The 72,089-nt window shown below is 35.6% G+C and overlaps 1 protein-coding gene across 4 annotated transcripts; it reads left to right on the top strand.

Moving 5' to 3' along the window:
- Positions 1 to 28,230: 28,230 nt before the first annotated feature.
- LOC102520404 (membrane cofactor protein-like) lies at positions 28,231 to 56,349 on the top strand. 4 transcript variants are annotated; one of them, XM_032467084.1, is made up of 12 exons: positions 28,231 to 28,477; positions 34,527 to 34,715; positions 35,048 to 35,150; positions 41,364 to 41,449; positions 42,255 to 42,452; positions 45,069 to 45,251; positions 45,641 to 45,685; positions 47,600 to 47,647; positions 53,433 to 53,483; positions 54,884 to 54,919; positions 55,418 to 55,486; positions 56,038 to 56,349. In XM_032467084.1, exons 1-11 carry the CDS (start codon positions 28,357 to 28,359, stop codon positions 55,483 to 55,485), a joined length of 1,128 nt encoding a protein of 375 aa, XP_032322975.1. In that variant the 5' UTR covers positions 28,231 to 28,356; the 3' UTR covers position 55,486; positions 56,038 to 56,349. The 4 variants fall into 4 exon arrangements, with proteins under 4 accessions (XP_032322975.1, XP_014421105.1, XP_032322974.1 ...); XM_014565619.2 differs by having other exon boundaries at positions 55,418 to 56,349; XM_032467083.1 differs by lacking the exon at positions 55,418 to 55,486.
- The last annotated feature ends 15,740 nt before the right edge of the window (positions 56,350 to 72,089 follow it).

Genomic DNA, 72,089 nt, shown 5'->3' on the forward strand with positions numbered 1-72,089 from the left:
TAACTCTTTATCCTTCTTGTATTATTAAGAACTTTATAGGTGATGTTCCAAATCATGTTTTATTTTATTTTACATTCCTTTAATTATCAGTGAGATTCAACTTTTTCTTCTCTATGTTTCTGTATTGTATTTTTTCTTCCTTTTTCTATTGGCTTTCTAAATTAGTTTTTCAGTTATTTGACACTATAAAATGAAGCCCCAATTACCATGAAGTGAACTTTTTTCTGTCGTTTGTATTTTTGCCTTATTTTCACTAGTCAGTTATTGTCTTTAAGTTTTTTATACTATGCTATTAGATGTAGTTTGCTTTGTATAAAATTTAGCTACATGATGGGTACACAAATATAATTTTGTAAGTTTTCAAACATTTTAAAATATTCAGGGTCAAATTAGATCCCCTGATCTTTCTCTAGCCTATTATGTGAGTTAATCACTGTTAATTGTTTAGAGTGTCTATATATATTTTTGTAGATCAAAATCCTTATGGTATAGTTATACATTTAGTTTTATGGATTTTTCCTCCTTTTTTCTTACACAGAAATTGTATCATTCTGTTCATATGTTTCTGAAGCTTACACTTTTTCTAATTAACGTCTTGTTTGGAATTATATTTTGATTTCTTCTTACCCTTATCATGATGACCTTACTATATGTCACCATATTTTATATAACTGTTCTCCAATCAGTGGTCATTATATGTGCTAAAGTTTTACATTCATAGGGAGTTGGATGAATCAATCTTTTCCTTAATGGCTATGAGTGTTGTGTCTTTCTTATAAAAGCTTCAGGACTTCCCCATGCTGAAATCATAGAAACATTGCAACCATGCATCCTGATTGCATTGTTCGCATTTAAATCTTTGGTACATTTGAAATCGTTCAGGTACGTGGAATGACCTTGTGTTCCTCTTCACTCCACCCACCCCCAGCCAATGGCAAAGTAGTACCATTTGTTGAGTAAATTGTCTTCTCTCCAACTGTTTTGAGGGGCCAATTTTTGTCACCCATTAAATCCATAGGTGTTCTAGTCTTCTGTAGGCTCCCTTGAACTTTGTCCCAGTCTGTGCCAACAGTAAATCATTCTTTTAACTCTACTTCTAGAATGTGTTTTAATGTCAGGCAGAATGCTTCCTGTCCTTAAGTGCACAGGCTACGCTTATGTTAATGTTTCCAGGTCAACTTTTATTTTCTTTTTCTTACCATTTCAGCTAATTAAGCAGCTTTAATAAATTCACTTTCAGGTCCAAAACTGTGCTTGATTTCCCAGACTATAACCAGTTTGCTTCATCTTTCATACTGTGACATTTCTGTCATCTTCCAAATAAGGCCAATATTTCCCCTATCTGCACTGTTCCCCACCTCATAGAGTTATTATTTTTCTCCCTCCTGGGCATTCTTATTTGGCAACAGAAAGGAAATCTCATAGCCACTGAAAGGCAGGAAAAGTCTTTATTTATCGAAATGATGTAGGTCCTTTCTGGCTAGGACTACTGATCATCTCCTCAGCTTAAGTCTTTGGAAACTATTTTGACATGGTAGAAGGAATTATCTTACTGATTTCAGGGCTTCCACCTCTTGGTTCTCTTTCGAGCAGCAGAAGCAAGAGAGAAAAGGAAGAATTGGTAGAGCCTTAGCCTGTGCAGAGGGCACTCAGGGTCCTATGTTGCTACCTAAGAAATGCAGTGACACTAGTGGGTTAAATAAAAACTTTCAATTTACCAAGAAACTCCCAGCTAACTAAACACGTTATTATAAAACTACTGAAAACAAAGCAAAAGAGATAAAGAAATGAAGAATGGAAGGAAGGAAGGAGGGATGAAAGAAGGAAGAAAAAGAACGAAGGAAGGAAGAGAGAAAGAAATAAAAGGGAGCCAGTGAGAGTGGTAAAAGATATATTAAAGTCATACCCACCTAACCACCACCTTACTCAACTTCACTTCTCTTAAGGAACTGTAAAAAAATAATTGCTGCTAATGTGTTATAAGAAAAATTAAGCACTTAAACTAGAATTCTTTTCAGGGAGACATCTTTCAAAGCTGAAAGTGAAATAAACAAAACTTGTTTTAGATATACAAAATCTAAGGGAATTTGTTATTAGCGACTTGAACACGAGAATTGATAAACGAAGTTCACATAGTTGAAGAGAAATGATATCTGATTGAAATTTTGATCCAAGGAAAAGGAGGAAGAATACTCTTCAGGTTTAAAAAGCTTTATGTTATCTGGCCATCATCCACTGCTCAGATGTCACCTCATAAGATGTTCTCTGGAACTCACTGCCCAGCCCAGTGTTTTTTAGTTTTGGTTCTTTTTTTCCCAATTCTGCAAAAGTAATCTTGAAATCAGTCTAGAGGGCATGACCTGTATTTTACTTCTGAACAAGTAGAGTAGAGTGGGGAATACCACAGTACACCAGCGTGAGGCCTAAGCATTTTGCATGGCTGGACTTTTCAACTTTTAAGTTTGAGTATTTAAAGTATTACCTTCTCCAAAAAGTCTTTGCTACCTTTCTAAAAGAGCAGGGAACTCTAACTAGTGTCACCATGATCTTAAAAAAAAAAAAAAAAAAGCAGTCCTAGAGCTAGAGTATCAAAAGTTGCTTTTGAACTTACCTTGAATTTGTATCTGGTAGTGAGATCTTCCTCAAAACTTGTCACTAATGGGAAAAAAAATGAAGAAAGCCAATGAACTATAATACATTCTGTTCTAGGTGGAGAAACGTTCTTAGATTTCTCTAAATCTTTTTGCCTAGAATTCAAATGCACAAATAAAGTCTTTTTGTTTCTTCACTTAACATCTTGCCTTTCATCTCTTGCCTCTTTCCCTCCACTTGAAATTACTACCTTGCGCTAGTTTTTCTGTGTGAATGTAGCTTTCTATTAATTCTGGAATTTCTTCACTTTTCAGAAGCCACATGTAAACCTCCAGTGCTCGAGCATGGAAAAGTGATATCAGAAAGTAGAGAATTATTTTCCTACAGAGACGTGGTGATACTTGAATGCCTCCAGGGCTTTTCCCTTAATGGCAGCCATGCAGTCTTCTGTGGTGGCAACAGTACTTGGGAGCCTGAGATGCCAAAGTGCATTAAAGGTACAAATGTCTTTTCCTTCTGTCTTTTAACTTTCCCTTTTAGTTTTTATTTTTTTTCTCAGTGAAAAGAATAAGTGAAAAGAAGCACTCTGAGTATTTAATTCGGACTTATATTCATTTCCATGACAGATATTTGACAAAATTTACATAAAATTCTGCTGTTGTGGTTTTGCATGCTTTTAGAGAGTCAGCACATTATGTGCTAGCACATTACACAGGTATACTAATTTCTCTCCTTCGGTATTTTTATGTCTGAAAAGAGATAAGAATCATTTTTCAGAGTAAATTGAAACATGGGAATTTTACCTTGTAATAAGTCAAGAATGAGAGGCACAATTCATATTACTTAAATGAGGGGAAAGCAGTACTCCCAAGTGGTCGATCCTATGTTATTTTGTTTTTCAGTGCTGTTTCCTCTCTATAGACTTCCAATATTAAGCCATTCACATTAAGTAATGTCTTGCTGATAATTTACAAAAGCATCCTTTAAGTTCCTGGGATTTACAGTCACCATTTTTAGTAACAAAAAGAGGAAGAACACACTTACAATTATGTTAGCATGATAATTAGAACACCTTTTTATAATTTCTGTAAAGCTGGTAGCCTGTAGCCTCCTAGAGTAGCTTGGTGAATGCTGGGAATTTTAGGGGGAAAGAGGTGATTTTTGTTCGATGATATGTCAAGACCACATATAAATTTGTACTTATTGGCCCATCCCTGTTTAGTCACATGGTCCTAGTAAGAATATGCACTGTGGCAGACTATGTTTGTTGATATGCTGTTTTTAAAGGTTTGACCATAAACATTTTTTAAAGACTTATAAAATAATGATACAGTTGAGCGTTTGAAGAAGAGGGGAATTGTTTGTGAGAAAAAGCTCATAGAGAGAAGAAACTGTAGGGATCTTTTTTTAAAAAAATGAATATCAGTTCTCCTATTGGATTGTTAATCAGCTTTTATCATCAGTTAGAGAAAGGCTACTAAAAGCATCAGTAGAAACATAAAATGGTGTTAAGTCAGTTTTAAAACTGCTAAGAAAAAATGTCCAAAATACTAAGTGAAAAAAAAAAAGATACAAATTGTGGAATAAAATAGTGCTTGCATCTTTTACTCTTTCCAAAAAACAGCTTTTGGTTTGATTGATTTTTTTCTGTTGTTTTTTTTAATCTCTATTTTATTTATTTCCTCCCTGATCTTCATTATTTCCTTCCTTCTGCTGACTTTTGGGTTTTTTGCTCTTCTTTTTCTAATTCTTTTAGCTGGTAGGTTAGGTTGTTTATTTGACAATCTAACCCACCCTCCTTTCTTTGAGGAAGGTCTTTTTTAAAAGAATACTAAGTTTTATGATTTATAGCTACTTAACTACTAGGATTTCCATTATAAAGTAAAAAGTTGTATTGAACATTTTATGCATACTTCCTTGCCTACTCATGCAAATATATGTTTAGACTAAATTCCCAAGAGCAGAATTGCAAATTTCTGAGTGTATCTGTATTACTTATTTTGAGAAATAATTAATCTTTCTCTAAAATATAAAAATTAAATGCATAATTTTATATTGATAAGGCTGGTGCATTGAGTCAAATTTATTTTTTCAGGTTATGATTCTACTGATACAACCAAGGAGCCAGTTTCAAACTATCCAGGTTCAGTAACTCTGTACTTATATTGTTAAGAACTTTATCAGGTGATGGGTACAAAATCATGTCTTATTTAATTTGCATTTCTTTAATTATCAATGAGGTTGAACTTTTTCTTGTCTACATTTATTTATTCATATTCTTTGTTCCTTTTTCTAGTAGGTTTCCAAAATATTTTTCTTGTTGATTTGAATTTATTATAAATTAAACCTTTTTCATGTGAAGTGATCTATTTTCCTAAGTTTTTTTTTTTTTGCCTTATTTTCACTATCAGTTTTCTTTTAAGATTTTTATACTATACTATTAGATGTAGGTTGCTTTTTATAAATTTTTGTTATATGAGTGGTACACAAATATATTTTTGTAAATTTTCAAACATTGCAAAAGTACACAGAGTGAAATTAGATCCCCTGATCTCTCTCTAGCCTATTACCTGAGTTAATCACTGTTTATAGTTTAGAGTGTCTCTATATATTTCTGTAGATCAAAATCCTTTTATGTGTAGTTATACATTTAGTTTGGTGGGGTTTTTTCCTCTTTTTTTCTTATACAGAAATGGTATCACTCTCTTCATATTTTTCTGAAACTTACACTTTTTATATTTAACGTCTGGTTTGGAATTGTATTTTGATTTATTCTTATCCTTATTCGTGATGACTTTAATATATATCATCACATTTTATCTAACTATCCTTCAATCTGGTCATTTATATGTGCTAAAGTTTTACATTCATAGGTAGTTGGTTGTATCAATCTTTTCCCTAATGGCTGTGAATGTTGTGTCTTTCTTATAAAAGCTTTAGGACTTCCCCATGCTGAAATCATATAAACATTTCAACCATGCATCCTAATTACATTGTTTGCATTTAAATCTTTGGTACATTTGAAATCATTAAGGTATGTGGAATGAGCTTGTGTCCCTCTTCACTCCACCTACCCCCATCCAATGGAAAAGTAGTATCATTTGTTGAATAAGTTGTCTTCCCTCCAAACTGTTTTGAAAGGCTAGCTTTTATCACATGTTAAATCCATAGGCATTCTAGCCTTCTATAGGCTCTCTTGAATTCTGTGCCTGTCTGTGTCAAAACCAAATCATTTTTTTTTTGTTCTAGTAACATAATATGTTTTAATGTCTGGCAGAACACTTCCTGTTCAGAAGTGTACAGGCTATGCTCATGATAATTTTTCTAGATCAACTTTTATTTAATTTTTCTTATCATTTCAGCCAACTCAGTAGCATTAAGTACATTCACATTGTTGTACAACCATCATTACTATTTATCTTTAAAACTTGTTCATTATCTCAAACTAAAACTTTATACTCATTAAGCAGTAATTCTCCATTCCCAAACCGCTTCCCAGCTTCAGTAACCTCTGTTCTCCTTTCTGTCTCTATGAATTTGACTTACCTAGGTACTGTGTATAAGTGGACTTTTATATGTGTCTTTTGTGTCTAGCTTATTTCACTTAGCATAATGTCTGCAAAGTTCATCCACAAGGTATCATGTATCAGAACTTTATTTCTTTTTATGGCTAAAAATATTCCGGTGTTTGTATATGCAACATTTTGTTTATTCATTCATCTGTTGATAGATACTCTGTTGCTTTTACCTTTTGGCTAATATTCTAAATTCTGCTTCTCAGAATATTGGCATCTAAGTATCTGTTTGAATCTTTATTTTCAACTTTTGGGGGTATATACCTAGGAATGGAATTGTTGAGTTATAGATTAGTACTTGCCCAATTTGGGGAAGGAACAGCCATACTGTCTTCCATTTTAAAAAAATGTTTTTAAGTGCCATCATTTTCATTCCCAACAGTGATGCACAAAGTTTCCAATTTCTTGACCTCTTTGCCAATACATGTTAATTTCTGAGTTTTGATAATAGTTATTATAATCTGTTAGTTAATAAATGTGAAATAGTATATCATTGTGGCTTTTATTTACATTTCCCTAATAATTAGTGATGTTGAACAGCTTTCAAGTGCTTCTTGACTATTTGCATATCTTCTTTGGAGAAATGTTTATTCAAGCCCCTTGACTATTTGTAAAATATTTTTTGTCATTGTTATTGAGTTTTAGGAGTTTATTGCATATTTTGGATATTAATACCTTATAAGTGTAAAACTTCACTCTTTTTGATGTGAATATCCAGTTTTCCGAAATTGTTGGTTGAAAAGACCACCATTTACCCAAGGAATGTTCTTTGCATCCTTGTAAGCAATTGTTTTGTCCATATAAGTGAGGGTTTATATATGGGCTCTATATTCTATACCATTGCTCTATATGTCTGTCTTTATGCCAGTAACATTTTGTTTAATTATTGTAGCTTTTTGGTAAATTTTAAAATCGGAAAGTGTGAGTTCTCTCAACTTTTCTTTTTCAAGATTGTCTTGACTGTTAGTCCCTTAAGATTCCATGTGAATTATAGATTACATGTTTCTGTGTCTGCAAAATGCATTTTCAAGATGGTGATGGGGAGTGTAATTAATCTGTAAATAACTTTTTAAATTGTATATATATGTATTTGATTGAAGTATAGTCAGTTTCAAATGTTGTGTCATTTCTGATGTATAGCATAATGCTTCACTCATACATGAACATACATGTATTCATTTTCATATTCTTTTTCACCATAAATTACTATAAGATATTGAATATAGTTCCCTGTGCTATACAGTATGAACTTGTTGTTTATCTATTTTATGCATATTAGTATCTGCAAATCTCAAACTCCCAAATTATCCCTTCCCACCCATTGTCTCCCTGGTAACCATAAGTTTGTTTTCTATGTCTGTGAGACTGTTCCTGTTTTGAAAATAAGTTCATTTGTCCTTTTTCATTTATTTTAAGACTCCACATGTAAGTGATATCATATAGTATTTCTCTTTCTCTCTCTGGCTTACTTCATTTAGAATGATAATCTCTAGGTCCATCTATGTTGCTACAAATACCAGTATTTTACTATTTTCTAGGGCTGAGTAGTATTTCATTGTATAAATATGCTTCTTTATCCAGTCATCTCTCAATGGACATTTAGGTTGTTTCCATGTCTTAACTATTGTAAATAGTGCTGCTGTGAACATTGGGGTGCATGTATCCCAGGAGTGGTATTGCAGGATCATATGGTAAGTCTATTTTTAGTCTTTTGAGGACTCCCCATACTGTCTTCCATAACAGCTGCACCAAACTACATTCCCACCAACAGTGTAGGAGTGCTCCATTTTCTCCATACCCTCTTTGGTATTTATCATTTGTGGGCTTTTGAATGATGGCCATCCTGACTGGTGTGAGGTGATACCTCCTTGTAGTCTTGATTTGCATTTCTCTGATAATTAGCGAAATAGAGCATTTTTTCATGTGCCTATTGGCCATTTGTATATCTTCATTGGAGAATTGCTTGTTTAGGTCTTCTGCCCACTTTTGGATTGGGCTGTTTGTTTTTTCTCATTAAGTTGTATGAGCTGTTTATATATTCTGGAGATTAAGCCCTTGTCAGTCTCATCTTTTGCAAATATTTTCTCCAATTCCATAAGTTGTCTTTTTGTTTTGCTTATGATTTCTTTTGCTATGTAAAAGCTTATGAGTTGAATTAGGTCCCATTTGTTTATTTATGCTTTTATTTCTATTGTTTGGGTAGACTTCCCTATGAGAACATTGCTACAACTTATGTCAGATGATGTTTTGCATATGTTTTCTTCCAGAAGATTTATACTGTCTTGTCTTATGTTTAATTCTTTAAGTAATTTTGAGTTTATTTTTGTGTATGGTGTGAGGGAATAGTCTAAATTCGTGGATTTACATGCAGCTGTCCAGTTACACAACACCATTTGCTGAAGAGACTCTCTTTACTCCATTGTATGTTCTTGCCTCCTTTGTCAAAGATGAATTGACCAAAAGTTTGTGGATTTATTTCTGGGTTCTCTATTTTATTCCATTGATCCATCTGTCTGTTTTTGTACCAATACCACACTGTTTTGATTACTGTAGCTCTGTAGTATTGTCTGAAGGCCGAGAGGGTTATTCCTCCACTTCGTTCTTTTTCCTCAGTATTGCTTTGGCAATTCTGGGTCTTTTGTTATTCCATATGTATTTTAGGATTGTTTGTTCTAGTTCTGTGAAAAATGTCCTGGGTAGTTTGATAGGGATCACCTTAAATCTGTAGATTGCTATGGTAGTATAGCCATTTTAGCAATATTAATTCTTCCAATCCAAGAACATGGGATATCTTTCCATTTCTTTAAGTCATCTTTAATTTCCTTAGTCAATGTTTTGTAATTCTCCACATATAAGTATTTAACAGCCCTGGTCAGATTTATTCCTAAGTATTTTATTTTTTGGATGCAATTTTAAAAGCAATTGTTTCTTTACTTTCCTTTTCTGATATCTACTTATTAGTGTAAAGAATTGCAACTTATTTCTGTATGTTAATCTTGTTTCCTGCTACCTTGCCAAATTCTTTTATCAGCTCTAGTAGTTTTTGTGTGGAGCCTTTAGGGTTTTCTATATAAAGTATCATGTCATCCTCATATAGTGACAATTTTACCTTGTCTCTTCCAATTTGGGTCCCTTTTATTTCTTTTTTTATGTCCAATTGCAAAGGTTAGGACTTCCAGTACTGTACTGAATATTGGGCATCCTTGTCTTACTCCAGATTTTAGCAGGAAAGCTTTCAGCTTTTCACGATTGAGTATTATGCTGGCTGTAGGAGTGTCATAAATAGCTTTCATTATGTTGAGATATGCTGCTTCTATACCCATCTGTTTCCTTCTTTAGGCTTGGAAAGTTTTCAGTCATGATTTCTTTAAATACATTTTCAAATCCCCTTTCTCTTTCTTCTTCTTCTGGGATCCCTATTATGTGCAGGTTGGAATGCTGTATATTATCCTATAAGTCCGTTATATTGCTTTCATTGGTTTTTACTTGCTTTTATGTCTGTTGTCCTGTTTGAGTGACTTCTGTTATCCTGTTTTCTAAGTCACTTATTCATTCCTCTGTGTTACCTGATCTGCTTTTGACTGCCTTTAGCTTGGCTCTTATCTCAGCCATTGAGTTTTCTGCTTTTAATTGACTCCTCTTTATAGTTTCTACTTCCTGTTACAGTATTCTCTGTCTCTATCTGTAGTTTCTCTAGTTTCCTTAAGTGCTTTTATCACCCCATGATCAAGCATATTGTTGAGATCTATCTCATTGTTCTTTCAGGGGACTTTCCTTTTTTTTTTTTTTTTTTTTTAATTGGGAGTAATTCTTCTGCTTCTTCCTTTTACTTATGTTTCTCTGGATTTATTGATTTAGCAGTATCAGTTATCTACTCTGCTCTTGAAGAGCTGTTTTTTATTTGTTTGTTTGTTTTTATTTAAATTGAGGGAATCCCAGTGTGAGGGTGCCTTTCTTCTTTTGCCACTCCCTCCACACAGGACTGGTCCCACACCAATTTTTTTTTTCTCTTATTGGGTTTTGCCTAAATCATCCTGTATTTCAAAGTAAGAGACACTCTGCCAGATTTCAGGAGGTGTTCTGTGCTATACAGAGGGTTTGTAGATGTAATTCTTGGTGCATATGTGGGAGAAGGAGAGCTGTGAGTCTCTCGATTCTGCCATCTTGGCACGTCCCTCCAATCTGTAAATTACTTTGTGTTATATTAACAACTTAACAATATTAAGTCTTCCAGTCCATGAACACAAGATGTCTTTTAATTCATTTATGTCTTCTTCCCTTTCTTTCAGCAGTGTTTTATAATTTTTAGAGGACAAGACTTTCCCTTTTTGGTTAAATTTATTTCTGAGAATTTTATTCTTTTTGATGCTATTTCAAATGAAATTTTTTGCTTAATTTTCATTCTGGATTGTTTATTATTAGTGTGCAGAAAGATAACTGATTTTTGTGTGTTGATTTTTTGTTCTTCAACTTTGCTGAAGGTATATATTTGTTATAACAGTTGTGTGTGTGTGATCTTTATGAATCTTTCTATGTAAAAGATCATGTTATCTATAAATAGACATTATTTTATTACTCCTTTCTCATTTGGGTATTTTTATTTCTTTTTTACTAAATCTTTCTGACCAAAACTTCCAATATTATGTTGAATTGAAGTATAGAGGCAAAATTAGGCATCCTGTCTTATTTTTGATCTTAAGGGAAAAAAATTTTTAACATTTCAACATTAAGTATAACATTAGCTATAAGTTTTTTACCAATGTCCTGTTTTTTGAAGAGACTTTCTATTCCAGAGTAACCACTAAATCATTTTAAGCCTTCCTCTATCATTTAATTTTAAGTAGAATCACATTGAATTCAAGGCTAATTTTAAATATACACTAATGGTAATTTTGCTTATTGTACCACAGAATTTGACACAAGGAATATCAGAGGACAAGAAGAAGAGTTTGATAGCATTAAATATAAATTTATATTTTATGTTGCAGATTTTAAAGAGAAATTTTAATATCATTTATAAGGAAAACTAAATTAAAATTATGAACTATAATTATGGATTATAGAAAGGCAAAAAATAAACACCAATGAATGTATAGATCTTTAAGATTTATTTAGTCTTTTTCTTTACCTATTTCCATTTTTTTTCTAGAATATTCCACTCCAAAAGAATTATCATTACTTGGGGACTTTGACAAACTAGGTATCATTTTAATTATTAATAACCCTACATCATTAGACCTTAGAGTTCTACATAGAAATATCATGTTCCAATCATTTGTAGGTAGGAAAGAAGCAATGTGTCATAAATAATTAGTAATAACTGACATTTACTGTTATTTTAGTAATGCAGATACCATGACAAATGCAAGTAGTAATTTCTATAGATGCATATATGTAATTTTCTCTAATCTAGTGAATTCTGTCGTAGTAACCTGTACTAACTACCATGACATGATAGCTATATCACAAAACAGTGAAAAGTGAGGCTCCTGTTAAGAGTATCACAAGGTGGATCCTAACCCTGAAATCTCTTTAAAGGGGTTCTGTGATCAAAATGACTTGGATGCACTAGCAGTCATGCCAAAAGTACATTAATAAACTTTTTTGCTGTCGTTTTTAGATTCTGATCAAAATTAAAATACAGTAGCTATCTAGGACCCATACATGCTCAATATCTTCAAAATTGTTCATTTTTTCCTCAGATTCAAGAACCATTTCTCTGCTTATTCTAATTGCAAGTACGTATCCAAACTTCAATACCTCTTAAATCGCAATGTAGTATGAAGAAGTCCATTATTTTTTTCAGTGATTTTTCAGTTACTGTAGTTTTTTTTATAGCTTGAAATTAAGTAAAAACAGTCTAGAAAAACCTGATCTTTTATGATATACCACTTTGTGCTGGTACAATGTACCACTGTACCTTCTTTTATATTCTGTAACTTCACTTAGTAACAAGCCCTCAATAATAAATGTTTTTTTCAATATGAGCAGTCATATGAGTCTGCTTCTTGAATATGCTTTGTACTATCTTCTAAATTAAACAAGGACTCTGACCTACTGTGAACTGTTTAAGTGACTCCAGGGAGTTGATTTAGATCCTTAAGAGTTTAAATGGAATATAAATGTATATGGGCTTAAATAAAGTTGCATTTTCTAACTACAAAAAATGTAACCAACATTTATTTCTTCTCTTAGGTTTGGAATCTTAATAATTAGTTTCAGAGTTACATATCATTTGCTTCTTTTTTTCTTTTAGTTGTTGCCATTTTATTAGTTTGCATCTGCCTGTGCAGATGTCTTTTCATTAAGAAACAGAAGAAGAAAGAAGAGGAGGAGAAAGAGAAGAAAGAGAAGGAAGAGAAGGAGAAGAAAGAGAAAGAAGAGAAGAAGAAAGAGGAGGAGAAGAAAGAGAAGGAAGAGAAGGAGAAGAAAGAGAAGGAAGAGAAGGAGAAGAAAGAGAAAGAAAAGAAAGAGAAAGAGAACAAAGGGTAAATTACAGCTCATTTCCTCTTAGTCTAACCTTTTCACTCTTGACATGCATTTGTGCAGTTGTTTGTAGTCCACGTTGCATGCAGTGTTTTTTTAAAATGTGCTTGCGTGAGGGTGCTGTCTGAATTGCATTTCATTACTGAAAATATTTTTAGCTACTTTTCATATCATTGCAACAGGAGAAATTTATGCAGAGTTTCTTCAACTATTACAACTGCAAGAAACATTTCAGTGGCATTAGATGTTTAAGCTCTGCAGTAACCCATGGAATATTATGAGGCCTTCCCTACCCTAGGTGTGCCCTACTTCCTAGATTGGGCTAGTAGCCAAGATTAAATGGTTCACAGTAGAAACTTTGACATTTGCATTCACTTGCATTTTATGATGAAAATCTCCATTTGTCTATACAGCTTAGGGAGTAGTAAGAAGCTATGTAGCCACAATTTGATTTCATTTCATTTACAGTTGTTATCTATATAAGTTAAGCTGTGAAATTAAAAGCAGCATTATTTGATTTCCCTTTTATGTTCTCTTAATTTACTAAATGGCAGTAAAACTGATGGGGCTAAAGTTACTGAAAGGTAATATTTACAAGACATCTCTTTAATTTTGTCCTTCTCTTTATCTGTAAAAATGAAAAAAGTCAGGGGGCTTAGAATAGAAAAAAAAGAATAAAAATTCATATCTACTAAGGTAAATTGGGATTTTAAACATTAAACTTAAATTTTAATGAAAAAAATTACAATTTAATGAAAGACTTAAAATAAATCAAGGCCAATAAACATAATGAACATAGACGCAAAAGTCCCCCCAAAATGTCATTAATTAAGGAAATTGAGAAAGATACAAATAAATAGAAAGATATTTCATGCTCATGGATTGGAAGAATTCACATTGTTAAAATGCCCATACTACACAAGTAATCTATGGATTCAACGCAACCCCCATCAAAATTCCATTGGCATTTTTTACAGAAACAAAACAAGCAATCTTAAAAATATCTGTATAGAACCACAAAAGACCCTAAATAGCCAAAGCACCCTTAAACTGTAAACATCATGCTCGCTGGTGTCAAACTATATTATAATGCTCAAGTAATCAAAACCGTATGATATTGACATAAAAACACACACATAGATCAATGGAACAGAATACGGAGCCCAGAAATAAACCTACATGTATAAAGTCAGTTAATTTATGACAAAGGAGGCAAGAATATATGGTGAAGAAAGAACAGTCTCTTCAATAAATGGTGTTAGGAAAACTAGACAGCTACATGCAAAAAAATGAAAATGGACCACCATCTTAAACTATACACAAAATTAACTCAAAAATCTGTTGAAGACTTGAGAGTAAGACCTGAAATCATAAAACTCCTAGAAGAAAACATAAGCAGAAACTCATTGATATCCATCTTGGCTATTATTATTATTATTATTATTATTATTATTATTATTATTATTATTATTATTATTATTATTTGGATTTGGCACCAAAAGCAAAGGCAAGAAAATCAAAAAGAAACAAGTAGCACTATGTCAAACTGAAAAAGCTTCCACACAGCAAAGGAAACCATCAACAAAATAAAAGGGCAATCTACTGAATGGAAGAAAATAATAGCAAACTATGTATTTGATAAAAGATGAATATCCAAAATATGTGACCACTCATACATCTCAATAGTAGAATATCAAACAATTTAATTAACAATGGGCAGAGGATTTAAATGGACATTTTCTTAAGAAGACATACAGGTCTTCATCCATCAGGTACATGAAAAGATGCTCAACATTACTAATCATCAGGGAAGTGTGATTCAAAACCTCAATATAATATCACCCTGCAGTATTGAGGTTCCTCAAAATATCCAAACTAGAACAACCATACAATCCAGCAATTCCACTTCTGGGTATTTATCCAAAGGAAATGAAAACACTAACTTGAAAAGATATCTGCACTCCCATGTTCATTGTGGCATTATTTATAATAGCCTAAGTATGGAGACAATGTAAGTGTTCATAGTGTGGAGAGAAGGGGGCCCTCCCACACAGCTGGTGGGAATGTAGTTTGGTGCAGCCATTATGGAAAACAGTATGGAAATTCCTCAAAAAACTAAAAATAGACTTACCATATGATCCTGCAATCCCACTTCTGGGTATATATATCCAAAGGCAGCTCTAATTTGAAAAGATACATTCACCCTAGTGTGCACAGCAGCGGTATTTACAATAGCCAAGACATGGAAACAACCTAAATGTCCATTGACAGATGACTGGATAAAGAAGATGTGATATATTTATACAATGGAATACTATTCAGCCATAAAAATAAGAACTTTTAAGGTAGAAACTCAGCAACTATCAAACATGAAATACAGTATTAATAATTATACTCACTCTGCTGTGCGTTATATCCTCATGACTTATTTAACGAAAGTTTCTAACTTTTGACTCCTTTCACTCCCTATGAGCAATTTCTTGTTAAAAGCAAAGTGATGTCTTTGATTACAGGAGTAAAGGGGAAGACACAATTTTATACCAACTACAATGACAGTCTGGGCCTATCCAGCCCAGTGTGTCTGCATGGTTCTCTTAGGATTTCTTTGAGACTAAAGCCAACTAGGACAGTAGTTTTCAGATAGACATGAACTTCAAAGTGTCTGTAAACATTTGAAGATAACTTAATGAATGCTGAAGGTAATAACATAACTGTAATTAGTCATTCACACTCACATTTTAATCATCTTTGAATAGCTTTTTTGTTATATCTAATGAATGTTTCTTTAAAATTATATTAATGCTTATTTATTTTTCTCATATATTAAATTTCTATTTATAATTCTATTTTTTAAAAGAGTCCAGTACCACTAGAAAAAAATGAACTGATTTCAAAAAGTAGACAAATATATTGGTTTTGGAGGATTCAGGAGGAGTCGCCCACCACAGTGGTCCTTAGGAAAACAGCTCTATTACAAGCACAGTGCTGTGTCAGTGGTGGTTCAGTGATGCCTCGCCCACCAGGAGAAATAGTAGAATCTCCAAAATTAACACAGTTAGCTCTTACGTGGGGTCGGCATCCCGAAGTGTTTGCTGGGGCGGGAACACTCTGAGTAACCGACTGGTCCACATTTGGTTGTGGTCTGTCTACCCTGTTTCCTGAGGAGGGACGGGGACTGCATTTTCCAGCTCCAGACTCCGTAGCCCTGAGTGGCTGCTGTGACTTCAAACATGGCTTATCCTACGTAAGATGAGCTTGAGTGCAAAGTACACACCAGGTTCAAAGACTTAGTGCAAAGAAATGTATAGTATAAGGGTACTAGGTTAAATGAAATATATTAAAACTAAGCCTGCTTCTTTTCATATTTTAATGTGACTTCCAGAAAATTCAAAATTACCCATGTGATGCACATTATATTTCTTTGCATAGCACTGATTTGAATAATAGGTTTTAGAAAGATGTCTGCTTTTACAATAAAAGTGTGATGTGGATTTTACCTACTTAGGAGTCTCTCTTATTGCAACACATCATTTCCTTGACAGTGAGGGGTAAATGAGGCATTATTAAACTTGAACACTCCTGGAATTATTGTCTTTTTAAAGGTTTTATCTCAGAGCCAGATTTAAAACTCCATTATTAGGGAAAAATGCATGTTTCTCTTTAATCTTTCCCACTGACCCCAAACTAAAATATTTACTAAGTATATGCAACTGCTCTGTTTTTCATTTTGGGGGGCATCAAAAATATAACACAGGGATAGAAAAAGGGTTTCTGGAGTGAGACTAGTTGAACATTTGAAATTACTTGAAAAGAATCATTTCCTAGTTATGTGACTCTTACTACTATAAATATGCTTTTAATTGTCCATTTTCTAAATAAGCTTCTGGAATTTAATTTCTGTACTTATGTTTACTGCTGATGCTATCTTTTTTGTCTTGTCTTATAGGAAAAGAGAAGTTACTGCTAGACCCACAGCTCACCAGAAAAAACCGACCAGCCCATCAGTACGGAAGCACTAATTGTTTTCTACAAAGCCACATATTAATTTATCTTTTGAGTCTGTTAATATATTAATATCTACAGTAAATTCATACAACTATGGAAAATAGTATGCAGATTCCTCAAAAATTAAAAATAGAATCGCCATATGATCCAGCAATTCCAGTATAGGTATATATTGAGAGGAAACAAAATCTTCCATGTGGAAGAGATCACTGCACCTCCCTGTGTATGGCAGCATTACTTACAATAACTGAGACTACCTCCATCGACAGATGAATAGATTAAAAAAAGTGAAATATATTTATATATAAACACACACACACATGCATACATAGAGTGGAATACTATTCAGCCATGAAAAAGAGGGAATTCCTTCCATTTGTGACAACACTTATGCACCTTCATGGCTTTTCTCTAAGTGAATGAGGCATACATGAAGAGACAAATACTGCAGTCTCACTTATATGTGGAATCCAACAATCCACATTCATAGAAAAAAAAATCAGATTTCTGGTTACCAGAGGTAGGGGAGTTCTGAGAAGGTGGAGGAATTGAGTAAAGAGGTTCAAAAGGCACAAACTTCTAGTTATCAGATAAGTTAAGACTAGTATGTAATGCACAGCATGGTGACTGTAATTAGAATGCTGTATTGCATACCTCTGACACTCTGTACCCGACAGTTCTGCATCCTTGGATAAGGAGGGCTGGCTGTGCTATGCCTTATACAAGGAACTTGAGCATTTAGATTTATTTGTAGGGGAAGTGGGTAGGGATCTGGAACCAATCCACCTCAGATGTCAGGGGATAACTGTATTGGCAAGTTGCTAAGAAAGTAGGTCTTAAAAGTTCTGATCACAAAGAAGAAAATAAATTTGGGGGGTAACTATGTGAGATGATAGATGTTAAGAAATTTAGTGCAGTAATCATTTCACAATATATACATTACCAACTCAAGTTGGGCACTTTGAACTTACACAGTGTTATTCAGGCATACCTCATTTTTTTGTTGTTTGTTTGTTTTTGTTTGTTTGTTTGTTTGGAAATTATAGGTTTGTGTCAGTCTTACATCAGCAAGTTTATTGGTGCCAACAACATTTGCTCCTTTTATGTCTCTGTATGACATTTTGGTCATTCTTTCAGTATTCAATTTTTTATTATTATTCTATTTGTTACAATGATCTGTTTTCAGTTATCTTTCATGTCACTGCCAGGACTCACTGAAGGCTCAGATAATGGTTAGAAGTTTTAGAAATAAATTATTTTTTCATCAAGAAATGTACCTTGTTTTTTTAGACATAATGCTTTTGCACATTTAATAGACTACAGATCAGTGGTCACATAAAACTGGGAAACCAAACAATTCATATGATTTGCTTTACTGCAATGTCTGTTTTAATGCAGTGATCTAGAATCAAACCCACAGTGTCTCTGAGGTATGCCTGGATGTCAATTATATCTCAATGAAAACAGAAGGAAAAGAGAGATCTACAAAGATAATTCTCTAGATTATTTCACTCTCATAAATGCTAGTGTAAAGTCTTCATGTTACCGAGTCCAATCTCATTCTGCTTGTCACACCACAAGCCAATAAATTAGGAAACGAGGTGTTGGGGCAAGGAATAGCAACTTTATTTGGAAAGCCAGCAAATGGAGAAGATGGCAAACTAACGTCCTGGAGAACCATCTTTCCAAAGTCAGAATTCAGCCTCCTTTTATACTAAAAGGGGGAGAGTGTATGCTTGGTTGTTAGAAAAATCTTGGTGTAAGAAATCTTTGTTCTTAGAATCCTTTCTTCTTGCAACTGTCCACATGGGTCAGGTTATGCTGTCCCTGTAAAACCTCCAATAAAACAAATGTTATTTTCTATTCTGCATCTTGTTGTCTTTATATGAAAGAAAAAGTGTTAATATCCTTAAAGGTTTAGTGCTGAGAATAGGCTATCCTGTATATTTCAGGGTACAGGCAACATTCCTTTACAAAAGCTGCAGAACTAGCAAGACTGAGCCTAGGAAGTACAGCACAGGGTTAAAGCCAAAGGAACAGATCTAATATTGGAGTCGGATTAGTTATTTTCTATTATAATAATGCTAACATTTTACTATTGTTTGAATGTAGCCACAGTCCTTTAATCTTCTCTGAAACATGTAGGAATTTGGGATTGAACATCTTGCCTGTTTTCCCTTAAATAACACTTACATTTATAGGGCAAGTCAGCTCCCTGGATCTCTCGAAGTATTAAGGTTGGAAATATATTTTTTTGATAAAATTTCCAAACTCAGAGGAATATTCCTCAAAATGATTAAATTTTATTTGTAAAGAAAGGGACTTTGAAACCCCTCTGTTTAAAGATTAAAGCCAACTCTTAAGATTCATTCAACAACCACAAAATGTGTTTTATATATTATTTATTACTAAAAGCCTTTACAAATATGTGAACACTATTTCAGCCCATAATCATTAAAAGTAAGAGCACTGAATATTGGGAATTTGAACAAATTTGTCTTAACTAAGAATATTACCAGAAAAATATTCTTAAAGTAATAGGGGAAAGTTTTATTTTTAAAAATTATTTGTAACTCCTTGGTGATTTAGAAAAGCTATGAAGTTTATGTCTAGCACTTGTTCTTCACCTCTTTTAATAAAAATAAGCCAACCTGAGAAATCAAAAAGAATTCAGCCTCAGTTGCCTGCTTCTGAAAAAAAGTTAGAGGCTTTCACAGCCATAACAGGAGTGTCAGCTCAGTAAGGTGTGAACACTGTGGTCTTGTAGTTTTCCTAAAAAGAATTCCCCTCTTTAAGACAATTAGAATCACTCTAAATTCTGGCTCTAGGTGTTTTTTTCTCCCTACTTGAATGACAGGATGTCTTACTTTAAACATGTCATCTGAAGGTATTAGAGCAGACAGATAGCTAAATATGAGCAGAGAAAATGGGACACAGGCCAAACACAGGAAAACATATATCACGTAAGCACTAGGGGTCCCTGGGCAGACAAAGAAAAGCAGGAACCTCTGGGCTGATAAGTGGTCACACATTTTGGGGTGATGAGCAGCCTGGAAGCTAGTAAGGAAAGGTGGGAAAAGGTAGGAATCTCCAGTGTTCAAATGTAAACTTTAGTTCATTATGCCCTCATTTCAATAAAATTATCCTTGCAGATTAGAAATACCCATCATGCACTGATGTCATGACACTTTCAATCCAGACTAAATAAGAACAACTTCTCTTCCGGAAGGTGGAGTTGGAATGAAAATCAGGGAATACAACCAAAAACCCTCCCTCCTCAATGAATATTCTGCCCATTCATTTTTACACTCTATGTAACCAACTTGCCAAAAAAACTCAGGGCAGTCACGTGCCTGAGCCTGCCGGTTCTCCCCTTGAGAGTGTACCATCCATCCCTTAATAAACCCGCACTCTACTTTCTTAAGCTCTGTGTCTCATCTCAATTCTTCGTGGGATGTGAAAAGAATCTGGACACCAGCTACATCTACCAGCAATGAAGGTAGGCAGTTTTGTGGGGGGAAGAAACCTATCAGATAATATCAAGTTGCATCAGAATCTTTGTCTTTGTGGGCACCTCACCTCATCTGTAAAAAGGCAGCATAAAGACTCAGCCACGTATTTCAGAAAAGCAAACTTTGTGGATTTGCTGTCAGTCATACAAAGGGAAGGAAAGAGAAACAACTCAGGTAGCTCTTTATCTCAGGTGGGGCAGCTCCCAGCCCCTTCTCAGTCCTCACACCAGGCAGGGCCGCTTTCAAAGGAGCCAGCGGTCAAAGAGGAGGGGCTGCCCTCTGCCCCAAACAACATTTGTACAGGTTTTGATGTACAATTTTCCAATTAGTAGCACAAATTGGGCCAAAGAAATGTTGCCTTGAGAAGGATATGAGTGGATCAAGAGTGAACCAGAGTAAATAGTTTTACTCCCTAAGGACTTCTTTATAGAGCCCTGTAAGTGTTCCTTCCTTTTGTAATCTCCAGTGAGTCACCTTAGAAAGATAAGTTTGAGCAAAAGTTAACACAAATTCTGAATTAAATTAGAGTTGAAGTTTTACTGTACCCATTTTTATATAGTTTTCAAAAATGAAGCACTTGCTTAGAAACAAGGGATGACTGTACTTTTTTTTATGCTAATTGAAGAATTTTTGAACCAAAAATATTACGCTTATTGAAATAAATTGACTTATAATTATTTCTGCTTCAAAGTTAGTGTTTTCAATTCAATATATTTATATGTGAGATTGAAATATGTGTATAAATATAAATTAAGTTCTATTCGTTAAATAATTTGTTAAATTACCTAAATAATGGGGAAACCATTTCTTCTCTAGAAAAATAGGTTCAAGTGAGAGAGAAAATGTATATTTGGATTTAAACATTTCTTAAAAGTGCAGGAATGTACTCTCAGTGGAATGAAAAGTCTCTTGTCTTTATAGTTCATTTTTTGAGATTTGAATTTTCAAATCTGTTTTAAAAATAAAATGTAGATTTGGAGAAATTTTATTCATGAGGATGCATTTACTTCCATGTGTTTTATCTCAAATCAGAGCATACTCCTAATTGAGGTCCCTCTTCTGGAAGGACTCCCCTCCTACAATCACCTCCCCTCACATCTCAGAGCCCTAACTGTGTCCAGGCTCCTCCCCTCCCAGCCTGTCCTGTGCCTCCCCTGCTCAAAGGTGTTCTGTCCACCACATTACCTACAGCATGAAGTCCACATTTCTTTCACGATAATTGAAGGCTTTGTACCATTGTCCCTGTTTCTTCCCAAGCCTTCTCTTTCTGCTACACTTCAGAAAACGTGCCCTCAGTCAAGCCAGACTATCTGCCCTGTGCTCTCTGCTGAACTCCTAGCTCACTGTTGCCCAAAGTGCCTCTGGTCCTATCTGATCCTGGTCATCTTCCAAAGTCCAGCTCACAGTGCCCTGGGGAGTATGGTCATTTTAACAATAGTAGTTCTTCCAGTCCATGAGCATATTATATCTTTCCATTTGTTTGTGTCATCTTCAGTTTTTTCATCAATGTCATACAGTTTTCCAAGAACAGGTCTTTTACCTCCTTAATTAGATTTATTCCTAGGCATTTTGTTGATTTTGATTCAATTGTAAATGAGATTGTTTTCTTAATTTCTCTTTCTTATTGTTCATTGTTAGTGGATAGAATCACATCAGGATTTTTGTATATTAATTTTGAATCCTGCAAATTTACTGAATTCATTGTTGAGTAATAACAGCTTGTGATGGCTTCTTTAGGATGTTCTATATATAAAACATATCATGTCATCTGCAAGCAGTAACACTTTTGATTCTTCCTTTCCAATTTGGATTTCTTCTCTGTCTTTTTTTTTTTTTTTTTTTCTGATTCCTGTGGTTAGAACTTCCAATATTAATGCTGAAGTAAAACTGGCAACATCCTTGTCTTGTTCATGATCTTAGAAGAAATGCTTTAAGTTTTTCATCATTGAGTATAATGTTAGCTGTGGACTTGTCATATGTGACTTTTATTACACTGAGATAACTTCTCTCCATACCCACGTTGTTGAGATTTTTTATCATAAATGGATGTTGAAATTTATCAAAAAACGTATGCATCTATTAAGATAATCATATAATTTTTATCCTTTATGTTATTAATTTGGTGTATCATGTTGGTTGATTTTCAGATGTTGAATCATCCTTGCATCCCTGGAATAAATCCCACTTTCTCAAGATGTATGATCCACTTATTGTACTGTTGAATTAGTTTGCTAATATTTTGTTGAGGGTTTTTACCTTTAATATTCATCAGAGATACTGCCCTGTAATTTTTGTGCCCTCTTCGTCTGGTTTTACCATCAAGATAATGCTGGCTTCTTAGAATGAGTTTGAAATTGTTTCTTCCTCTTCTATTTTTTGGAAAAGTTTGATAAGAATAGTTGTTAATTCTTCTTTAGCTGTTTGGTAGAATTCACCTGTGAAACCAACTTGTCTTGGACTTTTGTTTGTTGAGATTTTTAAATTATTCAGTATCCTTACCAGTAATCATTCTTTTCAGATTTTCTCTTTTACCTTGATTCAGTCCTGACAAGTTTTAAATTTCTAGGAATTTATCCACTTCTTCTAGGTTGTCTAATTTTTTAGTGTATAATTATTTATGGTAGTCTTTTATGATCATTTGTATTTCTGTGGCATCATTGTAATACCTCTCTCATTTCTGAAATTATTTGAGTCCTCTTTTTTTTTCCTTGATGAGTCTAACTAAAGGTTTGCATACTTTGTTTATTTTTTCAAATAATCATTCTTGGTTTCATTGATCTTTTCTATTGTCTTTTAATTCTCTTCTTCATTTATTTCTGCTCTGTTCTTTATTTCCTTCTTTTTACCAGCTTTGGATTTTCTTTGTTCTCCTTTTTCTTCTTCCTTCAGGTATCTGGTTGGGTTGTTTGAGAATTTTCTTGTTATTGATATAGGCATTTATCAATAAGAATATTATCTTAGAATAGTTTTTGTTGTATCCCATAATTTTTGATATGTTATGTTTCCATTTTCATTTATCTCAGTGTATTTTTTATTTTTTCTCTTACCAATCAACTGATCAGTAGGTTTAATCACCACATATCTGTGATTTTTCGAGTTTTCTTCACGTAATTAATTTCTTGTTTACTATCATTGTGGTCAGAAAAGATGTTTGCTATGATCCTAAATCCTCTTAAATTTACTGAGAATTGTTTTGTGGCCTAAAAAAGGGTCTAGATTGGAAATTGTTCCATGTGCATTTGAGAAGAATGTGTATTCTGTTCCTTATAGATCAACTATTTTGTAAATATCTACCTAATCTAATGTGCTGTTTAAAGCGAATGTCTCCTTGTTGATTTTCTGTCTAAATGATCTATCCATTTATATAAGTGCAGCATTGAAGTCCCATACTATTACTGTATTGCTGTCTACTTCTTCCTTTAGGTTTGTTAATATTTGGTTAATATGTTTAGGTCCTCCTTTTTGGGTGCATAAATTTTTACAAATGTTGTATCTCTTATTTGATTGACCTTATCATGATGTAATCCCTTTCTTTATCTCTTATTACAGTTTTGGTTTCAATTTATGTGAAATGCTAGCATCACGATTATCAGCATATAAATTCTGGGGAGTTCAGTTGTCAACCATGCTGTCATCTAAACAAAAATATCCTGTTAGTTCAGTGTCCTTCCTTGACAAAGTTACTATAAAGCTGGAGAACACCTCAATTAAAATTTTGACTGGAAAAGAGCCAATACATTTCAACAGAATAAGATCTGAGACTCGTAAAATCTTTGAAGTGACTTCACAGAGATGCAAATATGTGCACGTGAAGATGCTGAAGCTCCCCCAGTATCTAGTGAAGCTCCCTTCTCTTGATTTGGATTTCTGTCATTCCTACATCCTCTTCTCTTGTGCTAAAAGCACACATTATCTAGTCGGGGGAAACTACACTTAAGATATATAAATTGTCTCAATTGCTTAAAGAAAGAAGATGTCACCCAGGATTTCTTTTTCCAAGTGTGTCATTTTTCTTATTTTAAAAATGATATCATGTAGCATGGGCTTATTAAGGAGAATTTCAAAAACACAGGAGGAAGATATAAAAACATATGTCACATGAATTATATTACTGACGAGAACCACTGCTAATACTAATTCATTATTTGCTAATATTTCTTCATGTTTCTTCATGCCTTTTTTCCTTAGATAGCTATTATTCTTTCATAGATCAGAATATATTCTGGTTAGACAGATTGGTATAATATATATGCTGTATCAGTTTTCACTTTCTCAATGGAAAAATGTAATTTCAATAAATCCATGGTATTTTTAAACTTCAGTTATCTTTAGGAAATGCTGTATATACTAATGATGCATAAAATTCCATATTGCCTAACTTAACTTGTACTATTGAGACTACTCTGTTTACCTCTGGCCTTACATTTTTTTATCTGAGAAGTAGGGGCTGGAACAATTGATCTCCAAAGCTGTTCCCAGTGCTAACATTCTAATTTTGTTTTGTTTGCCTTTTTGTACATTTAAGTGTGAGATGTTAAGTTAAAGTCTATGATGTTTAAATGTACTTTTCTGTCTCCACCATTACAATGAGAAAGCAATGAAAGATTTTATCTTTATAAACCTACTTGTGGAATGTGCTTTGTAATATATTTAATTTTTAAAACCTCCAGAAGACAAGAGGAAACAAAATGAATACCTTTCCCATCTGAGAGGTGCCCTCCTTTCTGTACTTGGCTGAGTTTAGAACCCCTGTGTTGTGTGTGGCATACCACATTAATGCCCTTGAAGTAATAGCTAAGTAAGAAGATCAACTGTCTGGCAGTTGTAAGTAAAGGTGGCAGAGCTCCCAAGGCCAACATTAAAACAATGGCTTAACTATCCTCTGTTTGGCCATTCTCTTTCAGAGTTTCACAAATACCTAACTTGTAAGCCACCATGACAGGGAAAGCCTCTTCAGAGAGCATTCACAGGTCCCTTTGGGCTGCTACCCCTGCCTCTGAGAAGCAAAATGTAAATATACCAATTTAGGCACCAAAATATCATCTAACACTGTTTTATTAAACAAAGTTGGCTTCTGTTCAATGACACCCCCAGACACCTACCTCTACCCTGCCACCATTCCTAAAGCTACAAGAGAGTGACCACATAGCTCCAAACCTGGTCTACAAACAAGCATATTCTCCTTTCTCTCCTCATTTTCTCTTATCAGTTGACAAAATCTTTAGAGGAGTTGGAGGAACCACTGGTGTTTAAGCCCCTACTTCACTCAAAGCCTGAACTCTTGAGTTCTAGTCCTCTCAGGACATTAGGAAGTTCACAGTCTTGGAGCTCAGTCACTAAAATGACCTCAAGCTTAGCAGGTAGACAGTAGCTTCACTTCACAGGTCAGCTTGCCATGCCTGATTTAGAAGAGTTTTCTGTGTAGACAGTTGTAGTTTGTTTCTTTCAAAGACAAACCCTACTTTGTTTAGATTATCAAATTATTAAAATCAAAATCTCTCAGAACTTCCCCAGCATTTGTAAGTCCACGCTGGGGGAAGATTGGCAGAGACATGTTAAATGCACTTGAAAGCTACACCCATTTATTTCATTTAGTATTTAATGGGTATTTATTATGCACCTAGTAAAGGTGTAGAACTATCCCACACAGCAAGAAGACTCCATCCCTGGCTTGGATCTTGACCAGAAAAACAAGGAACAAAGCTCAGAACCTGTCAGATGGAGACTCAGTTGGGTTAAATGAACATAAGTTAAAGAAATTTAGTGATAGTCTTCAATTCTATTTAGGATGGTTTGATGAACCCCAGGTATAGAAATTTCACTGATTGAAAGAAAGTTTCATAAAACCCAACCTTTGAATCTAATGGAGCACCTGTCACTAGGAAATCAAAAACTAACCATATTTCTTTCCCTATCTTTAAATATTGCCATGGGAAAAATAAACTTACTTCAAGTCTAAAAATAGATGCGAAAGTTTTTCCCAGCTTTATTGAGGTATAACTTACACATAATATTGCGTACAAATGGCTGCAGAGAACAATAAATAGATTCTTTCTTTTCATAGATAATCGCCAACATTGAGCCGCAGAACATTTCTATCACTCTTCACAACCCTAAGAATGAACAGAAATGACAATTCCCCCTCATTATACTTTCCTTTGCCTTTACTATCTCCTTAATTACATCTCTTTTAACTGTGTTATAATGGAGTGTTCGGATTTAATAATCCAAGACACTGAGGTGTTTTTATTTTACACATCACACTTGTACATTGTGTTTTATATGCTTTACTAAGAATTCAAAATTTTTTCTTGATCTGGGATGAAGAGGAAATTCTATGGTTTGTTGAACCCAGAATATCTTTGGCACATCTCAGATATAAAATTATTTCAATATATATAAAATTTTGTAATTCCAGGTGATGCATTTGAGGTCTATAGGGAGAATTTCCATTTCCCCACCATCCTCTCATACCTTATTCTGTGTGATACAGGGGTCTTTCCCCACCATTCTATGAATAAAGTAGTAGTTGAAATATAGGTTGAATGCAAATAACTTTTTTTCTGCCTGATTCCAAATATAACATAGGATCAATACAGAAAACTATTAAGAAAGAAATGTCCATAATCCTGTCAAGTATTGGTTAATTGGGGCATATTTCCAGCTGATCTGTTTTATCTGTATCATTTATTACTTTTGTTTTAATAAAAGAAATGGTAAAATGTATATAGTGATTTGGAGTCTGCTTTTTCCACTTAGATATATCATAGTTTCTTACATTGATTTTTTTACACTGCTTGCTGCACTGAATTTCATAAATTCCATAATTTACCTACCATAAGCTCTTACTACTTCTACTACTAGACACATAAGACTTAAATTTCTTCCAAAACTGTACATCTTTGCTCACAGCTTTGATTATTTCTTTATGATAAACTCTAAGTGGTACTGGCGGTTCAAAAGTCATGCCATTTCAAAACTTTTAACCTACAAAAAAGTTACATTAAAAACTAAAAGTATGAGTTTGTTGGTCTTCCAATATGTTTACTCACACTGTTTGACTTTTTTATTCTTTGGCAACTAATAGGAAGAAAATGTCAACTCTTTTTGTTTGCTCTTTAATACCAGCCCTGTTACTTTTCACTTACTAGTCATACAGATTTACTTACACTTCCACAAATAAATCTTGCTTACTGTTATTTCTCCAGCGTTGTTTGAGAGATTGTTTCAACAGAAAAGTTCTCTCCTTTATCCATTTCATCTAACCAATTCCTTACCATCACAACTCTAATGACATTCATTATTCCCAAGAATTTGTAATACACCCGTCCTTACTTTTCTCATGCATGTATATTTCATCTTCAATAAAGTATTTAGTTGCTCAAAAGCAAGGGCCCCATAGAGTTGAGACCCAATATGATAATGACCTGGTGTTGTTTAATAGTTCGCTTTCCCAGGGTGCTCTCCTAGGAGTACAGGGGAGACACATTAGCGTCTGGGAGAGCAATGGCCAAACCTCTCGTGATCTTGAAATCTATCAGGCCATGAGAGACTTCTGGAGCAGATACTCAACCACGGAAATCTCAACTATTTTCCCGAATTACGCCTGACTAATGCCAAATACTGACCAGGTGCCCAGGACCAGTGTGGAGTCTTGAGGAGTGTCTGCCCCATGGTGACCCGCTGTCTAGGCCCCAGGTTTCTATTCTCAGGTCGATGCACTTTCTTCTTTAAACCGGTGTTTCGGAAAAGGGACAATGATGACCGTGCCAACCCTAGATTTCTTTCCACCCTTCCTACCTCGGAGGGGGTTAACAGTCTGTTTACAAAGCGGCGGTGAACCCGCCATTAACCGCAAGGTAAGTCTGCAGAGGGAGGAACCAGAGTCAGTCATGCCTCAAGAATGAGGCTCAAAGCTGACCTGGCCCAGGGAGGGTTAAACCCCAGCCTGGGCCGGCGCCCCCTCCGCAGGCCTGAGAGCCTCCCCGGCGCCGAGGCCCCGCCTTACAGCCCGCCCATTGGCCCCGCCAGACCCTCACTTCCACCCGGCAGTGGCCCAGGCCACGCCCACCTGCATCGGCGCTAGACACTGAATCCGGGGATTATTGCGTCTGTTAACTGATCTTTAAAAGATCTCCGCTGGGCTGGTCCCCCGCTGATCTTGTCCCCCGCTGATCTTCTCGAAAATGGCAGCGTCTTACACATCGCTCGTGGCACCTTCTGGCCGCCCTGAGAGTCCCCTTTTGACTTGGTGCTTCTTTGGGATTCTTTTGACGGCCCTAGTGCTCCTGCTACCAATATTCTCCGGTAGGTGCCTGGAGAGCCTGTGCGCACCAGAGGCGAAGTGGAGCGGGTCAGGGGGCAAGCTTACCAGAGCCGAGGGAAGGGGGAGCTTTGCTTGGTGGCTTGGGTCGGACTCTCGGGGCTGGGTCCACCTGGGGTCTTAAGGAGTTGGGGTAGAAAGCTTGGCCAGAGTGTCCCTGGGTTGTGTTGTGCGGGGACCCACGGGAATGGGGACCACCCAATGTCCAAGGAGAAGATTTTCTTGGTGATGGGCACTGAGCAGTGCGGGGTGGTAGGCACCGCCAGGGTTTACTGGGGCCAAGTGGAGTCCCAAGCAAAAGCTTGTAGGGGGTTTCCAGGACTGAGCCAATTCTGGACAGGAACACAGATCTGGTGCTGGTAGACTGCTTGCTTTTGAGTACCCAGGTGCTTGGGATATTGTTAGTCTGGTGCTGTGTTGTGCGGAGGGTTTGCCCTGTGTTCTCTGGGAGGGGTGATGCCTTGTGAGTGGAGTGTTTGTGCCCTGCTGAAATTGTCTGGAGGAGACCCTGCGGGATGGCATCTGGTGTGTTCTTTGTAGAATTGGCCAGCCCAGTGGTGCTGGTTGTGGGGCATGAAAGCTTGTGCTTGCTTTGTGTGGGGCTGGGACGCTCATGTTTTGCATTTAGCGCTCAGGTGGGAGCAGGCTCTGGGTGGGACTCCAGCTACAGCCCCACCCTTCCGGTCCCCCTGCAGTGATGGAGGTGTGACTTAGGATGCCAGATGCGGCAGAAGAACCCACCATACCTGTGACCTATGTGGTGATGCCAGTGGCACTAGCGGCTGCCAGGCACCAACGGTCACGGAGGCATAAGGAGTGATAAGGTTAACACCTTGGACAGAGGCAGTAGAGGATGAAAAGTGCCCACTTGCAAATATTACCAGAGGCAGCTCAGGTAATAGAAACCAAAAGCTTGTGCTATAATGCCACCAACTGGAGAACAAAAGAAAGGCCTCTGATTTCTAACCCGTTGAATCATTAGAATCAAATAGGTGTTCACTACATCGGAGGCACTGACAGAGGAACCATGAAGCATCATCAAGAACTATGAAGAACCACAGTAACACTGTACCAAGAATAAAATGACAACTCCTAGAAACTAAACTTAAAGTCAGGAATATTGTGATCTAACTGATAGAGAATTCATTAGCTGTCATGAAGAAATTCAGTGAACCATAAGAAAACTTTGAAAAGCAGTTCGATGAACTCAGGAATAAAATTAACAAACAGAATTAATACTATACCACAAGGATTAAAATGCTAAAAATAAAAAAAGGCCCAAACGGAATTCCTGGAGGTGAAGAATTCAACAAATGAGATGAAGAATGCGTTAGAAAGCACTGGAAATACAGGAAACCATAAGGAATAGAAAATTAGTGAGTTCAAAGATAGAAATCTAAAAACTATACAAGTAAGAGACGAAAGAGAAATAAAATATTTTTTTAAATGAGAAGATTCTCCAAAAGCTATCCAACTTTTTAAGGTATGGCAACCTTAAGGTAATGGATATCCCAGAAGAGAGGGAGAAGAGGGCAGAGAGTTTACTTAAAGAAGTAATAACTAGGAACTTCCTCAACTTGGGAAGGAACTGGATATAGAATTTCATGAAGCTAAGAAGGCATCTAACAACCTCAGTACCTCAATGGAAAAAGACCTTCTCCAAGACACACATTAAAATTGTCCAAAGTCAATGACGAAGAATATTTAAAGCAGCCAGGGGGGAAAAAAAGGATGGTAACCTACAAAGAAACCCTCATTAGACTATCAGCAGATTTTTCAGCAGAAAACCAGTAAGGAACAGAATGACATTCTCAAGAAAACTGAAAGATAAAACTGTCACCCAAGAGTACTCTACCCAGCAAAGATATCATTTAGATATGAAGGCAAAATACTTTCCTAGACAAACAAAAGTTGAGGGAGTTCCACACCAGACCTTTCTTATAAGAAATGTTGAAAGGAGCTCTCCGAACAGAAATAAAATACTTAAAATAATTGTTGGCACAGGTAGCAACTGACTTTTCTCTTTCTAAGATGATTAATACCATCACTATTGTTTTAAGAAACAAGTTCTGGAATCTTTCATTGCCATGTCTAAGGAAAAAAATATAGCCCACAATATTTGGAGTTCACCTTTGATAATGTTAAAATACCATTTCTAATTACAGCAGTAATGGAGAATGGGTTCATAATAAAGTAATAAAACATATAAATATTTTAACATGAAAGAATGAAAACTCTGATAAAGGGAAATGTCTGTAACTAAACCAAGGAAAAACATTTGAAGAAAGGCACAAACTAGCAGTGAAAAAAAATGATGATTTGAAGATATTTCTGGAATAGTTTGGCTGAACAGTAATGAATTTGAATTTTGCTCCAAGAGTGTGTAGAACTGGTAACAGTGCTCCTTCAGCTCTGGCACGAGACACTAGAAATGCAGTGATGAATGAGACATGGTCCTAAGAAGGTTACAGACTTGTAGGGAGTATAAACAATAAATAATTACAATTTGAAAAGGGCATAAAAGAAGTAAATTGGGACATCATGGGGACACAACCAATTTTTTTGAGTGAGAGATGTCAAGAGTCTCAAGGAGGAAGTGGCATCTGAGATGAAACTGAAGGATGAGTGGGTGGCAGGAACAGCAGGGTCTGTGGTCAAAGCTGAAGTGACATGGTGCATGGGGGTCGAGCGTGCTGCAGTAAGTTAAGTAATTTAACGGGCACTACACGAAACTGAATATTGTGTGCAAGAGTGAGCAGGATCCTGATAATGATAGATTTTAAAACTCTCATTAACCATGTCAAGAAACCTTAGACATTATAATGAGGGCATCAGAGAGCCAATGAACGGTATCTGGAAGACGGAATGGCCAGGATGGCATAATCGTAAGACTCTGAGCTCACCTCCTCCCAGGGGTACATCAAAATTACAACTATTTACAAAGTGACTACTGATGAGAAAAACCTGAAGACTAATAGAAACGATCTTCTACAACTAGAGGTGTAAAAAAGGGACCACAACGAGATGGATAGGTGGGGCAGAGATGTTGTTTAGTCAAGATATCTACCTCCGGATAGGCGATCCATAAACGGACGTTGTCATTACAATTGTCATAATTACAGTTGCAGAAGTTCTCCCCAAGGAGTGAGGCGTCAGTGCTTCACATCAGGCTCCCCAGCGCAGAGCAATCGAATACATAGACTCCACACCCCGACATGAGATCGAGGGTGGAGAAGGGGATTTGAGAAGCAGCTCTTTTCGGTGGTGATGATGTCATGAGAGTATACATTCTCACCTGGAGGAGGAGGGTGCAGAATGCAATCAAGAGAGTTCCTCAAACAACCCATGAGGAACATCACAGTATCCAATCGAGCAGAGAAGGGAGAGTAGACAGAAGACAGGATGAAAACGAGGTGGTGGTTTGCTACCTGGAAACCAAGGAGAGAGAGAGCTTTTCAGGCAGGAGAGAGTGATCAATAGCTCCAGGTGTTAGAGTCAGGGTAACTAAAATTACTGAGGCAGCAAGTGTTAGAATGAATTTACCAAAAAGGAAGCTACTTAATGACTTTGAAAGTAATTTAAGTGGCCTATGAATGAGTGGGAATTGAGAAATAAAATTGATAGGTTCAATTCGCGTTTTGGGAAAGCAAAGAAAGTTTTAACATGGGTTATGCAGACTGTGGAGAAGCAGCAGGATGGTCAGGTTTTGCTGAGGTTCCATTTTGGGTCAGAGACCATGATTCTCTGAAGGTACCAGCTGGACAGGGGTGTGGGTGTGTGCTTGTGTCAGAGTTAATTTTAGTATTTGCATGCAAGTAGAGTGTGCTTGCACAATTTTTGCAGATGTATAGAAAACAAACAGTCCTTTTGATTCATAGCAGAGCACTATTTCACCTTCCTCAATCTCACCTGTAACATTGGGGAATTTTCTGAATGCAGCCAATCATATTATGTAATGGCATCTATTGTTAAAGTAGAGCATTGCAGCTTAATAATAATGTGTAAAGTGTCTTAAAAATAAAAACTCAGTGAGGAGACTATTTTTCTGGAATTAGGAATGTTTAGTTTGAAAGTCTCCACAGGAAGACAATTCAATGTTCTGAGAAAGAGAAGAAATTTGATGATAAAAAACGTGTGATATGAGACGCAATTATTACAGTGTATAAAGCATGTAATCAACTGGTTGCCAAAGCAAACATTCTAAATTGCACATCGTTGAAAGCATGTCTTTCATGATGCTTGTTACTGGGAAGAAATATTTCCAGTTATTTGAATGGGTTAAACCATCCAACTGACATTTCTTTCTCCATACAAAGCACTATATATGAGAGTCATATTAGAAATTCTTTCTTTATTATATGCTTTCAAGATAGTTACTGAAACTGAATGTATAAAACAAAGGACACTTGTATAATTTAATTATGAGCATGCTGTTAATTTGATTTCTTTCTTGATGCTTGCAGGAAATTCTAGAACGATGTTATATATTTCTATCTAGAACGGAATTATGTAGTATTTCTAGCCCATGTTTTTTCTAATTGTAAAATGAGGATGTCTGATTCAGGGCATTCAGTAAATGTAATGTTATTAATAAAATTCAACTCTATGCTAATCTCTTTAAACAATGTTTTTAATAACTATACCTTTTTGTTTGCTTTTTGCCTTTGTTTTCTTTGGGGACAGTTGATTGAGGACTATTCATGTATCAAGCTCAGCACAGTGGAAACGTTGAAAACACTTGCTAACTGTTGAAACAATTTCAGGACCTGATGCAATGAAATGTTGTACAGTGTTTGGAGAGAGAAGTTCAAAACTTAGAATACAATAGGAAAGGAGGGTAACATGTCACTTGTTTAGAGTTCTCTCTTGATTGATCTCTAAGTCTAAAGACAGAGATCCAGGGAGTAAGAAAGAAAGTGTTCCTCAGGCATCAAAACAGGTCTACGTCCTTTCTCCTTAGGTCCTTAGCCTTACGGGAGAGTCCCTCTGCATTCTTTTAGCCCTTTAAGGACTTGATGTGTCTCCATCACATTATTTAACCTAATTCTCTAGCAGTTTTATAAGGTTTTCAAGTGGACAGATAATTAAAGGGAAGAGGACTTGCTGAAGTAGGAATGAAATTATTCTAGGGGTGAACCCCCCCAAAAAAGACCAGAAGTTTAAAATTCTAAAAGCATAGCAACATAGCAGCCTTACTGTTAAGATATATTGGATGAACAGCCCAAACAGCTACTTCAGGGAGCTTCTAAGGGAATACATGATCCATTAATCAGTGAAGGAAGATTAAATTATGTCTACAGCAATGTTCAAGAAAGCAATTTTTTTATGTAAGGCTATTCAAAGTAGTAAAATTTTATATTTAAAGAGTGTCCATTTATTTATAAAATGTTCAATTTACTAATGTGAAACAAATGAAAGGAAGTTATATTTTTAAAATACTTTGGCCCATATTGATTTTGATCTATGAAATCCACAATGCTCATTTGACATTTACCTCTTACCATAGCATTTCTTGAGTATCAACTGACTACAGAACGTAGTAGAAAAAGAAAACATATGATCCCTGACCTCTAAGACGTTGTATTCCGAGAGGAAACTGAGCCTGAAGTGATAAGTGATCATATGCTTTTGTTTAAAATTATGGACTAGTAATTCGAACAGAGTGCTATATACTATAAGAAAATAATGCAGTTTTGAGATGAATTTAGAAAGAAGTGGAAAGGATGCATACCTGTAGCTATGTATATTTGAAAAACAAAAACACTGATGCCTCTCTTCAATTTACTGTTGAATGAAAGTTCGCCTTGTTCCCCAACAAACCAAAAGCTAATAGGTTGTTCTTTAAAGTAAGCAAGGCACATACTCCACTGCTGCCACCACTTGGGTAAAAGCATGGGACCCAAAAGAATTTAAAATCTTGCCAAGAGCCTTTCTATGTATTCCACACTACCTAACTGATGCCAGGGCCGCAGTCCCTGACTGGTGAATGAGATGAAGTGCTTCATTTTCATGTTCTTACTCGCTTATACCTAGATGCCTGTGATAGTCCACCAAGATTTCAAACTATGAAGCTCCGAGGTGCAGCTAAACCCAGCTACAGTTCTGGAGAAACTGTAAAATATGAGTGTCGCCCAGGTTACAAGCCCATTTTTCCTCCTCTTCCCACCTCCACAGTTTGTCAGGATGATAATACATGGGCACCACTAATGGAGGCTTGTACACGTAAGTAAACAAAAATTTTTTTTATTGCTCTGGAGAATTTCACACATCTTAGCATGTGTATTCTACTACTGCAGTAATGCTTTTCTCGTGTGAATGTAGGTTTTAGATGGCAATGCAATTGTTTAGGCTAAAAAATCCCCAAGGAATCTTCTTCGCAATTGGTTGCCTGGGTAAGTGTGAATCATGTTTGGCCATATAGTAAAGAATGAAAATCATATTTAAGTAAATAATAAGATTCCCATGAATTCAAGCAAGCGATGTAGAATTCTGAATTTGACTCAAATCTATTTTGAAATTGGTATAAAACAACAAATTTGAATATTTTCTTTTAGGAAAATTATGTCCTAATCTAGGAGATCCTGTTAATGGCCAAGTTATCTACGTAAATGAAAGCTTTGCATTTGGTACACAAGCTCATTTTGTTTGTAATGAGGGGTAAGTAAGATGCTTCTTAGAGGAAATAAGGTTGAATGTGACTAATTCCATTTTTGTATTGCTATTCTTCTTAAGCATTTCCTGTAAAGTTGATTTCATTTTGCTTTCTATGTGATGTCACACTTGTAGCCAAACAACTCTTGCTAATTTATGAAGACTGAAAAGGTGGGTAATTAGAAAGAAATTTAAATTGAAGGAAAGCAAAACTGTATAATACTTACCATATGTAATAATAAGCCTATTTTAAGCATTAAAATGTAGTAATCATGGTAACTTTATTCTTGGCAATAAAGTGTACCCTGTATAAATGGCCAATTCTCAGAGTTGAAGTGGGGCTTATGGAAATGGGAGGTAGAGTTGCCAACCAAAGATATTCTTATATTGAGATAATCTGTAAAGTTTTACCAGATCTAAATTGACCTGCTTAGCCCAGACCATAATGTTGATGATAATCTCTTAGTTGGAAAACCTTATTTTTGAGACTGCTACAAACGAATGAAGCATCTCAAAAAGAAGTACTGAATATTTAATAATAGCTTTTGTTCTACAAAATTTCTTTAATAATATGTATTGGGGATCCTGGGCATTTATTTTAAATATTAATTTAGAGGGTAAATGTAATACAGTGTGGAAATGAAACAGGTTTTTAAATATTTGCTTTAATCATACTTTGTTGAATTCATTTAATAGTTCTAATATTTTTGTGTATGTGAGGAATCTTCCGAGTTTTATAAATATAAAATTATATCATCTGCAAACAGTGATAATTTTACTTCTTCCCTTCCAAGTTGGATGCTTTTTATTTCTTTTTCTTGTTTAATTGCTCTAGCCAGAACTTCCAGCACCATATTGAATAGAAGTGGTAAAAGTGGCCATCCTTGCCTTTTCTCATCTTGGAGAAAAAGTTTTTAGCTTTTCCCCATTAAGTGTGGTATTTGCTATGTGTTTCATGTATTGCATTTATTATTTTGAGACAGTTTCCATCTTCTCCTAGTTTGTTGGATATTTTTATTATGAAATATGTTGAATTTTGTCAAATGCTCTTTCTGCATCAATTGAGATGATCATGTTGGGTTTTTGTTTCCCTTCATGCTGTTGATGTGGCATATTAATTACAATGATTGACTTTCATATGTTAAGCCATCTTGGCATTTCAGAAATAATTCTCAGTTGGTCATAGTTTTTAATCCTTTTTATACATTGATGAACTGCTTGCCAGCATTATGTTGAGGATTTTTGTATCAGTGTTTATAAGTGATGTTATTTTGTAGCTTGCTTTCTTGTAATATCTTTATCTGGTTTTGGTATCATGGTAATACTGGTCTCAGAATAGGTTTGGAAGACTTTAATTCCCTCTGCTAGTTTTGAGTTTAGTTTATCTTTCTCTGGTTCCTTAAGTTGTAAAGTTAGGTTGTTTATTTTCTTCCATTTTATTGAAGTATAGTCGATTTACAATGCTGTGTTAATTTCTGGTGTATAGCATAGTGTTTCATTTATACATATATACGTATATATATACACATATATATTTCTCTTTATATTCTTTTTCCTTATAGGCCATTACAAGGTATTGAATATAGTTCCCTGAGCTATACTGTAGGACTTTCTTGCTTATTTATTTTATATATAGTAGTTATGTTGTTTATTTTATGTCTTCTTACTTTCAATTGAAGAATAATTTACCTACAAATTATGTTAGTTCCAGGTGCACCACATAGGATTTTGATATTTTTATACATTTCAAAATGATCACAATAAGTCTAGTTACCATCTGTCATCATACAAAGTTACTACAATTTATTGACTATTTCTCCCATACTGTACATTTCATCTTTGTGACTTATTTCTTTTGTAACTAGGAGTTTGTGCCTCTTAATTCCCCTCACCCTCTTCACTCCTCCCTCCACCCCTTTCCTCTGCCAACCACCCTTTTGTTCTCTGTAACAGGAGTCTGTTTCCATTTCTTTGTATTTCTTCATTTGTTTTGTGTTTAAATTGAGCATGTAGGTGAAATAATACAGTATTTGTATTTTTCTGTCAGACTTATCTCACTTAGCATAATATTCTTTTGAGCCCATCCATGTTGTTGCAAATGGCAAGATTTCCCTGTTTTATGACTGCTAGATTCCAGTGTGTGTGTGTGTGTATCACATCTTCTTAATCCAGTCATTCTGTTGAAGGGCACATAGTTTGCTACCATATATATTTTGGCTGTTTTAAAGAATGTTGAAATGAACGTATGGGTGCATATACTTTTTTCGAATTAATGGTTTTCGAATGAATGGTTTTCTTATCTTCAGAAAAATACTCAGAAGTGGAATTGATGGATCATATGGAGGTTCTATTTTTATCTTTTTGAGGAGCCTCCATAGTGTTTTCCAAAATGGCTGTATCAACTTACGTGATTTTTCTTTTTCTCCACATCCTGACCAACACTTGTTATTTGTTGTCTTTTTGATCACAGTCATTCTGATAAGTGTGAGATGATTGATCATTGTGGTTTTGTTTTGCATTTCCCTGATGACTAGATGTTGATCATCTTTTCATATGCCTGGTGGCCATCTGTGGGTCTTCTCTGGAAAAATGTCTATTCAAGTGCCCTGCCCATTTTTTTTATGTTGAGTTGTATAAGTTGTATATTTTGAGTATAGCATTCTATTAGATATATCATTTAGAAATATCTTCTCCCATTTCATTTGTTGATAATTTCCTTTGCTGTGTGAAAAATGTTTAGTCTGAGGTAGTCCCATTTGTTTATGTTTGCTTTTGCTTCCCTTACAGGGGAGACATATCTGAAAAAATATTTCTAAGACTGGTATCAAAGAACATATTACCTATGTTTTCTGCTAAAAGTTGTACGGTTTCAGGTCTTATATTTAAGTCTTCAATCCATTTTTATTTTATTTTTGCTTATGGTTTAAGAAAGTAGTCCAGTTTGATTCTTTTGCATGTATCTATCCATTTTTCCCAGCACTATTTATTCAAGAGACTGTCTTTGCCCCATTGTATATTCTTGCCTCTTTTGCCCTAGATTGACCATATAAGCATGGGTATATTTCCAGTCTCTCTATTCTGTTTCATTGATCTATGTGTTTGGTTTTTATAACACATTGTTTTGATTACTGTAGCTTCAAAGTGTGCTTTGAAATAAAGGAGTGTTATACCTCCAGCTTTGTTCTTTCTCAAGATTATTTTGGTTACATGGAGTTTATCATGTTATCATACAAATTTTAGAATTCGTTCCAATGCTGTGAAAAATGCCGTTAGTATTTTAATAGGAATTGCAGTGAATCTGTAGATAGTCTTGGGGAATATGGCCATTTTAACAATATTTGTTCTTCTAATTCAGCAGTGTGGTATACCATTCCGTTTTTTTCTGTCATCTTCAATTTCTCTCATCACAGTGTGTAGTTTTCTAAGTACAGGTCTTTTACTTCCTTGGTTAGGTTTATTCCTGTGTGCATTATTCTTTTGATGCAGTTATAAATGGAATTGTTTTATTAATTTATCTTGCTGATAGTTTGTTGTTAGTATATAGAAACACAACCAATTTCTGTATATTAATTTTGTATCCTGCAACTTTACTGAATTTATTTTTTAGTTCTGGGAGTTTTGACAGCATCTTTAGGATTTTCTGTATGGCAGTTTTAGTTCCTCCTTTCCAATATGGATTCCTTTTATGTTTTTTTCTTGTTTGATGACTGTGGCAATGACTTCTAATACTATGTTGAATAAAAGTGGCTAGAGTGTGAATCCCTGTCTTGTTCCTATCTTAGAGGAAAAGTTTTCATCTTCTTACTGGTGGTTATGATATTAGCTGTAAGCTTGTCATATATGGCCTTTATTATGTTAAGGTATATTCCCTCTATATTCACATTGTTGAGAATTTTCATCATAAATAAAAGTCGAGTTTGTTGAAAAACTTTCTCTGCAATCTGTGTGATAATCTGTGATTTTTACTCTTCAACTTGTTAATGTGGTCTATCACATTGATTTGCAATATTGAACCATTCATGCATCCCTAGGATAAATCTCACTTGATTGTGGTGTATGATACTTTTCAAATATTTTTAATTTGTTTGCTAGTATTTTGTTAAGGATTTTTGCATCTGTGTTCACAAGGATGTTGGTCTGTAATTTTCTTTTGTTGTGGCATCTTTGTATGGTTTTAATATCAGGGTAATGCTAGTCTTGTAAAATGCTTTGGAAGCATTCCTTCCACTTCAATGTTTTGGAATAGTTTGATACAGATAGGTGTTAACTCTTTTTTTTTAAATGAGTTATAGTTGATTTACAATATTATATTAGTTTCAGATGTACAACATAGTGAATCAAAATTTTAATAGATGATACTCCATTTATAGTTATCATAAAATATTGGCAATATTCCCTGTGCTGTGAAATATAGTTTGAAAAGGATAGATGTCAACTCTTCTCTAAATATTTGCTTGAACTCCCCTGTGTGAAGCCATCTGGTTCTGGACTTTTGTTTATTGAGAGTATTTTTATTAGTAATTTAATTTAATTACTGATATTTGGTCAATTTGTATTTTCTATTTCTTCCTTGTTCAATCTTAGGAGATTGTACATTTCTAGGAATTTGTGCATTTCTTCTAGGTTATTCATTTTATTGCCATATAGTTTTCATAGTAATCTTTTATGATCCTTTGTATTTCTGGGATGTTGGTTGTAAGTTCTCATTTTTGACTTCAGATTTTCTTGATTTGGGTCCTTTTTTTTTTTTTTTTTTTTTTTGATGAGTCTGGCTAAAGGTTTATCACTTTTGCTTATCTTTCCAAAGTACCAGCTCTTTGTTTCATTGATCATTTCTATTTGTTTTAGTCTCATTTATTTCTGCCTTGATCTTTATGATTTCTTTCCTTCTACTAACTTAGGGTTTTGTTTGTTCTTTTTCTAGTTTCATTAGGTGTAAGATTATGTTGTTTAATTGAGATTTTTCTTACTTCCTGAGGTAAGACTGTATTGCTATAAACTATCCTCATAGAAATGCCTTTGGTGTGTCCCATAGATTTTGGATCATTGTGTTTTTGTTTCATTTGTCTCCAGGTTTTTTTTTTTTTTTAATTTCTTCTTTGATTACATTAGTGATCCATTGGTTGTTTAGTAGCACATTGTTTAGCCTCCATGTGTTTCTGTTTCTAGTTGATGTCTAGTCTCATGCCATGTTTTCCAGGTTAGGGAAGTTTCCAGCTACTCTTTTTAAAAATAAGTTCCCTGCTCCTTTCTCTCTTTCTTCTTTTTCTGGGGTGTCTATCATGTGAATTATTTAGTATACTTTTTTTATTGTCCCAGAGGTCTCTTAAACCATCCTCACATTTTCAAATTCTTTTTTTTCCTAATCAGCTTGAGTGATTTTCACTATTCTGTCTCCCAGTTGCTAATCCATTATTCAGTATTATCTAATCTGCTGTTGAACCCTTCTAGTGTATTTTTTATTTCAATTATCATATTCTTCAGCTCTGTTTAGGTCTTGAAATATGTGAGATTTACCAAAATGTGACACAGCAACACAAAGTGAGCAAACACTGTTGGAAAAATGGTGCCCATTGACTTGTTCAGTGCAGGATTGCCACAAAACTTCCGTTTGTTAGAAATTTAATAAAGTGAAGAACCATAAGATCAGATATGCCTGTATCCTGATCTAAAGAGTATTAATAAGAGCTTAAATTTACCTAGTACTCACTATGTGCCAGATGCTAACTCACCCAGTCCTCAAAACAGTCACATGAGGTATGTACTATTATTCTCCTTTTCGTAGATGAGGAAACTGAGCAAAAGAAACATTAAGGGACTCATCCAAGCTCAAATAAGAAGTGAGTCTCAGAGCTGGAACTTGAATGCAGGCAGGCAAGCTCTAGAGCTTGATCTCTCTACTCAGTCCCCACTGAGCAGAATGGTGTGAGCAAAAGCATAGAAGTGAATGTGTGATGCGTTTGCCTGAGACAGCAAAGAGGGCCAGACTGACAGGCATTACAGAGCAATTTGGACATCTTGCTGTAGGCCAATGTGTATTCACATGCAGAATCTCTTTATTTGATTAAGTTGCAAATTTAGCACTTCCATTTATATTTTTAAAGAAACTTCTCCCTCAAATTACTATAGTGCAGAAAAATAGCCATATACAAATGTTTTCCTTATTAAGTGTATCTTGTATTTGCTAAAGAACATAGTAACTTTTCTTTTCTCATATAGTTTTTACATAATTGGAGAAAAAATTCTACATTGTGAAATTTCTGAAAATACTGTGGCCTGGAATGATAATCCTCCAATATGTGAAAGTAAGCATGTTCTCTTTTTAGACTATAGAGCAGCAGTTCTCAGATTTTTTTTGGCTTTTAAATTAACATAGACACCAAAGAACTTTACTTTATGTGGGTTATGTCTCTTAATATGTATTACACTGAAATTAAAACTGAAAAGATTTTTAAATAATTATTTATTAGTTCATTTTTAAGAAGAGTAAACTTAATACATGCTAATATATGCAATATATTTTTATAAAAAAAATCAAAATTTTCCAAAGCCAAAAGTGAGAATAGTGACATTGTTTTACAGTTTTCCAACTTTCTTTAATATCTGGACTCACTCTGTTGCAAAATCACACAATTTGTAGCCTCTAGAAAATTTCACCATATGCTTATAAGAATGACAGTGAAAAATGACAGTAATACTTGGTATTAAAGTGAACTACCAATTTAGTGAGTGGATATTTATAAATCATAAAGTATTTCTCAACTAGCACTGAGTTGTATTTTTAATCACAAATATATTTTAGCATTATATTGTCAGCACCTTTTATGATGATAGCAAAACTTAGCATACCCTTGCAGGTAAATGTATGTATTTCATGTTTTATATAAGTATTTAAGAAAACAAGTTTTATTCTAAAAGTTAATTTCTATATTAATGATTTAAACTTAGGATAATATATTTTCACATAGAGACTTTCTTCTAAATGGATGTTGGATTCACAACTAGCTTATAGATCATATGTAAATAAATTTTTTAAAGGCAATTCATGGGACTTTACTAATACCATCGATCTTTTACCTTTACCTCATGCCCTTTTCTCCCCTTTTTAAGAGATTAAGTGTTCACCACCTACAAAAATAGAAAATGGAAGATACACCAATAGCCACAAGGATGTTTTTGAATATAATGAAGCAGTAACTTATATTTGTGATCCTTCGAGTGGACCAGATGAATATTCACTTGTTGGAGAGAGCAGGCTTGTTTGTGTTGGGAGTGACACATGGAGTAGTGACGCTCCTCAGTGTAAAGGTAATAATTTCCATTTATTTCCTTCTTCATGTGTAAATACTGCGGAAACACTTTGTAAATAGTTTTACCAACAAGTAAATGAAATAGCCATATGTACTTGCTCCTCCTGCTAAATTGACTTCCAAGTTAATCTAATATAGGTCAAATCAAATAAAAAATAGTTCTAGTTGTAGAGCTCCCCACCTGTCACCCCACGTCCTTCACTTTCCAGTTTACACATCATGAACTACTGCGATACGTATGAGTTAGGATTTTTGTTTGTTTGTTTGAAAGCATCAGAAAACTCAGCACATATTGGCTTTAAAAATTAGAAAGTTTTATCATGTATTACAAGACCTCTGAAAGTTCTGGGCACAGGAAATGGTAAATTGTAAAAGACTAATAAGATTGTTAAACTCTAGACGAAACTTACTTAAACAACAATGTTTAATCGTTACACAGTGATCAAAAGCAGGGAGACACTGAAGGGGCTTTGACTCTTAAAGAAGGATCCACAAAATAATAATAAAATATTTATTCCTTTCAAGTGTACATGGAACATTCTCTAACACCATATTTTAGGTAGTAATTTTAACACATTTCTAAAAAATTGAAACTATTACCAGTACATTTTCTGATCATAATAGAATGAATGTAGAACTCAAAAGAAGGTATATGTTAGACATCCAAATATTTGAAAAGTATGCAAGACACTTCTAAGTAACCCATGATTCAAAGAAGCAGTCTCACGGAAATTAGGAAGTGTTTTGAATTAAATAAAAATGAAAACACAACATATTAATATATCAAAATTGTGGGACAGCAAAAGCAGCATCGTTTAGCAGAGTACCTGTAGTATGAAATGCCTGTATTAGAAAAAGAGAAAAATCTCAAATCAATAATCTAAGCTTCCCCCTTAAGATACTAAAAAAGAAAAGCAAATTAGACCCCAAACAGGAAAACACAAGGGAATAATACAGAGAGAAATCAATAAAATTGAAAAAGAAACAAAATAGAGATAATTAAAGAAATAAACACCTGGTTCTTGGAGAAGGTGATAAAAAAGATAAATCTATAGACAATCTGACAGAAAAAAGAAGATAGAAGTTACCAATATTAAGAGTGAAAAAGAGGACATTACTAAATATCCTGAAGACGTTTAAGAATAAACGAGAATAAAACAAACCACTTTATGCCTATAAATTTGACAACTTAAACCTTCTCACAACATATTCAAATAGACTTATTTCACCAAAGAAGATATGTGGGTGCCAAAAAAGTATATGAAAAATTTTCAATATCATTAGTAAGTAATAACATAAATGTAATTTAACACCACAATGAGATACCACTAAACGCCTATTCGAATGGCTGAAATTAAAAAGAAAAACTAATACCACATTTTGATGAAGTTTAAGTATTTGGAACTCTAATACATTGCTATAAGAATGCAAAGTAATATGACCATTTTGGAACACAATTGGCGATTTCTTATAGAGTGAAGCATACACTTAAGGCACTACTCAGAAATTTCAGTGAAATGAAAACATTTACATATAGAAACCTGCATGAGAATTTTCATAGCATCCTTAGTCATCGTCATCCTACAATAGAAACAAGCCACATGTCCTTCAACTGGTGAATGGAGGAACAACCTTGGTATATCCATACAATATAATATATAACACTCTGCAGTAAAAATGAATGAGCTTTTAATCCATGCAACAACAGGAATGAATAAAGCACCTAGAATTCCCTATCAAAGAGGAGTCTTTCAGCTGAAGGTGAAATAAATAAAAACAGTTTCAGATAAACAAAAGTTAAGAGAACTTGTGATTAGCTGACCTGAACACAAGAATTGATAAGGAAGTTCTGGTGGAAGAGAAATGATACCTGATGGAAATTCAGATCCACAGGAGAGGAGGAGGAACACTTCTGGTTTAAAAGGCTTTCTGCTATCTGGCCCTCAGTTATTGCTCAGATTTACCCTCATAAGATGTCCTCTGAACTCCCTGCCCAGCCCAGCGCTTTTTGGTTTTGGTTTCTTTTTTTTTTCCAGATTCTGCAAAACGTAATCTTGAAGTCAATCTAGAGGGCATGACCTGTGTTTTACTTCTGAAGAAGTAGAGTAGAGTGGGGAATACCAGAGTACATTAGCATGAAGACTAAGCATTTTGCATGGCTGGATTTTTCAACTTTTAATTAAGTTTGAGTATTTAAAGTATTACCTTCTCAGGAAAGTCTTCACTATCTTTCTAAAAGAGCAGGGAACTCTAACTAGTGTCACCATGATCTTTTAAAAAACCAGTCCCAGAGCTAAATGGTATCAAAAGTTGCTTTTGAATTTAACCTGAATTTGTATTTGGTACTCAGACCTTTCTCAAAACTTTATAGTAATGGGGAAAAAATTAGGAAAGCCAATAAACTGTAATGGCAGTCTGTTCTAGGTGGAAAAACGTTCTTGGATTTCTCTAAATCTGTTTGCTTGGAAATCAAATGCACAAATATAAAGTCTTTTTGTTTTTTCAGTTAACATCTTGCCTTTCATTTCTTGCCTCTTTCTTCCCACTGGAAATTACTGCTTTGTGCTATGTGAAAGTAACTTTCCAATAATTTTGGAATTTTTTCACTCTTCAGTGGTCAAATGTATCTATCCAATTGTCGATCATGGAACCATGGTATCAGGATTTAGAGCAAAATATTACTACAAAGCAGAAGTTGTATTTGAATGTGACGAGGGTTTTAGCCTTCGTGGCAAAAGCAGAATTGTCTGTGGCGCAGACAGTACTTGGGAGCCTGAGTTGCCAACATGTGTTAAAGGTACAAAGAGTATCTTTTTCCTTCTTTTTTTTTTTTAAGATTTTTATTTTTTTGACATTAGATATCAATGATACAGACTAATTGAAAAGAAACAACTTTAGTAATTATCTTTCTTGTATTCATTTCCACGATAGATGCATGACTTCAAATTAACAAAGAAATCTGGCATGATGTTTCTATCTTTTTATAGGCTATTTACATCACACAGGCATATAAATGTATCTTGTTGAGCATTTTTACATGTAAAGGGGATAGCAATCATTTTTCAGAATAAATTAAAGTATGTGCATGTTTACCTAAATAAGCACAAAAGGCATAATTCATATAAATGAAAAGAAAGCAATAAATTCCAAATATTTTAACAAATTTACGTTTTTTTTGTTTTCCAGCATCGATTCCTGCCACTACAAAACATCCATATTCCAGTGTCTCAGGTTTCACAAAGTCCTGCTTATATTTTTCAATGTCCTTTGAATTCTTTGTGATTTTTCAAAACCTTTAAATGTCTGATGATTTACACTCATCCATCATTTTTATAATAAAAGGAGGAAGAACATATTTATAGCCATTTTAGTTGTTATATTTAGTGATTCTAAAATTATTCGCCATAGTCCACAGATATAAACAAGCGTGCAAACTTGGGCAAGTTATGTACACTTCAAACGTGTTTACTTACATGTATAATGAATTAATGCCTTCCTCACTGTGTGATAGTAAAGTTACAATGGGATTCATTTAAAGCACTTAGAACAGCGCCCAGCGTCAGGAAAGCTCTTAAGGTAGCTCATCTGATTTACGGTTTCACTTGAATTAGTGTTAGTATAGAGGAAGGTCCATGGCTTCTCTTTTTTTAACATGTATATTTTCTGTGTCATCAACATTGCTATTTTTATTCATTTTAAAAGTGATCTGTTGATACCTTTTCAGGGTATCATCCGGGTCCAGGACTATGTTTCATTTCCCAGACAACAACAAGTTTTGTTCTTTTTATATAGTACCATTTCAACTGGGAAATTTCTGCTGTCTCCAGAACAGAATGGTATTTGTACTCACCCCATTCCTGCCACCTCATATTATTATTTTTCTCTCTCCTGGGCATTTTCATTTGGCAACAGAAAGGAAATCTCACAGCAACTGAAAGGCAGGGAAAGTCCTTATTTATTGAAATGAAGTGGGTGATTGCTGGCCGCGACTACTGATCAGCTGTTCTGCTTAAGTCTTGAGAGGCTATTTTGATATGGTGGAAGGAATTATCTTCCTGATTTCAGGGCTGCCACCTCTGGCTTCTCTTTGATTGCAGCAGAAGCAAGAGACAAGAGGAAGAATGGGTAGAGCATGAGCCTGGGCAGAGGGTGCTCAGGGTGCTAGGGAGGCTCTGCTCACTCAAGTAACATCACTTCTGTGGGCTCTAGTTTCCTGTTTAATGAAGGTGTGGAACTCAAAGCTCCGTTACTGGCTTCTAATTTATTTGCCTATTTCCTATTGTCCTAATATCTTAAAGGATTGAGGGGGATTATTCATGTTAATATGGTAATTAGAACTCCTTTCTGTAATTCCTGTAAGGCTGGTACCCAGTAGCTGCCTAGAGTACCTTAGTGAGTGCTATGTAGTTTTGGGGGAAGAGTTGTTTTGGTGGATGATATATAAAGATTACATATGAAATTTATACTCATTGACCCGTCCATCTTTACTTACATGGTCTTAGTGGCAATATTCACTGTGTATACTATGTTAATATGCTTTTTGAAAGAGTTGGCTATAAGCATTTCATAAAGGGTTTCTAAAACACTGATACATTTTAGCGTTTGAAAGAAAAGAAAATTGATTGTGAGGACAAGTTTATAAAGAAGATAAACTACAGGGATTATTTTTAAATATCAAAAATCAAAATTCCTCACGAGACTGTCATTTTTATCATCAGTTAGAGAAAGATTGTGAAATGGATCATCTCCGACATATAATGTGATAAGGTAGATCTGATTGTGTGAATATGAAAAAATATGAGCAAAAATGCTGAGTGGAAAATTATGTAATATAATACTATGTGGATGGTATTTTTAAAAGATTCATATTTATTCTAAACAGGATTTTTATGATTTGTTATTAACTTCTAGGATTTCCATTATGTAACACAAAGTCATAGTGAACACTCTTATGCATACATTCTTTTGTACCTGTGTTAAATATATATTTAGATTAACTTCCCAGAAGTAGAGTAGCAAAGTTTGGAAAGTATGTATGTTTTTCATTTTGAGAAATAATCTTTTTTAAAAATAAAAAAAATCAAAATTAGTTTTATAATTTTGTGTTGATGAGGCTGGTGAGTTGAATCAAAATTATTTTTCCAGGTTCTCAATCTTCTCGTCCACCTACCACTCCAGTATCAAGTTCTACAGGTTTAGTACCTCTTTATCCTGCTTATATTGTTTAGAACTTAATAAGGTGACGGGTGAAAAATGATCTCATGTACTAATTTGCATTTCTTTAATTATCAATGGAGCTGAATTTGGGGGAGTATACATTTATTTTTGTCCTTTGTTCATTTTTCTTATATGATTTCTAAATATTTTCTTGTTGATTTATCAGAACTCATTTTAAATTCAGCCCTTTAAACATGGAGTAAATTTTTCTTCTAGGTTTGTTTTTTTTTTTTTTTTGCCTTATTTTTACTAGTCAGTTTTCTTTTAAGATTTTGTACGATTGGATATAGATTACTTTTTATAACTTTTAATTATATAAGTAGTATACTAAGATGAATTTGTAAAGTTTCAAACGTTAGAAAATCACACAGAATAAGATTAGTTTTCTGTCTCTTTCTCTGGTCCATTACCAAAGTTAATCTCTTAATAGTTCAGGATGTCTTTTTATCTATTTCTATACATCAGCATTCTTATATATTGTAGCTATACATATTTTGGCATTTTGTCTTTTTATTAACCAAAAATAGCATCATGCTGTTCATATTCTTCTGTAACTTAGTTTTTCCACTTAATGTCTTGAATTGGGTTGTATTTAGATTTGTTCTCATCTTTTTTAATGATGATTTTAACATATACCATATTTCATCTAACTTTTCTCCTATCAGTGGTCATTTATATGTACAGAAGTTTTACATTAATAGGTAACGGGATATGTTGATCTTTACCCTAATGGTTATGAGTACTGTGTCCTTCTTATAAAAGCTTCCCCATGCTGAAATTATATAAACATTCCAACCATGTGATTGCATAATTGCATTAAATCCTTGATTTATCTCAAATTCATTATTGTCTATGGAATGAGATTGTGTTCCCCCACACTCCTCCTATCTTTATCCAATAGTTGAAGTAGCACCATTTGTTGAATAAGTTGTCTTCTCTCCCACTGTGTTGAAGTGTCAGTTTTTATCACACATTAAACTCACAGGTATTCTAGTCTTCTTTCTGTCCCCTTGAACTCTACTTTCCTGTGCCAGCACCAAATCAATTTTTTACTGCAGTACTATGATATGTTTTCATATCTGGCAAAACACTTCCCTTTCAGAAATGCTCAGGCTAGTCTCTTAATTTTTCTAGATCAACTATTATTTTATTTTTTGACGATTTTGACTATTTTCAATGTACATTTCGGTTAGCTTTAATTACATTCACATTTTTGTGCAACCATTACTACTATCTATCTCTAAAAGGTGTTCATATCTCAAAATGAAACATCATACTTATTAAACAATAACTCTCTATTCCCCCTTCCCCTAGCCCTGTTAACCACTATTTTCTTTGTCTATGAATTTGACTATTATAGATACCTCATAGAATTGGAATCATGTCTGGCTTATTTCACTTAGCATAATGTTTTCAAGGTTCATCCACTTTGTAGCAAGTATCAGAAGTTTATTCCTTTTTATGACTTAATATTATTCCATTGTACATACCACATTTCCTTTATCCATTCATTTGTTGATAGACTCTTTGTTTGTTTCCACCATTTCACTATTCTGAATAATGCTGCTCTGAACATTGGCATTCAAGTATCTGAGTCCCTATTTTCCATTTGGGTGGGTATATACCTAAGACTAGAATATTAGTTCTAGATTTACTTTTTTGAGGAACAACAATAATGTCTTCCACAGCAGTTGAACCATTTTACATTCCCTCCAGTGATGCACAAATGTTACAATTTCTTCACCTATTTGCCAGGACTTGTTATTTCCTGTTTTTTGATAATAGCCATCTCAAAATATATGAACTAGTATCTCATTGTGGTTTTTATTTGCATTTCTGTAATGATTAGTGATTGTTCATCTTTTTATGTGCATATTGATCTTTTGTATACCTTCGTTGGAAACTATCCATTCAAGTCTTTTGCTCATTTTTGAATTGGGTTTTTTTTTAATTTTTAGAAGTTCATAATGTATTTTGAATATTAATCCATTATCACATATATAATTTGCTGATGTTTCCTTCCATTAAGAGGATTACCTTTTCCTTTTTTCTAGTTTCTTTTTAAAATTTTTTTAATTTTTAAGTTTTTTTATTAATGCACAGTCAGAGTTACAATGTGCCAGTTTCTGGTGTACAGCACAATGTCCTAGTCATGCATATACATATATTCATTTTCATATTTTCCATTAAAAGCTATTACAAGATATTGAATCTAGTTCCCCATGCTATACAGAAGACACTTAATTTTAATCTATTTTTATTTATAGTGGCTAACATTTGCAAATCTCAAAATTCCAAATTTATCCCTTCCCACCTCCTTTCCCCAGACACCATAAGATTGTTCACTATGTCTGCGAGTCTGTTTCTGTTTTATAGATGAGTTCATAGTGTCCTTTATTTCTTTTTACTTTTTTTTTAATATTCCACATGAGTGATATTATATGGTATTTCTCTTTCTCTTTCTGGCTTATTTGAAGTTGCCTGTTTCTTAAATGTGAATACATTCTAACAACCCTGCAGTTTTACTCCATCCTGCCACATTTAATGTTTTCAACATCATATTTTACATATTTTTATTTTGTGAATCCCTTAACTACTTATTGTGGATAAAGATGATTTTACTACTACTAGGGTTAGTACTGGCCCACTGGTTGGTTGAGCCAGATAATAGGGCAGCAGGCTGTGGAGCTGGGGATCCTAGAGCAAGTGTTGGCCTACTAGTGCATGGAGGTATGCTCTGGAGTCTTGGGGCTGGTGTCAGCCTGCTGGTAAGTGAAGCCATTTCCTGACTTGGCTGCCTGTAGTGTTCAGGGTGTCCTAGAGCTGGTGTTGGCCCACTGGTGGGTGGGTCTGATCCTGCGGAAGCTAGCTGAGGAGCCCAAAAGTTCCTAGAGCTGGTATCAGATTGCTGGTGGGTGGGGCTTGGTCCCATGGAGTTCTGGGGCTTGTGCTGTCCCACTGGTGGGCAGAGCCAAGACCTAGGGTCTCTGGCTACTGGGTTCTGAAGGTCCTGGAGTTGGTGTTGACCTGCTGGTGGGTGAGGCTGGCCCATGGGGTTCCCAGGGCTAGTGCTGGCCCACCGGTGAGCAGAGCTGGGTCCTGGTGTCTGACTGTGGTGTTTGGGGCCAGGTCCTGGGCCTCTGGTGGTCAGGGATGGGTCGCAGAGCAGTGGGAAGATAAGGAGTCCTAAGGCAGCCAGGCTGCTTGAGAGCGGGGCTGTTACCACACTCCACTAACTGCTTGGCCTGGGGTGTACCAGAACTGGTGCCCACTTGTTGGAGGAAGAGGACAGATCAGGTTGCTAATAAGCTAGAGGGAGGATTCCAAAATGGCACTTGCCAGCACCAGAGTCCTTGTGATATGAGCTCCTAACAATGGCTGCTGCCAGCATCTGTGTCCCCAGGGTGAGTCCCAGTTGCCTCCTGCCTCTCCAAGAGGCTCTCCAAGATTAGTAAGGAGGTCTGACTAGGCTTCTTTCAAATTACTCCTTCTGCCTGGGTCTCAAAAGCATGTAATATTTTGTGTTTTCTCTTTAAGATTAGTCTTTATTTCCTATAGCCCCCTGGATCCCCAAAAAGCAAGCCCCAGTGGCCTTCAAAGACAAACATTCTGGGGGCTCATCTTTCTGGTGCAGGACCCCTAGGCTGGGGATCACGATATGAGGCTCAGACCCCTCTCTCTTTGGGGAGAGATTCTGCAACTGTAATTTTCCTCCTAGTTTGTCAGTTGCCTGCCATGGGGTATGGATCTTGATTGTACCATGTCTCTGGCCCTCTTTCCTATCTCATTGTGGTTCCTTCTTTATATCTTTAGTTGTAGAAGATCATTTCTGCTAATCTTCAGGTTACTCTCCTCCATAGTTGTTCTGTAAATAGTTGTAATGTTCACGCATCCAAGGAAGGAGGCGAGCTCAGAGTATTCCTACTCCACTGTCTTGGCCACTTCCCTAGCTCTGAGGTTTAGTTCTTTTATCCTTTTTTAATTAATTTTTTGTATATATCATAAGGCAGGTGTCAAACTTCATTCTTTTGCATGTGGATACCCAGTTTTCCAAGAACAATTTGTTGAAAAGATTGCTCTTTCCCCATTAAATGTTCTTAGCACCCTTGTGACAATCATTTGACCATGTAAGTGAGAGTTTATTTCTGGGATTTCTGTTCCTTTTTTAATTAAAGTATAGTTAATTTAAAAGATTATATTAGTTTCAGGTGTACAGCATAGTGATTCAATATTTTTAAAGTTATATTCCATTTAAAGTTATTACAAAACAGAGCCTTAGTGCAAGATTCTTGGAACACTGCCCTGTTACCTCACCACCAACCAATCAGAAGAAAGACACACAGCCTGCAGCCTTCACCCCAGGTTTTGCCTGTGAAAACTTCTTCCCCAAAACCGTCTGGGAGTTTGGGGATTTTGAGCACAAGCCACCAGTTCTCCTTGCTTGGCCCTTCAATAAACCCTTCTCGGCGCCAATAAATAAATAAATAAATAAACAAACATAGAAAAAACAGTTATTATAAAATAATAGCATATTTCCCTGTGCTGCACAATATATCATTGTTGCTTCTGGGTTCTCTGTTCTATTCCATTGGTCTGTGTGTCTGTCTCTATGCTAATACAACTGTGTTTTGATTACTTGTAGCTTTTTAATAAGTTTTGGAATTGGGACATGTCAGCCAACTTTGTATTTATTTATCAAGATTTTCTTGGCTACTTCTAAGTCATTTGAGATTCCATAGGAATAGGTTGAATTTGTCTATTTCTGCAAAATGCACTTTCAAGATGGTCATAGGATTTACATTTAATCTGTAGATTGCTTTGTCTGGAATTAACATCTTAACAATATTGTCTTCCAGTCTATGAACACAGGGTGTCCTTTCATTGTTTTTTGTCTTTTTCAATTTCTTTAAGCAATGTTTTATAGTTTTCAGTGTACAAGGCTTTCACCTCCTTGGTTATGTTTATTCCTAAGTATTTTATTCTTTCTGATGCTATTGAAATGGAGGGGTTTGGGGAACTTTATTTATGGACTGTGTAAAGAAATGCAATTGATTTTTGTTTGTTGATTTTGTTGCCTCCAACTTTGTTGAATTCATTTATTAAGTCTAACATGTTTGTGTGTGTGATCTTTAGAGTTTTCCACTTAAAAGATTATGTAATCTGGAACAGAGATCATTTTCTTCTTCTTTCCCAGTTTGGATGCTTCTTGGTTCTTTTTCTTGATGAATTGCTCTGACTAGGCGAGAAAAATAAATAAAAATACTTTTATGTTGTAGAAGTGATAAAAGTGAGCATCCTACATCATTCCTGACCTAAACAAAAATTTTTCAGTCTTTCACTGTTGAGTATGATGTTAGCTATGGGTTTTTATTAATGGCCTTTATTATGCTGAAATTTCATTCTATTGTAGATCAACTGTTAAACTGCTTGCCCTCCTATGTCTTCTAATTTTAAGTAGAACCCCATTGAATCCATAGGCTAATTTTGACAATACACTAATGATAAACTTGCTTGCTGTATCACAGAATATTGTGCCAGGAAATGTCAATGGGCAAGAAGAAAAATGTTTTGACACTGAGTATAAATTTATAGTATTTTATGATACTACTTTTAAAGAGAAGCACTAATACAATTCATGTTACAGAGAATGAAATTATCAGGGGTTTTGTACAAAGGCAAATAAATTTATAGGTCTGTAAAGCTTTATTATTTTCTTCTACCTTTTTTTTTTTTTTCTTATTTCTGTTTTTTCTTTTTTCAGGACATCCCAGTCTACCTGATGATTTACATCCTGAACACCCGGAGGATTTAGGTATTATGTTGGTTATAAATAACCCTGAATTATGAAATCCTAGAGTTCTACATAGAACTATTTCAATTACCTGTTTAGAGAAGAAACAACATGTCACAACCTGGTGACAATTGACATTTGTAGTTATTTTAATAGTGCAGATCCCATGACAAATACAGCTTTTAATAGGTGCCCAACTTAGGCTCCCTAGTCGGGTAAGGTAACTTTTTCAAATGCTATGATCATATGTAGGTTAAAATACATAAACTTTCACTTGCTTCCTATGTAATAGTGTTATTTTGTGATGGCAACTTGCAGATAAGTTTTCTTTCTATTTGTGCCTTGTGTACATACACCTGAAAGTACTGCTAGTTGGGTTAGTTTCTCTGTAACAAACACATGCAGGTTCACACAATATATGTTAAAGAACTTGATGAAGTAAATATGTGACAGTTAAATAAAGTATAAAGATTTCTTGATAAGAAAATGAAGGAAAGTAGCTCTTACTTTTCTTTACATCAAACCGCTTTAGTAAAGTTAATATATTTTATAAAATGCACTTCAGGCTTGCTACGTTTTCCTTCTGAACACTGTGGTCAAACTGCCACTGTGCCAAGTAAATTCAGTGCCATCTTAAGATGTTTTCACTTGATAATATTTATGAAATAAAGAAGCAGAGCTGAGCATGACATTTTATATTCTGAGTCATAGATATTAAAACTAATAACAGAAGTAGAGGTAGTACTGACAAATATTCTAAGAATTAAGATTTGGTGATATTGTTTACTGCTCTCTGGATAGTCAGAAATCCAAGTGTATGTCTCTATGCATAATTTTCATGCATGTGCCCCAGTATTTCATTTACATTGTTAGAGAAAATTTCCTTGTAATTAGGAGTACTTCTTAATTTAGGGGAGGGGAAATAAGGAGGGGTGATGATAAGATAAAGCATTGTTTGTAAAGACTGCAAATAGCATGTGTGTAATAGATTAACAGAGCTTTCTTATGACTTCTTCTACAATCATATTTTTGGGGGATAAGTTAAATTCCTAACAAAATCATAAGAAATAAATTGAATAGCGAACTAAACCAACTATAATGGGATAATATGTTTTAAAACAATTTTCTTCTAATCTAGTGAATCTAACTGTCCTAGTAACTGGTGCTAAATAACTTGGTGTGGTAGCTAGAGCACACAATGATAAAAAGTAAGGCTTCTGTTAAGAGTTTCACAAGCTGGATCCTAACCCTGGGATCTGTTTAGCTGAGTTCTGTGATCAGAATGACTAGCTAAACCCAAATTGATACAATCTTTTTTCTTTGCTGTACTTATAGCTGATCTGGTCAAATTAAAATGCAATAGCTATTTGGAGACACCTATGTGCTCAATTTTCTTCAAACTGTGGTCGTTTTTTTCTCAGATGTAGGACTCATTGCTGTGATTGTTCTTACTGTAGGTGAGTATCTCAAACTTCGCTACCGCTTAAGTCGAGACATTACTCTGAAGAAGTGTGTTTCTTGTTAGTCACTTTTTCAGCTTCCTTAATTCTTATAGTGTGAAATAAAGTAAACCAGTTTAGGAAAACCTTTGATATAATACACTACCGTGTGTTGGTGACTGTGCATTCTTTTACATACACTTACTAACAAGCCCTAAATAACATATGTTTTTTCGAGATGATTAGTCATACAAGTTTGCATCTCAAATAGAGTTTGGGTAGTTTTCTAAATTAATCAGGAATTCGTCTGACTTACTGTGAACTTTTTAAATGATTCCCGGGAATTGGATTCAGATCGGGAAGAGACCAGGTAGAATATAAACATGTTATGTGCTTAGATAAAATAACATTTTCTGACCATGAAAATCTAACCAACATTTGTCTCTTCTGCTAGATTTCAAATCTTGGTGATGATTTTTCACAGTTACATGTCATTTGTTTCCTGGTTTCTTGTAGTTGCCGCCATCACGGTATCTGCTGCCTGCTTGTACAAATTTTCCATGCGGAGACAGGAAGAAAATTAAAGCATGTTTCTTTAATTTATTGGTCCTTCTCACTCTTAACATATTTTTGTGCAGTTTATTTGTACTCTGTGTTACATACTATTTTTTAAATCGGCCTACATGAGTATGTTGTTTGGATTTCATTTATTTACTAAAAATATTTTTAGCTGCTTTTAATATCAACCCCACAAGAGTAACCTGTTGCAGGTCGCTTCAGATATTGAGATGCAAGAAAGACTTCTGTGATATTTGAGGTTCAAGTTCTGAAGCAGATCAAACCATGATGAGGCCTTCCCTGCCCTCGATGTACCCTACTTTCTACACTGAACTAGTGGCCAAGATTAAATTTAAATTTGTTCACTGTGGAGACTTTGACAACTGTTTCCACTTGAATTTTTATGGTGAAATGTTCCCATTTGTCTGCATAACTTGGGTAGTTGTATGAAGGTACCTAGGTGTCTCATTCAAATACCCAATTTGATTTCTTTTCATTTAGAGAAGTTACTTATACAAGTTAAACTGGGGAATGAAAAGCAACACTGATTTTCCTCGTATGTTCTCTTAATTTACTAGGTGGCGGTAAAACTGATGGGGTTAAACTAAAAGTTGCTGAGAGGGGTAAGATTTACAAGGCACTTCATTAATTTTTTCTGTCTTTTTATCTATATAAATGGAAAAAGCAAGGGAGCTTAGTTTTTTTAAAGTACAAATACATATCTTCTAAGAAAAATAGGGTTTTTTAATCAAGCTTAAATTTTAATGAAATAACCTACAACTTAATTAAAGAACAAATCATGGAGCGTAGACTAAGATTACGTACTTTTAAATTTCTGATTTTTCAGTGATTTTTCCTTATAATGCTTTGGAAATAGCTTTAAAATCAAGCTAATAATTTTAAGACTTCTGGAATTCATGGTTTGTTTCTGCTTTTAATATATACTTTTATATTAATGATTGAGTTTGGATTATGTAATAAAAATACTTTCTTCACTCATACAGAATACAAACTTTTTAAGTGTTACTTGGTTATCTTTTTTAAATACCCACAATTCCTTCATTTGAATCTTACATCTTATATTTATGGAACACATGATATGCATATTTGAGTTCTCTATCAGCAGTATATTTTTTAAACAATGTATATACACAGCAGTCTAAGTAGAAAATACTATATGCGTGAAATATCTTTAAAGCACCAAAAGGCTTATATAGAAATAACCTCTAAAGAAGTAAAACAGATAGCTTTCTGCTCCTCACTCTCCTTCTTTGTTTAAACCATCCCTGCACTAAAATATTTAAAGGTTCCCTAATTATTAACCAAACTCTCTCTAGCTACCTGTTAGTGGGCCTTTTAAAGCTGAACAGTTATCTGAGCATTGTACCCCCAGATTGCCTTTTCAGTAGCATTAGAGGTCTGAGACCTCACGTCCCATGAGCATCTTGGTGATGCTGCTGGCCTGACTGCGCTACGAGTCACCAGGGTGTAGACTGTTACTGATGTGCCGTGTCCTTTATATGTGAGAGGCACCAGCAAGCTTACTGGGAAATGTCTCACCTGCTTAAGGTAATTGGATTTTTTAAAGACTCCCCATCTATGTGTATGCTTTTTAAAAGGATGTGGGGTAATTCTTGGCTTTAGTTTGCTCTTCTTTCAAGATAATTTTCTTTCATTATATTCTTTGTACTGTTTAATGTCCATATTTTCACCCGCCCCAATTTCTTTTGTTACTTTAGAAACTTCTTTGCAAGACTGTAAAATGCATTCAGTTACTTCTCTATTTCTAGGGATAACTCTGGAAGCAGGATGCCAGGCACAGATAAACCAAAATTGCTTTTAAAACTTAATACAAAACAGATTTGATGTAGATTTCCATTTATGATGATTTGGCCTTCTACAACCTTCACACCAAGTCACAAAAATAGTCAAAGTCATTTAACGTTTAAGATCATTAAACATCATCTAAATTATGATGAAAAATGGCTACAAGGTTAGAGCATTCTGCTACAGTTTTCTGTGTGTTAGTTCTCAGCTGAGAACAGACTAGGACCCCAGCTGGTCTGATGGGATCATTACACCCTCCTTCCTTTTCCCTCCAGTCTCCTTTCTTAGCAATTCTTCTGCCACACCTTGCAGACTTGGAGTCTAGCCCTTGCCCTCTCTTTTGCTACTGCTTGAGTCCTGTTTTGCATGTCCTAACTGTGTGGTTCCAAAAAACAAATGCCTTTTGTTTACTTTAATGTTTTCAACTATTTGTTATAAATACTGTGTTCATAAATGAATGACTTTCTCTACTCACGTTAAATCATCACTGGATAAGTAAGAGTTTGCTAAGGTCATTAGAATTATTGCATAATTTATGTATGTTAGTAACTGTAACTAGATTCTTTTTCTCTTTTTCCATTCAGGATATTTATTATTCTTTGTAATTTTAAACTATTTTAATGTTTATATTAATAATGACTGATCCAGAAATTTTGTAATTTTTAAACAGTCTGTTTAAATGAATCTTACTTAAGTCTTTGGCTTTAATATAAATAGTAAGTTTAGTCAAGTGATGGGATGTATAATGACATGGGGCAAAAACTTAAAAGGATCAGCTTAACTTGAACTTGTTTCTACTTCATTCTCAAGTTCTTCAGCATTCATCAAAGCTTCAAAAAATTTTAAACAGAAACTAGTAAGTAACAAAGATTTCTGAGTAGTTGAGAGAGCACATTTACAAAGTTTAGATCCGTCAACAGAAAAACAGGAGGTTATATAATAAATAAGTTTTACAGACATCTTCCCTAGGGTGAAAACAATTGTGCCACAGGAAGAAACTGTCTTCAGTGCAAAGGATTCATCTGAGAATGTACATCATAAAATGGATTTCTGAGACAGTATTATAATGAAATTGGCACAAGCTCTGTGTATTGATCGCCTCATATTCTACAGTGTGGGGGACCAGGACTGTTGCTCCTCATACAATCTTGTTCTGTGAAAGAGAGTTTTACCTTATTCACTTCAGGCTAAGTGGATTCAGAGGTAGACAGACTGCATAGAAATTTAGACTCTATCTGCTGGATGATCTAAGGTTTCAAAATTAAAGTTGCTTCTTGAAAAATATTCAATGACTATTTAGATATGGATGACCTGAGCTCAGATGTGTGAGCAGTAAACACCCCAGAGGACACTAGGATTCCTGCTCCCTTTCCCAGATTATTGATGTTTTCTCAGACCTTCCCTATTTAATATAAAATAATGTGCACTGACAGGCTTTGGCTTTGACCCCAGTAGAGCAGTGTTCCCTCATCCTTTCATCAGACTGTCTGCCTTCCTCTGCCTTCAGGCAGCTGCGAGTCCAAAACTCGGGGAATTTTTAGCCCAATGGTAAGTAATCACAGAATGTGTTCATTTTAAGTGCAGGGAGGAAAAATGTTCTCTTCGTATTTTAATTTTGTGAAGATATTCAATTTCACCTTGTAAATAACTCCGTAAAGGTACTTACGTGTTTCCCTTGACCAGAATATTTTTAGCATATGAAAGAGAAACCAACTAAAAATATGCTCAGATTTTGAAAATCATGAAATGCATTGCCTTAAGTCACTAAACCTGTCCACCTTCTGTCTTTGAATGAGATGAACTGGAAGTTTTTTTGTGCCAGAACGTGTGTCTGTGTAGCTGGTAAGAGAGGAGATATGTTTCCATGACTTATAATCTAAGGCTCTACCCTAGGTTACAGTCATGAGTTTGGGAGCAGATTCTACAAAGGCCAACAGGAAGGGGAGGGGCAATTTCTTGTTAAAAGCAAAGTGGTGTCTTTGATCACAGGAGCAAAGGGGAAGACAAAACATGCCAACTAGAACGGCAGTCTAGAATGGTTAGCCCTGTGTGTCTGCGTGGTTCTCCTAGGGTTCCTTGGAGGCTAAAGCCAACTAGGAAGGTAGTTTTCAGACAGACCTGAACTTCAAAGTGTCTGTAAACATCTGAAGATAACTTAATGAATGCTGAAGGTAATAGCATAACTGTAATTAGTAATTCACACTCACATTTTAATCATCTTCGAATAGCTTTTCTGTTATATCAGATGTTTCATTCAGTTTATATTAATACTTATTTATCTTTGTCGAATATTGGAATTCTATTTAAAATTTTACTTAAAGAAAAGAGTTTTACTACAACAAAGAAAAATGTACTGACTTCAAAAAATAGACAAATACAGTGGTTTTGGAAGATTCAGGAGGAGTCGCCCACCACAGTAGTCCTTAGGAAAACGACTCTGTTACAAGCACAGTGCTGTGACAGTGGTGGTTCAGTGAAGCCTCGCCCACCAGGAGAAATAGTAGAATCTCCAAAATTAACACCGTTAGCTCTGACGTGGGGTCAGCATCCCAAAGTGCTTGCTGGAGAGGGCACGCTCTGAGTAACCGACTGGTCCACGTTTGGTTGTGGTCTGTCTACTCCACCCTGTTTCCTGAGGAGGGACTGGGACTGCGTTTTCCAGCTCCAGACTCCGTAGCCCTCGGTGGCTGCTGTGACGGCAAACGAGGCTTACCCTACATAAGATGAGCTTGAGTGCGAAGGACACACCAGATTCAGAGACTTAGTGCAAAGGAATGTATAGTACGTGAATACTGGGTTAAGCGAGCTATATTAAAACTAATCTTGCTTCTTTTCCTTTTTTTAATGTGACTTCTAGAAAATTCAAAATTACCTGTGTGACTTGGATTATATTTCTTTGGACAATGCTGGACTTGAATAATAGATTTTAGAAAAATCTCTTTTATTACAAAAAGTGTGTTGTGAGTTTTAGTCACTTAGGAGATTCTCTTACCAGAACACATCATTTCCTTGACAGTGAGGGGTAAATAAGGCAAAACTGAACTTGAACACAGCTGGAATCATTACTTTTTAAAGGTTTCACCTCAGAGCCAGGTTTTAAATAGCAATATTAAGAAAGTGTGTGTTTCTCTCTAGTGTTTCCACCCCCTCCCCCATCTAAACTATAATAAGAGAATATTTACTCAGTATGTGCAACTGCTCTGTTTCTTGTTTTATGGGAGATCAAAAATATAATACAGGGAGGGTTTCTAGAGTTAGACTGGTTGAACATTTGAAATTACTTTTAAGGAATCATTTATTTATTTAATCATTTATTTCCTAATTTCGTGACTCATACTACTATAAATACATTTTTTACTTGTCCATTTCTAAATGGGCTTCTGGAATTTATTTCTGTACTTAATTATGTTCACCTCTGATGCTGTCTTTTTACTGGTAGAGAAACAGAGGTTAGTGCTGGACCCACCAGAAAAAACCACCTACTCCAGCAGTACCAAAGCACTCATTGTTTTCCACAAACCTGTGTTTTGATTTATATTTTAATTCTGTTAAAATATTAAGACTACAGTAAATTTGAACAGCTGCTATGAAAAACAGTATGGAGGTTCCTCAAAAAATTAAAAATAGAACCAACATATGAGCCACTAATTCCACCCTGGGTGTATATTTGAAGGAAACGAAATCACTGTGTGAAAGAGATCACTGCACCTCCCTGTGTATTGCAGCATTATTTATAATAACTGAGACATGGAAACAACCTAAGTGTCCATTGATGGATGAGTGGATAAAGAAAATATGGTGTTATACATGCAGTGGAATACGATACAGCCATGAAAATGAAGGAAATCCTGCCATTTGCAACAATGCTTATGGACCTTGAAGGCATTTTGCTAAGTGAATCATACAGAGACAAATACTGTGTGACCTCACTTATATATGGAATCCAAATATCCACACTCAGAAAAAGAAATCAGATGTCTGGTTGCCACAGGTGGGAGCTGAGGAGTAGTGGAATAATTAGGGGACAGTAGCCAAAAGGTACAAACTTCTAGTTATCAGATAAACAAGTACTAGGATATAGTGTACACAGTGACTATAATTAGAATGCTGTATTGTATGCCGCTGACACTCTGTATTTGGCAGTTCTGCATCCCTGGATCCGAAGGGCCAGCTGTACTGTGCTGCATTATACAAGGGAATTGAGCATTTAGATTTTTATTTCAGGGGAAGGGGGGGAGGATCTGGAACCAGTCTTCCTCTCATATCAAAGGATGACTGCACTGGCAAGTTGCTAATAGTTTAGGTTTTAAATATTCTGATCATAAGAAGAAAAAGTGGGGGGTAACTATGTGAGATTATAGATGTTAAAAAATTTATTGTGGTAATCATTTCACAATATATATATTATCAAATCCTGCTGGACACTTTGTACTTTCACACTGTTATGCAGGTGTACCTCGTTTTGTTGTTCTTCCCTTTACTGTGCTTTGCAGACATTGCAGTTTTTAGTATTTGAAGGTTTGGGCAACCCTGCATTGAGCAAGTCTATCGGTGCCATTTTTCCAACAGCATTTGCTCATTTCATGTCTCTGTGTCACATTTTGGTAATTCTTGCAATATTTCAAACTTTTGAAATGATAATTCTTTTTGTTATGTTGATGTGTGTTCAGTTATCTTTCCCGTCACTGCTACAACTTGCTGAAGGCTCAGATGATGGCTAGCATCTTTTGGCAATAAGATATTTTTAAATTAAGGTATATACATTTTTTAGACATAACGCTATTGCACACTTAACAGACTTCAGGCTAGTGTAAACATAACTTATATATGCACTGGAAAACCAAACAGTTCCTGTGACTCACTTTGTTGCAATGCCTACTTTAATGGGATGGTCTGGAATCAAACCTGCAATGTCTCCGGGGAATGCCTGTATGTCAACTATGTCCCGATGAAACCAGAAAGATAAAAGGGGTCTATAAAAGTTATTGTCTAGTTTCCGTCACTCTCATGAATGCAACTGTAAAGTCATAATGCTAACATTTTACTGCAGCGTGAATGTAGTTGCCATTCTTTATGTTTTTCTGAAACAGGAATTTGGGATTGAATATCTTGTCTGTTTTCCATTAAGTAACACTTGCTTGTAGAGGGCAGGTCAACTCATTCTCCCTGAATCTCTGGTAATATTAAGGTTGGAAATGTATTTGTTGTTTTTTTTTTTAATAAAATCTCTAAACTCAGAGAAATATAACTCAAAATGATTAAATTTTATTTGTAGAGGAAGGGACTTTGAAATCTTTTCTGTTTAAAGATTAAAGCCAAGTCTTAAAATTCATTCAACAACCACAAAATGTGTTTTATATATTGTTTATCATAAGAAGCTTTTACAAATCTGTGTACACTACTTTGGCCCTGAGTCATTAAAAACAAGAACAATGAATATTGGGAATTTGAACTAGTTTGACTTCTTTAAGAGAATTACTGGAAAATACTCTCAAACTTAATAGGGTAAAATAGTATTCTTAAAAGTTATTTGTCACTCCTTGATGATTTAGAGAAGCTATAAAGTTTATGTCCGGCCTTGTTCTTCATCTCTTTTGATAACAATAAGCCAGTCTGAGAAATCAAGAAGAATTCAGCCTCAGTTGCCTGCTTCTGTGAAAAGTGAGGCTCTCACACACATAACAGGAAGGCCAGCTCAGTGAGACGTGAACACTGTGGCCTTGTAGTCTTCTTAAAAAGAATTCCCCTCTTTAAGAGAATTAGAATCCACGCTGAATTCTGGCTCTAGGTGGTTTTCTCTCTCCTTGAGTAAGGAGATGTCAAACCCATCATCTGACGGTAGGCAGTTTTGTGGGGAGTAAATTCATCAGGTAACCTCAAGTTGCATCAGGATCTTTGTCTCCATGGGCACCTCTCATCTGTAAAGGGCAGAGTAAAGATTCAGCCACGTATTTCAGAAAAGCAAACTTAACTTTGTGGACTTGCTGTCGGTCATACAAAGGGAAGGAAAGAGGAACAGCTCAGGTAGCTCTTTATCTCAGGTGGGGCAGCTCCCAGCCCCTTCTCAGTCCTCAAACCAGGCAGGGCCGCTTTCAAAGGAGCCAGCGGTCAAAGAGGAGGGGCTGCTCTCTACCCCAAATAACATTTGTACAGGTTTTGATGTACAGTTTTAGTTAGTAGCACAAATTGGGCCAAAGAAACGTTGCCTTGAGAAGGATATGAGTGAATCAAGAAGTGACCAGAGAAATAGTTTTACTCCCTAAGGATCTGTTTATAAGGTCCTGGAAGTGTCCCTTCCCTTTGTAATCTCTGGTGAGGCACTTTAGGAAGACAAGTTTGAACAAAAATTAACAGGAATTCTGAATTAAATTAGAGTTGAAGTTTTACTGTACCCATTTTCATATAATTGTCAAGAATATAGCACTTGCTTAGAAGAAGGGGGTGACTAAGTCCTTATTTTTAAAATCTCTCAAGTAACTATTTTCAGCCAAAGATTATTCTGCTTGCCAAAATAAACCAACTCATAGTTGTTTCCTCTTCAGGTTTAGTTTTTCCAATGTAATATATTTATATGTGAGGTCGAAATATGTGTGAAAATCTAAATGATCTTCTGTTAAAGAATTTGTCAAGTATATAGGGAAACCATCTTTCTCTAGAAATGTTTAAATGAGAGAGAAAAAAAGTATATATGAATTTTAAGGTTTCTTAAAACAGCAAGAATATACTCTCAGTAGAATGAGATGTCCCATGTCTTTATTGTTCATTTTCTGAAAATTGGATCTCCCAATCTGGTGAAAAATAATAATAAAATAAAATGTAGTTTTGGAAAAAATTTTTTATTCATGATGATGCATTTATTTCCATGTGTTTTATCTCAAATCAGAGCATGCTCCTAATTGGGGTCCCTCTTCTGGAAGGACTCTCCTCCCACAATCATCACTCCTGTCCTCCACGTCTGAGCCTTAACTGTGTCCAGGCATCTCCCCTCCCAGCCCGTCCTGTGCCTCCCCTGCTCAAAGGTGTTCTGTCCACCATGTTACCTACAGCATGAAGTCCACGTTTCTTTCATGATACTTCAAGGCTTTGTACCATTGTCTTTTCTTCCCAAGCCTTCTCTTTCTGCTTTACTTCAGAAAACCCCTGCCCTGTGCTCTCTGCTGAACTCACTGTTGCCCGAAGCGCCTCTTGTCCTGCCCGATCCTGGGCATCTTCCAAGGTCCATTCCGTGCAGCATTTCCTGATGTCTGCCCAGGGCTCACACCCTCGTTATCCCTTGGCCTTGAGTGGACCACATGTATGTATAAGTGCCTATATACACGTGTGTGGTAGAAGACATGCCTGTAATGCATGGGTGTGGCTGAGTCATTGAAAACCCAAGTCCCAACCGTGAAAGTGTAACATTTGATTTATGTAACTAATAAAAGGGTTCTTTATGCAGAAAAAAATTCTTGCTGTTTGCAGATTTGTATTAAATAAGGTTGCTAAACCTCTGAGATCAGGCCTTATGGTGTTTCTGAACCATTGCTGCACACTGGGACCCCTCAGGATTTTCATTGATGCCTGGGTCCCACCCCCCAGAGATGTGTCTTGTCGTTGATGTGGGGTGTGACCTGGGCATCAGGATTCTTTAAAGCTTCCCAGGTGATTCTAATATTGCAGCTAAGGTTGCAAACATCTGCACTAATGTTTCTCAAGCCCCAGAGTCCACTTCTACATATGAACTGAAAAAGACAGAAGTAAATGCCTATATTTACAAGAGAAAATTGTGGTTTTGTAATTCAGGCTATTAAAGAAATCAGAAAATGTCTGAGACTTGAATTAAGGTCTTATTGTTTGGATGACCAAACAAAGCTATTTGTGGTTTAAAAGAAAGAAACAGGAGCAAACTTTGTAGTGACAACACTGGGTGAAAATTAGGTTGGCTGTAAGAAAGAAAACATTTTATCAAATTTTATTTGACTTGAACTTGAGACTGTTTACTTTTTTCTAATGGTCATAAACTAAACCGAGCTTTTAAGATGATAATGAATGGCTTCTGCAAGAATACTAAAGATACCTGGGATAGGTAGGAAGCTGAATTTGCAGTGTTAAAGCAGATTCTAAGGTTATGGAAAATAGTCTCATAGAGTATTCTAAAGGTTAGTAATGTCTCACAGCTAGTATTTTAAAAAAGAATGAAATGATACGCATATTTTTAAAAATTGCATATTTGTGTTCAAGAGCAAAATTTAACATAAACAGTCTCTTAACTTCCAGAAATGATACAAAATTGTTCTGCACACAAAGATATATTTTCTTCCGTAAGTACTGCTTTCATCATTTCCAGTCTTATCCAGAAAAGGATCCCCTAGAATGAAGTGGTCAGCCTTTATAAATCATAGCACTACTGCCCTCCTGTGGACGGTTAGGGCATTTGACAGTCCCTTTCATAAGTTGTTGAAACTGTCATTATTCAGAGGTTTCAGTCATTGCTGGGATTCCCAGAAGCCATTTTTAATTTCATTTTAATTAACTAGCTCTTTTCTGCTTCCCTTCTAGGAAATTGACTTTTGCCAAAGGGCTAACCTCTGTCCCTTACAGCTCACGTATGGGGGAAGCATGAAGTTGGGTTATGTGGTCAGTAAACTATTTTTCCTTCCCTCTTAAGTACAGCAGAAGGTGGACACATTGCCTTGAGGATGAATCACATTGAGAAAGTTACCCACCAGGATTTCTCACTTGCCGGCCCAAGAAAACCTGTATGGGGTAGTAAACATATCATAAAACAGGTAAGCCGGACCCACGCCTGACAAAGCATTTTCTGTGTAGATGGGAAGAACGGCCTCGAAAACCAGACTCAAGATGTCTGCAGAAAAAAACATTCTCCTTAACAAGTTATTATGGAAAAGTACACGGAATGGCAATTTTAGGTAAAGAACTGTCAGCCTCCAGATGAACAAAGAAATATAACCATGCGGAGCAGCACCTCAGTTACTTCGGGGGTGCATTTTGCTCCGCATGACCTACCCACGTGTACCCATGTGTAAAGTTAAGCATTCATGGGAGCACCAAAAACTACTTTTATGGAAAAGGGGTCCCAAGTCATTGTTTTTGTGTGTTGACACTGAACTCCATCTTCTAGCACTTTCTCATTTGGGGGCTGGCGTCAGAGCAACCTGCTGGCAGAATCCGTGCCTTACTCACTTTATTGGAAATTCCTAGGCTGGAGCCTGGGACATGTAGATGCATCAAAAGTTGATCAGTTTGTTACATCTGACCCAAAGCGGTTATGCCAACAGGTCTACATTTACCTCAGTGGAGAAGTGATAAATCAATTCAGGGTCCTAACTATTCCCACCGCCACATCCTGGGGACATGTGACTCTTCAGACAACAGCCTGAAATAGTGCTGTGGCTGCAGGGTTGAGGGGGGTCCCATTCACTGGGGAGCTTAACCAGCAGTGCTTCACCCGTCCCACCCTCACTGCACCAGGCAGGGCAGGCATCTGGGAAGACTGGCAGGATGTGGACTCAGACAGGCTTCCCAGGTGGCTGAGATGCCACCACTTACGAAGAAGCACTGGCGTGAAATAAAAAGTCCCACAGTTGCTCAGAGGTGGCCACACATCTCCTGTGCAAAAAGGTCAGTCAAGGGGACATAGAGTCCCCAAGTTTACTCCCCTGTGAAGTTGACTTTGGCTACTCTCTGAATACCTTTACAGAACTGATTCGCTTTTACTTCAAGGGTTGATAGAAACTAAGAACCAAAGTAGGGCTCCTGCATCTCCTATTGCACCTGAATTCGTCAGTGTTCCTCCCTCTAAGAGCCACGCGAGCACAGGTTCAGTTAAGCCCACGTTCCTGAAGGAGCGCTGACCACGGAGGTGCCGGGGCTGCAGCCCACTGGGCACCCAGGTCCTCATCAGCAAGTAGGCTCCTTCACCCAGGTCTGCAGCCCTGCTCTCTTCTGTGATCTTTTCTCATTCTGTTTCGTGGCTCAGAGAATTCATTCTCGTCTTAAAGGGCTACATTTTTAATACCTGTCTGCTGAAACTTCAGATTCTTTATCAAGTAGGTAAATCTGCACAGCAAATTAACTTTTCAGCACTCCTCTGTTCATCATCATGGAATGATGAATAGAAAATAATAAATGAAAAACAAAGACATGATAAATTGATTACAGTAAAACATTTATTAAAGTTAGGATGCATGAAGACTTCTCTTAACAGAAAGATATTTCAACAGCAACCAATTTTTAGAGTTTGCAGCACTATCATATTTCAACAAAATGCATGTGAGGATAAATTACAGTGATTTTTTAAAATCCATTAAATGATCTATTACCTGTGCATAAAGTATCATGAATGCAGTTAAGGAAGTTCATAGGAAAAGCGTGATCTTCTCCCCTCTCTCTGACCATCCATCTTCCAGGAAGCCACAGGCTGTTGCTCACCACACTTGGCATGAGACCTCGACGCTGCTGCTTTTCCCCCTACATCACAACCGATTTCAAATGGTGCTAGACAAAAACAGACTCTGAACACCAGGAGAAATCGGTCAGCCTGTGTAAGAGATGGGTCCAGTGGTGCTCCGGGGGTCCTGCACCTTGGCAGTGCAGGTGGCAAGTCTGACTTCAGCTGCGCAGCACCTGCGGCTGAACGTTCCAGGGCATCTAGGAGCAGGCGGACGGCGCTGATGTGGGGAGACAGTCCTCCCGGGATACATACCTCCCCCTTCCCTACTGCAATCCAGTACCCAACCCAGCATTGCCCAATCACACACTCAAAGCCCTGCCAAAGCCCTGCCAGATTACTGATGGCGGCTGCTGCTACCTCTTCACAGAAAGACTATCACAATGCCTGGCCCCGCTCAATCCACTCAGTTCATTTTGGACACAACCCAGTCCCTGCACTGTTGCCTCCACAACCCAAGACACTCAAGAATGACTTTGCTTTTCAAGTTCATCCTTTCTTGAGCCAGCTTAGGTGACAGGAGAAGGAGAGCCAGTCCCACAAGCGGCAGCTCCTCTGCAGTCGGCCCTTGGCTGTGCTGCAATTCTCACTCCTAAAACACTGATTTCAAATGGTGCTAGATACAAAGATGGAAAAATCTAAGCCACCATGTGAAACCAGCTTCCAGAAGAAGAGGATCTCACTGAGGAAAGAAGGGAGTTGTGATTAGAAGACCCAGCCTCTGCCCCAAGCATAAATGTCTTCTGGCAGTTCCACTTGTGATAGGACATGATACACGGACCGATTAGAAAGCCATGGGGAGTTACACAGAGATGTTCAAAGAACATGAAAGTTAAAGCTGATAATTCACCTAGACAGTCAAAAATACCAAAAAATCATGAATTCTAAGTTACTTTATTTAACTTCACAATGAACCTCTACAAATTATCACATATACAATGAAATAAAATAGCTAAAGCTATTATTAAACTGTGTTAATATTTACCGTAGTATTCCCTTGCTTTGTAAAATATTTCACAGTATGCAAAGCATTTTCCATTATCTCACTTTATCAAGAAAAAGCACCCTCCTAATGTTATACCTAAAGTAATTAGAGATAGAAGCACAAACAAAGCCCAAAGTTAGCAGAAGGAAAGAAATCATAAAGATCAGAGCAGAAATAAATGAAATAGAGACTAAAACAACAACAGAAAAGATCAATGAAAGTAAAAGCTAGTTTCTTGAAAAGATAAACAAAATTGATAAAGCTTTAGCCAGACTCATCAAGAAAGAAAAAGAGAGAGGGCCCAAATTAATAAAATCAGAGATAAAAAAGAAGAAGTTACAACCAACATTAAAGAAATACAAAAGCTCATAAGAGGTTACTACGAGCAATTATACACCAACGAAATGGACAACCTAGAAGACATGGACAAATTCTTAGGAAGACACAATCTTCTAAGAGTGAACCAGGAAGAAACAGAAAATATGAACAGATCAATTACCAGTAGTGATATTGAATCAGTAATTTAAAAACCCCCAACAAACAGAAGTCCAGGACCAGATAAATGCTACAAAACATCTAGAGAAGAGCTAACGCCTAGCCTTCTGAAACTATTCCAAAAAAGTGCAGAGGAAGGAACACTTTCAAACTCATTCTATGAGGCCACCACCACTCTGATTCCAAAATCAGACAAAGATACCACCAAAAAAGAAAATTACAGGCCAATATCACTAAAGAATAGCGATGCAAAATTCCTCAACAAACTAGAAAATTGAATCCAACAACACATTAAAAGGATCAAACACCATGGTCAAGTGGGATTTATCCCAGGAATGCAAGGATTTTTCAATATCCACAAGTCAATGTGATAATGTGATACGCCATATTAACAAACTGAGGAATAAAAACCATATGAACATCTCAATAGATGCAAAAAAAAAAAAAAGCTTTTGATAAAATTCAACATACATTTATGATAGGAACTCTCTAGAAAGTGGGCATAGAGGGAACATACCTCAACATAATAAAAGTCATAAATGATAAACCCACAGCTAACATAAGACTCAATGGTGAAAAACTGAAAGCGTTTCCTCTAAGATCAAGAACAAGACAAGGATGCCCACGCTGGCCACTTTGATTCAACATAGTTTTGGAAGTCGTAGCCACAGCAATCAGAGAAGAAAAGGAAATAAAAGGGATCCAAATTGGAAAAGAAGTAAAACTGTCACTGTTTGCAGGTGACATGATTCTATAGGTACAGAATCCTTAAGGCGCTACCAGAAAACTACTAAAGCTCAAAAATGAATTCAGTTAAGTTGTGGGATACAAAATTAATATACAGAAATCTATTGCATTTTTATACACTAACTATGAAATACCAGAAAAAGAAATTAAGGAAATAATTCCATTTACCATTGCATCAAAGAGAATAAAATAGCTAGGGAAAAAACCTACATAAGGAGTCTAAAGACTTATACTCTGAAAACTATAAGATGCTGATGAAGGAAACTGAAGATGACACAAATACATGGAAAGATACCACGTTCTAGGACTGGAAGAATCAACATTGTTAAAATGGCCATACTACCCTAGGGAATCTACAGCCTCGATGCAATCCCTATCAAGTTCCCATGGCATTTTCTACAGAACTGGAACAAAAGAAAAATAGTTTATATAGAAACACAAAAGACCCCAGATAGCCAAAACAATCTTGAGAAAGAAGAATGAAGCTGGAGTAATCACCCTCCTTTGCTTCACACTGTACTACATAGTTACAGTGATCAAAACAATATGATACTGGCACAAAAACAGATATACAGATCCACGGAACAGGACAGAAAGCCCAGAAATAAACCCATGCACTTATGGTCAATTGATCTATGACAAAGGAGGCAAAAATATACAATGGAGAAAAGATAGTCTCTTCAATAAGTGGTGTTGGGAAAACTGAACAACTACGTGTAAAAGAATGAAATTAGAACATTCTCTAGCACCATATACAAAGATAAACTCAAAATGGAGTAAAGACCTAAATGTAAGACTGGATACTATAAGACTTCAAGAGGAAAACATACGCATAACACTCTTTGACAGAAATTGCAGCAATAGTTTTTTCAAATCAGCTCCTAGAATAATGGAAATGAAAGCAAAAGTAATGGGACCTAATCTAACTTAAAAGCTTTTCCACAGCAAAGGAAACCACAAACAAAACAAAAAGACAAACTACAGAACAGGAGAAAATATTTGCAAACAATGCGACCGACAAGGGATTAATTTCCAAAATATACAAAGAGTTCATACAGCTTAATACCAAAAAAAAAAAAAAACAGCCTACACAAAACATGGGCAGAAGACCTAAACAGACATTTTTCCAAAGGAGACATCCAGATGGCCAACAGGCACATGAAAAGATGCTCAATATAGCTAACTGTTAGAGAAATGCAAATCAAAACTACAGTGAGTTAGCACCTCACGCCAGTCAGGATGGTCATCACTGAAAAAGTCCACAAACAATAAATGCTGGGGAAGATCTGGAAAAAAAGGAACCCTCCTACACTGTTGGTGGGAGTGTAAATTACTGCAGCTATTAGGGGGGACAGTATGGAGGCTCCTTAAAAACTAAAAATAGAATTACCATATGATCCAACAATGTCACTCCTGGGCATATACCCAGAGAAAACTCTAATTCGAAAAAGTACAAGCACCCCACTGTTTATAGCAGCACTATTTACAATAGCCAAGACATGGAAAAAACCTAAGTGTCCATAGACAGTTGAATGGATAAAGAAGATATTTGATTTATATATATATAATGAAATAGTATTACTCAACTATTAAAAAGAATGAAATAACGCCATTTGCAGCAACATGGATGAACCCAGAGATTATCATGTTAAGTGGAGTAAATCAGACAGAGAAAGACAAACATCATATGATATCACTTACATGTGGAATATTAAAAAAAAGATACAAATGGACTTATTTACAAACCAGAAATAGACTCACTGACATAGAAAACAAACTTATTGTAACCAAAGGGGAAAGGTCGGGGAGGGAAAAATTAGAAGTTTGGGGTTAACATGTACACACTACTATATATAAAATAGATAAACAAGGATACAACAACTCTACAGCACAGGGAACTATATTCAATAGCTTGTAATAACCTATAATGGAAAAGAATGTGGAAAAGAATATATGTATGTATATAATCTAAAGATGTATGTATGTCTATCTGAGTCACTTTGCTGTACACCTGAAACTTGACACAACATTGCAAATCAACTATACTTCAATTTAAAAAGAAAACGAAAGAACAAGCACCTCATCTGCCTGGGAGGCTCCAGCCTCTACGCGAAGGCCAGCTGCAC

Source organism: Camelus ferus, chromosome 23, assembly GCF_009834535.1.
Source record: "Camelus ferus isolate YT-003-E chromosome 23, BCGSAC_Cfer_1.0, whole genome shotgun sequence".
Classification (NCBI taxonomy): domain Eukaryota; kingdom Metazoa; phylum Chordata; class Mammalia; order Artiodactyla; family Camelidae; genus Camelus; species Camelus ferus.

Bases quoted from the DNA above. Each gene is read 5' to 3' on its own strand.
- LOC102520404 (XM_032467083.1), top strand. From the start codon at position 28,357: ATGGCAGCGTCTTACACATCGCTCGTGGCACCTTCTGGCCGCCCTGAG. The intron at 34,716-35,047 runs GTAAGTAAACAA...ATTTTCTTTTAG, and splicing joins ACTAATGGAGGCTTGTACAC to GAAAATTATGTCCTAATCTA. The intron at 47,648-53,432 runs GTTTAGTACCTC...TTCTTTTTTCAG, and splicing joins TCCAGTATCAAGTTCTACAG to GACATCCCAGTCTACCTGAT.